The sequence below is a fragment of the Momordica charantia genome, assembly GCF_013281855.1.
Source record: "Momordica charantia cultivar OHB3-1 chromosome 2 unlocalized genomic scaffold, Mcharantia_2.0 BLBB01000002.1, whole genome shotgun sequence".
Taxonomy (NCBI): Eukaryota; Viridiplantae; Streptophyta; class Magnoliopsida; order Cucurbitales; family Cucurbitaceae; genus Momordica; species Momordica charantia.
The window spans coordinates 13,934,999-14,007,087 of record NW_028275160.1 but is presented as its reverse complement, the minus strand read 5'-3'; the positions used below and the strand labels follow the sequence as shown (position 1 = coordinate 14,007,087).

The window sequence follows — 72,089 nt, the reverse complement described above, 5'->3', positions numbered from 1 at the left end:
AACCCGGTGGATACTACATTTTCTATAGATATACTTGAGCATTACTTGTTCCAACGTTGTGTCCCAATTGGTTCCCTCCCCAACTAAAGTTAGGATGGTTTCTCCAATTTGGGTTATATGTGTTCCCATACACATTATTTCTATTCTGCTGTGGATTATAAAAATAGAACATTGATACGGGATTGCCTGGATAATTCTCAAATTGGTGTTCGCCTTCACAATATTGACAGAGAGCACTTTGCACAGCATTCACCGTGGCTTTTGAGGCTCCAGCCTCACTTTCAGTTGCACTTTTCATGACTATATCAGCCAACCATGAATTTGTTAATAAATCAACCCTATATTTCAACCATTGGTGCTTGTTACGTGAAATTCTCTCTAGGATGTCAAAAGCTTCCGCATAGGGTTTTGACAGTAGAGCCCCATTTTCCGAGGCATCTATCACCAGCTGAGTGACCTCATTCAGTCCATTACAATAATTTTCTATATGTATACAGCATGGTATCCGATGGTGAGGACACTTCTTAAGCAATTCCTTGAATCTTTCCCATGATTCGCTTAAAGATTCTCCGGGAAGCTATTAAAAATTGTTAATTTTGCTCCGAAGTTCTGCATTCTCAGAGGGTGGGAAATACTGTATCAAAAAATTTTCTGCTAAATCATTCCATGTGGTGATCGACTCAACTGGTAGGGAATACAACCGTGCTCCAGCAATATCCCTCAAAGAGTAAAGAAATAGCTTCAGGCGCATAGTCTCCTTACCGACTCCTTCTACTTTAAATGAATCTGCCACTTGCATGAAATATCGCAAATACCTATAAGTATCTTCTTATGCCAATACATGGAATGGTCCCACAGTCTAGAGCATTTGAAACATTGTCGGCTTGATCTCAAATCTATCAGCTTCATTTATTGGATCTGCTGTTACCAGATTGAAGTTATAGAAAGCTGGAGCCGCATAAGCTCTAACTTCTTGCTTTGTGCATATGCGAGCATAACAACATTCAAGGGGGGTACTGGTACAACAGCCCCAGCCCTAACCCCTTCTATCCTCTCCAATTCCCGTTCAGGCTAATGTGCGTCAGGATTCATTGCCACTCCCCTACACTGTATCCACTGTTCAACTCTTCTTTGTCTTAATGTACGCTCTAGTTATGGGTCAAATGCGAATTCAAATGTAGCGAAATCGTTAATTCACTACACAAATTACTTGAAACAAAAATTGAGGGACTCTTTAAGCACCGTACTTCAAAATTTAAAAAAAAAATCAAAATTTGAAATGTATTTCCATGGCAACGGCGTCAAAAACCTGTTCGGTTCCCTCACAACTAGGAAAAGATAGTGCAAGTATACACTAATTTACCCGTTGTAGTATAAAAACAATGTCGTCTCTTCAAAGAAATAGGTCATAAATTGATTTAATAATTTCGAAATACCAAAGATTAAAAATAAAAGATGTTTTGATTCGTTTTACTATATCTAAACGGCATAAAAGGAAACAAGACACAACAACTTGGAATACACAGTAGATGAATTTCTCTATCACACTCTGGAGCATCCACTCAGAAAACACATAAGTGATATGAAGCAGCGGTTTGGGGATAAATCAGGGAGGGAAAATTTCGCTTACTGCTTTTCTCTATGTTAGCTATATAAAATATGTTGCCTAGACATTCACAGCTCTCTCCCGAGATACCCAACACATGCCTTAACCGAACTCCTGTCGTGATTAAAGCAAGCAATTAAATCAGTCTATCGATGCAATAAGGTCAACCCCATCCCTAAGTATTCACCTTCCTCGCAATAGGGTCAACCCCATCCCTGATATTCACCTTCCTACTTCAACTAAAGGAAACTATAGCTAATAGAAGTAAACCCACTCGACAAGGACTCTTCTGAGCCTCAAGTGAGGAAACACACTAAACAAGATGGCCACACAAATTTAGTGAGATGAAAAATTTAATCACACTTCTATTAAATATGTTTTTAAAATTCTAACACATAGCAAACATGGAAATTTAGGGCACCATTTGGAAGCTGTACGGACAGGATAACAATTTAAGCCCATCGAGTTACTGCAATGTCATACGCCCTGGGGGCTCCGGGAGACTATAGGCTACAACAATCACGCCTCTTTCAACAACGCTCCAGCATAAACCCCACGACCTTGGCAGCACTCTTCTTGTCCTTAGCTAAATTCTACCATTCCTACGTAAACCATCAATAATTGAGCATAAATCATTATAATTAAGGAGTTTAAGAATTATAACAATTTGGGGTCCACCCAACGAATTCTCACATTTTCCTTGGTTTATTCATAAGGATCCTCACATTTTCACACATTTAATGACCCAAATAGCCCACAAAACACTCTCTTATGGAGAGTTATCGATCCCTTATGGCCTTTTGAAATTGTGGGTTTTGTGGATATTGCTTTGTTTTTTTCTATTTTGGCCGTAAATGGTATTTTTGTGAGGAAGGGTTGAATTTTGTTTTGAGAAGCTGTGTTGGTCTTTAGGGTTATTTTGAAATGAATTTAGAACCAAATGGTTAGAACTTAGATAATAAAAAAATGTTTTAACAGGTTCTAAAAACACTTATAAAGTATGAAGCATTTACTAGTTTTTCTTTCCAAAAGTATTTATAAGAAAAGGTATGTTTTTTTTTTAAAAAAAAGGCTATGATCCTTTAATAATTATCAAAAGGTCCCTAAAATTTTCCTTTGTCATCGGTCTAAAGTAAAACTCACTTTTTTAAAAAATAAGATTTCCTATTTTGCACAAGAAAACTTACAAGTAAGAAACGTACCACGCTTTAGTTAAAGTGATAAAACTTCTACTTGAAGAGAAACCAATTCCAGAGTAAGTTGATTTTTGAACTCAGTGCCATTAGTGTGCATTCCATGTTTGAACTCGGTCTCTAGCTTATACACTTGGAGAAATGCATACATTCTTCATATTTATAGCATTATCTTTGTATTTGTGTGACAAAGCTCTGCAGTAACTCTCATAATCAATGATAATAGTTAAGGTTTGTGCAGTCTAGTTTGAAAAGCGTCTTAAAACTGAAAATCAAGATGAGGAAAAGAACTAGGATGAAATCAAGATCGAGAATATAATTAGTCACAAATCATAAAACCACCATTATAAATCCTTTAAGTTAAACTTTCTTTATTAAAAATGAAATTGATCCTCTGTTGCTTAAGAGTACCATCTTTTCTAACAGGAGGATACTGGTACTTAGAATTAGAAAGTTGTCACTAATAAACGATATCAAAATAGTTCTCCTTTAGTTCAAAACCTAAATTGTTTTGCTCACTTTTTAAAGACTGCTATTGGGCATGCTATGCTCTTTACATTGTGAAGATTTGTGTGGTGCCTCAAACAGGGTATAGTTGTGATACCCTGATGCCACTGTTATTTGAAATTCGTTTCCCTACATTTGTTATTCCCTGATGATTGATTGATTGGTTTATTTCCTCGTTTCAGCGAGTCAACTACTACTAAAACACTTGTTGCCTGATTTTGTCCACTGCTACAAGTTCGGATGATTAGGATATTTTCATTTACAACATTCAATGTAAGGTATTTATATTTCGTGGTTGTTCTAGACTAGACATTTAATTGTTAGGTATTTATATTTCGTGGTTGTTCTAGACTAGACATTTAATTGTTGGTAGGCATCACAGAAACATAATGTTTATTTTGATTCTTATCATAACAATTTTGTGGTTTCTTCCTTTGAGTTATGGAACATGATAGTCTTTCTTAGGTTAATTATAATTGACATTCTTCTTAACTTGATCACGAACATGTGGTTTCTAAAGCAATTTGGGACATGTTTCCAAGTATGCTTCATGGCATTTCTGTTGAACATTTTCGTTTATGCTCTTCTCTATCATTTAGTTGAATTTGTTCCTTTAGTCTTCTTGTTCTGCTGAATATTTTTTAGAGGCTAAGTTCCTACTACTCTTGTTAATATGGTGATGTTATATCTTATGTTTGGTATTAATTTAACATACTTCTTTGTCAATCTACTTGATTTCTTTATTTGCATTCTAATCCACTTGTATTAAACTAGTTTATAAATCTCAAAGGTCTAGATCTCTAGTTTATGGGGAAGTTTGGAATGACTGATTTTATCACAATAGTTTGTCCAGACAAAAATTTGGTAATAGTGGTTAGCTAAAATTTTAAATTTTACTAGTGCTAATACCTTCTTTATAGGATTGCTTGTGTTATGTTTATATTTTGCTTTATGAAAAATGAACTCATGGATGAATTTCAGTTTGTTTTCTTTCTTTTTTCTTTTTTTTGAGGAAATTAGTGTAGCTTATTTCTCTAAAATATGTTTATATTATTTTCTATTAAGATTCATGTTGCTGGATTGCCATGCATGGTAAGATTGACTATGAAGCTGTTGTAAAGCTTGAAGGGTAACCCTATAGTTATTTTTTTTCTGTTTGATTTTTTTAGTAGCCTTGTTCATAATCTTTAGTGCTTGATTCTCTTCTTTGTCGAAGGATTTAATGTGACTGATTTGCAGAACGTCTGCATCGAAGCTAGCATGTCAGCTATACGTGCCAAACGTGACTATGTCATCCATGAAGATTTCATGAAGTAACTTTTTTTTTTTTTTACTCTTCGTAATCAATATCTTTGCATGCATGAATCTTCAGATATGTATGGCAAATTGTGCTCTTCCTAGTATCATTAGTTCTTACCTTAAAACTATAGGAACTTGATGTATTTGATCATAGATGGGAGATGATGAATATTCTTGAAAATATGACTATTCTTCTTTTCTTGTTTATTCCCCTTTCGTTGCCTTGTTTTCTTGCTAATGTACTCACATTGAAAAAGATATAAAGTTGAGATGTAATCTTATGATTTTCATTTACTTGTATTTGCTGTTTAGTTTACTAAATACACAATTCATTGCAACGTTTATGACACTGCTTTTATTTCCAATATCATTATACCTAATATACAATCTAAATTTAAAAATTTGATCCAATTTTCCTTTTGTGATTCTTAGCTAAGGCTACTCTTTCTTCGATGTATATTAGTTGTTGAGTTTGAATCTAACCATTCCCATCATCTTTTAAAACCAGTAGGCACTCAAAAGTACATATTCTGTTATCAGTTATGAAAAGTAGGATTTAGGAACTGGTACTTTCTATGGTGAAAACCTTAGATGTTACTTTTCTTTCGAAAACATACCCCTTTTAACAAGGTGATAGATTTAGAGCCATGGAAGTGATGGAAGCTTCATATCCCTAATTCAGTTCGTTGGTATTTTGTTCAAGTGACGTGTGCTTTCATTAACTATAAAGCATCTTGCTACATATATATATTACTACATTCTAGGTTTTTTTTTCTTTTTTTGTGCCTAAAGGTGTAATTTGCTCATATTCATTATTGAAAACTCTTTAATTATTAATTGTGTTCTTCTTCCATGTTTCTTTGGCAGGTATCTAATAATTATATAAAAATAAAATACTATTTTCATATTTATTTGTATATCGAGAAAGAGGATATTGTTGGTTTGCTAGCGTGTAATTAGCAATATTTTTTTTATTCAATTATTAACGAAACAATGACGAGAAATGTCTGTCATTAAAAGTACACATTTAATGACGCACATACGATGACACACATTTAATGACGCACATACAATGATGCACATATGATGGCGCACGTACGATGACAGGCAACAACCGTCATTAAAGGTCACCAATCGTTAAAATGACACAAATGACACTTCCAAAGCTGTCGGTCACTGCCCATTATGGTTACCCTTTCATGACGGGCATGCCCATATGAAAATGAACTTTTTCATGATGGATATTTTCGGTCATTAAAATCGTCAATCATTGAAAAATAAATAATGACACTCAAATAGATGACGGTCATTTGACCGTCATCATTTCCCTTTAATGACGGGCATTGCCTGTCATTAAAATTTAAATTTGTTGGAGTGCTTATTTGTTCACATTTTTATTCACTGTTTACCATATTTATTCTTCTGTTCACCGTATTCGTTCTCGTGTCTGTTCCTTTGTTCACCGTATTTGCTTCTCTGTTCATCGTATTTGTTATTTGTTCTTCTCTTCATCGTACTTGTTATTTATTCCTCTGCTCATCTTTTATCGTTTAATGAATATATTTTCTTTAGATTTGTTAGAATAATTCTCCTGAAATTTTGTTGATAAATTATTTAAATTAAAAAATATAGGTAAGATTCTAAAAATATTTTAATTTTCCTATAAAGGTAGTAGAGAAAAATATAAGTAGAATTCTCCTATAAAAAAACGGAAAATAATATATATTTTTTTAAATATTTGAATTGTCCTATAAAGGTGGTAGAGAAAAATATAAGTAGAATTCTCCTATAAAAAAAGGGAAAATAATATATATTTTTTTAAATATTTGAATTGTCCTATAAATGTGGTAGAGAAAAATATAGGTGGGCTTTTCCTATAAAAAAGAGAAAATAATATATTTCTTTTACAATAATTTTAGAGAGTGTAATTTTGTAACTAAAAAATTAATAGAGATTTTCCTATTTTTACATTGGTCATTATTAAAAATGAAAGTTGTTTCGCCATTTTTTGAACGTGCCTATTTTCAATGGCTATACCTCTTGTTACCCCATGAAAATTGTCATATCTCACTGGATTTCCACGACCCAATGGGGAAATAAAAAAAATAATAGGGAAATAAAAAAAAATCAAATTGATTATGAACAACTACATTAAACAATTTAATTATAAATTAAGTAACCAATATTATTTAATTGAATGAATCAAAACTTAGAGTACAAGTGGAAACAAATAGAAAATATGGAAAAATACACTTTTGGTATATGATGTTTGAAGTACGGTGTTAATTTAACCCCTAAAGTTTTAATCCTCCAGTCTTAAAGTATTAAGTTAGTTACTGAAGTTTTAAAATAGACATTTTTGTCCCTAAAATATGAAAATAAATATTCTAAATGGTCCCTGAACACCACTGGTCATTAGTTGACTTAATGGAAAAATGACGCAGCAAATTAATAGGTAACTGTATTATTCTAACTTATATTTTTAGATGAGGTGTTAATAAAAAGGGAAATTGTATTGGGTAGCTAAAGTTATATACATGTTTACAAAAATGTCAACCTCTTTTGTATTTTACAAAAATGACAAAATATTTGAATTTTGATTTTTGAAATTTTTATTATTCCAATTTTATCGTTATGACATTTGATATACATTTGATATACGCCCGATGGATGTATATCTGATATACGCACGATATATCTCTGATATACTTCTGATCTACATCTGATGTACATATGATGTAGCCTTGATCCTATACATCTGATGTACGTATTATACATCTAATATAAATTTGATGTACCTCTAATTTATGATATACTAAATATATTTGTAACTGATATACCTATGTATTTCTGATATACATCTGATGTATCTCTAACGTTACATCAGATGTATATCAGTGGTATACTAAATATATTTGTAACTGATATACTAAATATAAGGTATATAAAATATTTAATTTTTAGTAGTATATTAGTTGTTTAAATTGTACTTTATCAATACAATTTGTTAATTGATATAATAGTATTATTAATAATTTTGATTGTGATATCAACTATTGAATCTATATTAATATTAATTAGATACTAAATATAAGAGATATCTGTTGTTTAAGTTTATAAAGTATATCAAACTTTTAACTTGTTTTTTTGGACGTCCATGGTCCATATCAATATTTTATGCAATAATTTTACATTTTATTTTCTTTGTTTGAACTATTATTTTCATTTGAAAAAAAAAATAGTGGATATCTTAGATTTATATCAACACATAGATAGCACAGTTATATCAGTAGATATCAGGTTATATCAAAGGCATATTGATGGTAAATTAGAGACATATTAAGTATATATCACAGATGTAAAAATATAATATTAGTAGTAAATCATATAATCATACAAGAAGCTATATTAGTAGATATCATAATTATATCAGTGGTAATTTAGAGGCACATCAAGTATATATCACAGATATATAAGTCTTATATCAGTGTCGTATGCTAAAAAATATATATATTAGCATGGTAAATCAATGGTAAATTATATAATCATATAAGAACTTATATCAGTAAAAATCATAGTTATATCATATGTATATCAGTAGTAAACCAAATTAGAAGTTATATTAGTAGATATCATAGTTATATCAGAAGTAAATCAATTGTATATCAGTATTATATCAGTGGTATATCAAAGGCATATCAATTATATATCACATATATATCAATGGTAAATCAATAAATAGTATATAATATAATCATATAAGAAGTTATATTAGTGGATATTATAGTTATATTAATGATATATCAGTTATATATCAGTAGTAAATCAGAAGTATGTCAAGTATATATTAGAGAGAGAGACATATATATATACATACATGCATATAATGCTATATCAGTGGTATATCAATACTACGAGGGTGAATTTTGAATTTTATTATTGGACCTCCATTTTTTCAAAAAAATTTGCCATATTTGCAAAGCTTAAATGTAGATGCTAAATTTGTTATTTCTTTAAATTTTTTTGCCATATTTGTAACTGCCCCTAAAAAAATAATTTTTATATAATATATTATCCTAGGTGGCATTTTCTTTCTTCCTCCTCTTTTTTTCTCCCCTCTTTTTCCTTGTTCTCCTCACCTTCTTGCCACCGGCCACCAAACACTACCATCGTTTCTTGCCGAAAAAAGCTCATCATCGTCATCATGGAGGGGAGAGGAAGAGTTATCCCCCTATCTCTCTAGCTTTAGCAAGGAGTAGGAGTGTTAAAAAAACCCGAAAACCCGACGAACTCAAAGGTTGGATTGGGTTCAATAAATCCTCATTTCGGTTGGGTTGCAAAATTTCCAACCCAAGTGGGTTGGTCGGGTCTCAAGTTCGACTTTAAATAAATTGGTTCAACCCAGCCCATCACGAATTATAATTTTATATTGTTAAGTTCTATGTCATAAACTTGTGGCTTGTATTGTGAACAAATTATTTATTCAATAAAATAATAGTTATTTCATTTCCATGACTCAAAATCCAATTAAAAAACCTCCAAGGTTATTTGATGTAATTTGAATAGTATGTGGTCGACTTACGGGTGGATCATGTTATAGTAATAACTTATAAGGTCTAAAGTACGTATATAGATAAGGTTGGGTACCTTATCTTAGTGACACTATGGATACGATCCACATTGTTATAGTTACAAACGATTTGATCCAAATCGTTCATGTAGAGATATGTGAGTGGGGGTATCCTTGACTGAGGTTATGCTGAACGCACGCACTAAGCGTGGTAACAATTCTATAGATGCAAGCGCACACCTGTCAGGGTAATATAAAATGGATGGAGTATCCAAGTATCGATCCTCAAGGACTTCTAAATAATTTCCAAACTCTAAAGTTTTAATGGATAGTGAACGTTGAAATGAGTGATTCTTGTAAAATGGGAAGTGGTCACAAATAATGGTTTTGGATTTGGGATTTGGTCTTATAATGGTAAAACCTAGCCCGAACTACTTCAAGTTAGCCAACAAAGAATCAAGGATACGCTAAGGAAGATATGCATTTTACTTTAGGAACCAACGACTACGCTTTTCACTTGACTTATGTCTAAGCAAGTTCAAAGTCCCAAGACATTTCCTAATATGTCTATTATGAGAGATATCTTAGTTTAGGATGAAAATAGTCGCAACCTCGGGTTAAGGTCCTATGTCTAGGCTACTTAACCGGAACCCTTATGTCTAAGGCGCTCCTCTCCTCGGTTTAACCACTCAACAATGCAAATAAGCAACCTTTTCAGTATTGACTTGTTAAGACTTACAGTGGCCTTCTCTAAATCCTAACTTTTTGGGAAAACATGTTGAGCAATGAGTGGAAAGAAAAAACACTACTTCTTAGCAACCCTTCTTAGAAATAAAAGGCTAACTATCCATAACCGGGCTAGAGACAGTAATTTAGAAAGACATATTGAAGAAAATACAGCAAGTAAAATGGTTGAAATTGAAATGCATGTGTGAAAAAAAAAAGTTAACTAACGGGGAGTTTTGGTTGGGATTGAGAGCTTCGCCCTTCTCTTTCAAGCAAGGGGGAGTGTCACGTGCTCTTTCCTCCAAAAACACAATTCCCTTAACTAAAAATAAAGTAAAGGCAAAGTAAAGATAAGCAAAGTGCTGGATTTTTATAAATTTGAATAGGTAGAAAATAACTAAGTAACAACGGAAACAAAACAAAGCTCAATAAAGGAATGTAAAGTGCTCGGGATTTAAAAACTAAAAGAAACTAATGAAAGCAACTCAAAAGTACTTAGAAAGCAACAAAGAAACAGTAAGAATGATCAAGAGAAGGAAGCAAGGCTTGATGAATTTGGTGGAGAAGCTACTGGAATTTTTAGTTGTACAGAATTTGTTAGGTAGGTTATAAAACGCTGGTGGATCACCCATTTCCAACTCCTTTGACTGACTAAATCGTGCTCAAACTGATGGAACACTTATTCTACACGTATGCATCGGTTGGAACCACCAAAACGCACTGGAAGACGCGTTTCATTAAGGGCAAAGTTGGAAGAAAACCACGTTTTCTGCAGCAGCCTAGGCGCCTAGCGCCTCTTGAGGTATTTCTCCGTCTTTTTGCTTCTTTTGATTAATTTCCACTCCCAAATGGTCCTAAAATGTCATAAATACCATATAAGCCAACCACAAACCATCATATATTAATTTTGCATGAATTGGAACTCAAATGACCGAGAAAAGTCCGAAACAAAGCTAAAACATAGTAAAAACAGCATCTAAAACCTTCTTTTTACGCGTGTAAACAAGCGTAATCAATCCTATACACTGAGTTTGTATAAGACTGGATCGCGAAATAATTAATATCACTTTGTAACATCGTTGATTATCGAGATTAATATTTCATAGGGTGACCATATGTAACTCGATCTTAATATTGAGCGAAATGGACTCTTACCTATGAGGGATCGTTTTTTGATTTGTATGGGTGAGAGTAGCATGTGTTGCTGACTCAATAAACCTGCCTTTTTGGAGACGAGATCGAGTGGGGAGTTAGGAACATAGCTACGCAAGATAGAATTCACTCATTACCCTATTTAGGGTAAGTAGATGAGTTGTTCCCATAAGTAGTAACTCCAAGTCTTGACAATGGAGCCGCACCCTCTCACTGGGTGGAGAGGGAATTAGTTTATGGTTGGACCATAAACAGATTTTTCATTATAGGATCAGTGGTACTTGAGGAGTGAGAATTAATTACACGGCTAAAACAGTAATTGATCGAGCTGTAATTACGGACAACTCATGAAGGATTGACTTACTTGTAATGGTTGTATCCTTAGACGCAACTTGTTGTACAGTGCATAAGAGTGTATCTATGGGTTTTTAGTGGAGTGCTTTATGGTTAATGAATGTTGATTAATTTAATTAATGAGTTTAACTAATTAATCTTGGGTCATTATTGTAACCTCCCATTGCTCGAGATCCGATAGCATGAGATATCCTGAGTAGGTGCGGGCTCTTCCTTATTAACTTATTAATGAATCTGTAGGTCCATTATGTCCCCTTGCTAGCTCACAATGGGTAAAATGACAATCAAGATTTTTGAAATAATTTAAAGTTTCCAAGTTATATAAGGGAATGAATGTTAATTGTATCAGATACAATTAATACAATGTGTATATAGATACATTATAATCAGGGGCGGATGCACGTTGGTCCCAGCCCCCCTCAACTTTAGAATTTATTCTTTTAGTATATAAGTTTAATAAAATTTTTATGAAGTTGCCAACGGTTATCAGCGCCCAGGCCCCCCTCATGGCCACTATTTGAATCCTGCCATCCTCAAATTTTTATTCTTTTATTATTGTTATTATTATTTGTCTTTCATTTAAAACAGAGTCAACAGTGAAATTATAGAAAAAATAATAATGATAATATATGTTATAAACTTTTTAGTTTTTTTAAAAAAATTGATATTCTTTTAGTGTTAAATACAAATGGAAATGAATAAAAAATATTTTTTAATTTCACTAAATTATTTTTCAAATAATTTATTGGCTAAAAAATCTATAATTCTTATAAAAAGAGAAACTTTGATTTATTATTTCAACTTCATTATTTTTCTTCTATATTTACATATAAATTTTATCTATATGTCTTATTGCATAAAGTTAGTTTGATAAATAATAAGTTGTAGTAGTTCATAAATATTGACAGTTGTGTTTAATAGGTTCTTGATCTTTAAAAAATATCAAATGTGTCTCTTTCATTTTTGCATCTAATAGATCCTCTCAATTTTATGTTGAATAAACCCTTAACCTATTTGACTTTTTTTAAAGCTCAAGAATTTATTGGTTCAAACCACCTTTCTTAACCGATTGTATTATTGTGTCTTTTAGTTCAACAATCTATTAAGTTCATATTCTCCCTAAAAAAAAGAAAAAAATTATTGGTTCAGAAACCTAGTTATATATATATATGGACTTATTGGACGTGAAATTGTTTAATTTATTATAATTTTTTTAAAGTTCAACCTATTAAACGTAGTATTGAAGCTTGAAGGAAAAAATTTTAACTTAACAAATTTAGTATCAAAATATATAAACTAAAAACATATCGATGCATTCGAATTATTTTTATACAATCTCCCAATCATAATGTTATAGATCCACAATTTATAATTGTATTGTTAGAGACAAAGTTCGCTAAACATGTTTATTCAGTTTTGGATTAAGCCCCCCCCCCCCCCCCCGAACGAAAATTCTAGATCCGCCACTGATTATAATTTTGAATAAGGCTCGAAATTAAACTTTATAATATGAGAGATTTATTTGAATAAGATTCAAATAATAATTAATGTAAATTAGATTCATATTAAAACTATGTTCTAAAATTAATTTGAATGAAATTCCCATTAAAACTATAGGTTATGAAAGATATGCATTTGAATTTGATTTAAATATATGATATTTAATTCAAATTAATTAATTGTTATGTATTTAAATAATTAATTAATTATTATTTAATTTAATTTAATTAAACCACCCTTGCATTTGTGCCGAGGAGTTGCAAAAATGGTGAGGTAGGGGTTATCTTCCCCCATATATAAATGCATGAACTCTGCATTTGAAAATAACAAGGTGTCTCTCTCACTCTCTCAAATCTCTGCAATAAATTTTCCTTAGCTTTTAAGAGGTTCCACATAACCATCCTTGCCAGAGAATAGTAGAGAAGATTTTTTAAAGGTGTTGATTACTATATTTTTACAGAGGTTCTTCAATGGTAATTCTTTCACCTTTAGTGTTTATCTTTTTTTCTGTATTTTTTCACAAGAAAAAATCAAAGCACTGCGTTCACACGCTTCCATTATGGATTCGATCGCTTCATGTATGTCTTTTTCATTATAAATATATAATAATATTTTTATCTTCAATCTCAGCTGTCCATTTAGTTTTAATCCTAGTCATTCACTAATATCTAGGTCCGAGTTTTCTCATCTTTTTTCACCTTGAATCTCTCACTCTCACTCAAGTCTCTCTCTTCTCCATTTTCTTCTCTCACTACAGCCCCTCGTCGCCAGCCCATTGCAGGAGCTCTCTGTCATTGCCATTACAGCAACTCCCCGTCGTCGTTGCAGCAGCTCCCCGTTGTCGCCCGCTGTTGCAGCAGATCCCCATCGTCGACGGTGAAGTAGATTCATCCGTCACTGGTGAGTAAATTAGTAGCTATTACCCCTATTGTTATTACTTATTCAAACTTTGGCAAATTTTCACACACAATTTTAGACATATGCCTTTCAGACTCTTAGTCTATTATAGAAGAGGAAAAAAAACCTATGAGATTATTTTATAGAGGACAACATGACAACAAATAGGCTAAAAAATGATCCACAGTACTTTATATGTAAACAACCAACAAAAACTAAAAAACCATAACCATTATCATGTGAGTTTTTTAACTACTTTATTTTGATTTAGTTTGGAATTATATGTATTGAAAGCATATCCCACAACCACGTCACGGTCATGAAGTAGATATGTCCATCGCCCGTGAAAGAGGTCGTTGCGGTTGAGTGAATCAGTAACTATTACCCCCTACTGTTATTACTTGATTCTTTCAAACTGAATCAGTATGCAGTATGTATTTAGACTTATACGAAGTATGAATTAATGAATCTTAACTTAGTTTTTTATGTCTATAGATAGACTATAAAGTATGATAGATAGACTATGAAGTATGTTGAGTTGATTTTTTTTTTTGCATGATTCGTAACTATATATTGCGACTAACTATGAATTTGTGATTTAATGTAAAGTTGTATTTTTTAAATTGAGTTGACAATGAAACCCCTAACTACAATAAAATATGAGTAGTAAGTTTTATTTAATTACTTTTTGTAGATGGAAAGTAGTAATGCAAATTGAGGTAATAATGAAAGTTATTACCCTACTATTGATATTTTTTATGAAACTGGATCTAAACCAACATTGACTACAAAATCTACTAAGAAAAGACCATGTAAATCTTCGATGTGCGATCATTTCAAAAAGAAAAAAGGGATACAACATATAGATGGTAATACAGTATCTAGATGCAAGTGCAATTATTGTAATAATGATTATGCTTATGATACTATATATTATGGAAGTATCACTTTGTGGAAGCACTTAAAACAATAAGTGTAAAAAGTATCCATATAGGGAGGAAAAAGGGACAACCCATTTTAACTTTATAGCCTGCTAAAGATGGAAAGATTGGAAGCAATTTTGTCACTACATTGTTTAGCCAACAAACATCTAGAATGACATGTGCGAAGATGATAATTATAGATGAGTTACCATTTAGATTTGTAGATAATGACGGATTCATATGGTTTTGTAGTATTTCATGTCCTAAGTTTGACCCTCCATCGAGAATAATTGTTGCTAAAGATGTGTAACAACTCTATCTTGAATAGAAAAAACAGTTACAATCCCTTTTAGTTAAAAGTTCTCAAATGGTTTATCTTATCATTGACACTGTAAAATGTTAACTACACAGTACTTACGGCACATTTTATTGATTTGGAATGGAACTTGCGTAAAAGAATTTTGAACTTCTGTCAAATTGCTAACTGTAAGGGAGAGACTATTGACCAAGTTATTGAAGGTTGTTTATTGGAATGAGGGATATGATAAATTTTTCACCATCAAGGATGATAATGCAAGTTCTAAGGTTATTTCTTATATTAAGGAGAGACTCATAAGCTAGAAAACTCTTATCTTAGATGGAGAAGTATTACACATGAGGTGTTATGCTCACATCATAAATTTGATTGTAAATGATGGCTTGAAAAATATGCATTCCATTTGTAGTGTTTGTAGTGCAGTAAGGTATGTTAGATCATCTCCAAAGAGATTGTTAATATTTAAAGATTGCGTAGAAAAATAAAAACTCAGGTCTAAAGCTCTTGTTTGTTTAGATGTGGAAATCATAAGGAATTCTACTAATTTGATGCTTGAGCATGGTTTGAAATTTGATAAAGCTTTTCAAATATTAGAGGAAGAGGAGTTAGATTTTTTTAGATGAACATGGAATAAAAAAATTGGGGCCACCAAGTACTGATGATTTGAAAATTTTAAATGTGTTTTAAAGTTTTTGAAGGTGGTTTTATGATGTCACTACAAAGGTAAGTGACTTCTCTATACGTGACTTCTAATTCTTACTTCCACGAATTTCATGGTATTCAAGAGCTTTTATTGATTTGGAGCCTAAATGAAGGTTCTATTTTATGTACAATGGCTTTGAGTATGAAAAAAAAAGTTTGACAAGTACTGGGGTTCAATTGAAAAAATGAATAAGTTGATATTTATTGTTATGGTGCTTGATCCTCGTTACAAGGTTGATTATATAGGATTTTGCTTTTCAAATACCTATAAGGATGCTATAGCTAAAGAGATGTTTGATAGTATCAAGACATATTTGGTTCGTATGCATGATTTCTACAAATCACATGACAATGCTCTTAGTCTTGATACCAAAGGTGTTAGTACTGATTCTTCCCAATCAAGTGTTACCGTGGATATGAAAATTGGTGGAAAGGTTCATAGACTTGTAATATAAAGATACAATAAGATAAGAGATGAGGAGTTCTTTTGAATTGAAGAATGATGTGGATCGATATTTAAGTGATCTTAGTGAGGAACTTATTGATAGTTTTGATGTTTTTCCTTGGTGGAAGCTTCATGGTTATAAATATCAAGTTTTATCAAAAGTTGCCCAAGATGTTTTGGTAGTTGCAGTGTCTCTGGTGGCTTCTGAAACAGTGGAGGCCTTATATACACACAAAATTTGATTCATGACAAATTGATGTTATTAGATCTTCCTCCAGAACTCGAAGAATTAGAGACTTGTGATAAAATTCAGATATGTAACTTATTTATTATCTAATTATTCTTGATTATTTACTATATATTCTTATAACATTTTATACGTTATCTCATTTGATCTGTTTTTTGTCTAAGAGTTTGCACTATTCTACCAACATCGTGCTTAAATAAATCTCATTAGATATTGATGGTTTCGATGGTAAGTAAAATAATTAAATATTATTTTAATGATAAATGCTTTTTGCTATTCTTGATCTTTCCAAAACTAATTATTTTTTTATTGTATTTGAATTTTCAAGACTAACATATGGAGTGAAAGATCAAGATCTTTTAGCTTAGTGCTCGTGACGTCGATTGTTGTATTAGAGATATAAGAACTTAATTTTTTTGTTTGTTTGGATTACTAGTAATGTAAACTTTTAACATTTCTATTGACTTCCATGTTAGTTTGAATTAAGATTTGAAGGTATGCATAAATTAATATTTTAATTAAAATTTGAAGCTATGGATGAATTAAGATTTCAAATTTTCTGTAGACGTTTTCATTCCAGGTTAAACAAAAAATGCAACACGACAATCCAACCTGACCTAACCGAAAAAATTTGGGTTGTGTTGGGTTGGGTTTGCCATTGATTTTGGGCCCATCAGTTCCCATATATAGCCAACCCAAAAAATTCGATCGGGTCCCAAAAATGTCCCTAACTCAACCCAACCCAACCCGTGAACACCTCTAGTAAGGCCAGAGAGAGAAGGACAAAGCTCTCCCTCTCTCTCCCGTTCCAAATATGGAACGAAGGAGAGAATGATGAGCTTTCCCTCTCTCATTTGTTCCAGCTTTGGAATAGGGGAGAGAGGGAAAGCTCTCCCCCTCTCCCTCTTCCCTCTCTCCCTCCGACGATGACCACGGCGCCGTCTCCATCGTTGGAGGGAGAGGGGGAGAGCTCTCCAAGTTCTCCCTCTCTTCGACGAAGTTGATAGCAAGCGGTGGGGGCTGATGAGAACTTACTATCGCCTTTTTTTGGAGAGAGAGAAAAAGGGAGGAACTCTCTGATTGGCGATGACGGCTGCGGCAGCACCAACGCTGGTCGATGGCAAGAAGATGAAGAGAAGAAAGAAGAAAGGAGAAAGAAAGAAACTGCCGCATGGATAATGAAATTATACTAAAATTAACCTTTTTTTACATCTCATCTAAAAAATAGCAAGTTTAAAAAACAAAATCACCTATTAATTTGCCACAAACTTTTCTGTTAAGTCAACTGACAGTCAACGGTTATTGACCGACCATTTAGAATAATTTTTCAAACTGTATGGACCAAAAATAATTATTTTCAAACTTCAGGGACCTACTAGAAACCTACTTAAAATTTCAAGGACCAAAAGTGTTTATTTTCAAACTTCAGGGACCAAATTGACACCTACCTAGAGTTCGGAGGCCAAAAGTCTAATTGTTTGGACAATGAACAAATAAGAAAGAAAATTTTTTCTTTAGAATAATAGCATAAAGCCTAAGGCTTATGGCAAGAATGATAACAAATGCAATCAAAGGGAAAGATTATGAACAAGTATGGAAAAGCAAGAAAGTAAGAGAAATCAAAGTTTAATCCTTAAGACATTGTAGGTATGTCCACAACCTATGTGAATGCAAGTGCAAGTTTACACTTTTTCTTGTAGATTATAGTATAAACAAGGTCAAAATCCATAGAGACTTTGTATATTACTCTAAGTGTGTGATTTAGAATACCAAAAGTATAAATAAAAGATAATTAAATGTTGTATAGCTAAAACTAAGAAAAATAATATAATATCGCAAAGAGAAACCTCAAGGACTATAGTACTGTAAACTAAAGATGTTAAGGTAGAGAAATGCTTTAGCAAACTAATAGAAAGGGGAAACAAATAATGAGATGACAATGGGGGAGATTGTTATATGCCTCTACTCACTCAGCATGAAATTGCATGCTGATGCTAAAATTGACATGGTTCCCTTTTGAGATACCTATATTTGACTATCCAAAACTTCAGTTGCTAAATACTTAAGCATTAAAATAATTTATAAGTATGATTAGGTATACCTTATTCCCAAGCATTCACAAACCTACTAGAGAAAAGTAGGCTAACCACAAATTTAGTCAAACAAGTTATCTATACAGTCTTCCGAGTCATACAAGAGCTAAAAATCGATAATGGTGGCCAACAAAATCAATAAGATTGAAAATTTCAAGCAACTCTATTTATCAGTAGAAAAACAGGCTAGAAGGTGTCTATTCACAAATCACCACAACGGATCCCTCCTCCCCCCAAAAAATGGGGTTTAGCTTATGGGGAATAAAGAAAATACAATGGGTAAAAGAGAAAAGCAATCCATTTGGTGAAAAACTACTTAAAAATGTTGGGAAAGCTCAAGCTTAGTGAGGAAACCAGTAGCTCTAACTCCTTCCGTCAGCATTCTTTCGAAAACGGGGATAGCTTCCTATGTCTTTTCAGCACCTTAAAAAACAATTCCTTCCTTGGGATCTATTTTGTTGATTGTCTCAATAGAAGCTTTTATACTGGGCCTTAATTTTAAGGCAACACTCAAGCTTTCTACAGATGTAGTTAAAATTCGGGTGCATAAAAGTTACTACACTACCAATTAAGCTTTGCAGTTGCAAACAAATACTTTAGCACAATATGCTCTGTTATAGCAAGCCTTCAGCAATTCTCCTCTATCTCAGCTGCACTTTAGTAACATCTCCAGATTCTCCACAGTTACCGAAAATAAGGTAAATAAGCTAAACTTTGCATAAAGTTAGTGATATGAGGAGATATAGCATGAAAATCAGCTTTTTCACTTAATTCTTCACTTTGGTATGCTATTTGGACAAAGATCCTCACGTGAACGCAAAGATTACCAAAAATTATTAATAAACTAACTCTCTTTTGGAGAATTATCAGATATGCAAGTCCAACTTGTTTGATCATAGAACAAAAATTAACCAACAAACAAAAAGGTTTGGCAACTAAGGGGTGTAATCCGTCAACTATGAGTTATATAAGGGTTGATTGGGTTGAAACCTAAGGCAACTCAATGATACATGTGAAAGGATGTGAATCCTTAAGCGGAAGTAGTAGAACGCGTTCTAGAATTTCTTTTGAAAATTTAGAACAAAGAAAAATATAAAACAGGGAAAAATGTTGGGTGAGAGATTTTTTTAGCATCCCTTTAGGGTTCAACTTACTGTTATATTTATAGAGGAATAATCCTAGGACAAACATGATATCTTATCCTTTTGGATATTTGATATCTTCTTCTGAATCTAGAGGAAATACCAAGACCATTAGGATATCTTCTTCTTTTGAATTCTTAAAGGGAATTCAAAATATATGAAATAGGGATTTTCTCCATCCATTAGATTAGCCCCCACTCTCAAAATAAAAGGCAATAAGCACGAACAAAATGTTAGGACTTCTAAAATAGGGATTTTTCTCTCATAATACATAGTATTAATTTTGAATCTTTATCCAAAATTAACATATATTTATATAATATATCAATATACATTATATAAATTCCTTTGCCTAATTTGAACATTTCAAATTATTTCATAATTCTTGATCCTCATTTACCCCTTGTGAACTAGCAAGGGGACCTATGGACCTACAGATCCGAAGCTCTAACGATGCGAGATTAATCAGTCAAACTCATTAATCAAGTTAATCAGCATTCAGTAACTATCGGTCACTCCACTAAAGACCCGCAGCTGCAGTCTTCTCACTACATAATATTTTCGTGTCCACGGATGTACGACCATTAACGGGAAGTCAATCCTTCACGAGTGCTTGTAACTCTAGCTAGGTCAAATTATCGTTTTACCTCTAAGTTACATCTTACTCCTTAAATACCACTGCTCCTCTAATGAACAACCTGGTTATGGTCCGACCAATAACTGGAAGCCCCTCTCGGGCCAATAAGAGGGTGTGGCCCCTTGTTCAAGTCTCAGAGTCAGCATATAAAAGAACATTCATCTATTTCCCTAGATTCGAGAAGAAGTGATTCCATCTTGCGTAGTTACGTTACTAGCTCTCGACTTGGTCTCGTCCCCAAAATGGTAGGATTCTTGAGTTAGCAACTCGGGCCACTCTCGCCCATACAAATCAAAGGACGATCGCTTATAGACAGGAGTCCATAACTCGCTCAAGATTTAGATCGAGTTTCCTGGTCATCCTATGAGATAACAATCTATTTACTAACGATGCTAGAGCCAATGATTAATTATTTTGCGGTCCTATCTTATACAAACTTATTGTATAGGATACCTCCAATCGTATGTCTCTACATGAACGACCTTGATAAAGTCGTTTGTAACTATTACAAAGCCGGTAGTATCCATAATGTTACCAGGATGAGGTACCCATCTTTATCCATGTACTATAGACCATTTAGGTTATTACTGGAACATCATCCACTTGTATATCGAATATATACTGTATATATAATGTATATCAAATATATACACTGTATATCAAATGTATATACTGTTCCAGTTACATTAAACAACATTGGATATTAGTTTATTGGAATACGAGTAATGCAAAGAAATAATAAAATAACTTTTATTAATAATAAATAAAATGTTTACAAATTACAAACTCACGAGGTCAGGGCACTAAACACAACAATGTCGCACTTGTCCTAAAGTGAGAGTTCGATGTACCTAAGGATTACAATAAACTAGGGCATACAATATACCCAATGACATATCCCACTTGCCTTAGACTAAATGTTACATGTCTCGTACACTTAGATTCTCTAAGTTACCCTCGAACACTGTAACTGTGAGAGCTTCTGTAAACAGATCAGCAATATTGTGCTCCGAAGTAATCTTTGTAAACAGATCAGGTGATATTTCCTCTTTATGTGTTTACATCTTTTGTGACTTCGTGGTTCCTTTGAGTTGGCCACTTGTTAGGGTTGACTTTTTACTGCAGAAACATGTGTCAGTAGTCCTGTTTGACCATGTTTTTTACCCATTGCCCATCATTATTTGCAAAAAAGTATCACATATTCTTAAAGTAAAACATGCATAGAACATTTTTGTACAAAAGTCAAACTATGGTACTTTAAGAAATTATGAGAAAAATGTGGTCAAAGTTGGAAAAAAATAACAGTTTTCTGTTTTGTAGGAATTGCACCTGGCGCAATTTTGGAGGAAAATTTGGGCAAAACATGCGTTTTGATTAATGATGGGCAAGGAGGACATTTCTCATGTGTTTGAGTCAAAGTATAACCGTGAGTCTAAATCAAATTGAAGTTGTTAGGTGTATCTCAACTCATTTGCACCTAAAAAGGTGGGAAGTATAACAACTCCAAGGGCCTATATAAGAGAGTCATCCCTCCAACAGCAAATTATCCCTTCCAAGCTCGTTTTCAGTCCCATTTACTTTCTTCTTTATTGTAGAACTCGTCTTAGGCTTTAGATTCAAGCTTTAGTTGTTATTTCCTTGTGTTTTCATACTTTTCCTTCCCGAGTACTGCTTTTAATTCAAGTTCAATCTTTTGTTCTACATTTATTTTGTTCTTCTTACGTTCTTTAGCGATTTTGCACTCACCTCACACCCGAGAGAGAAGAGGGTCAAACTAGAACTCATTGTACGGCTCGTTTATTCATTTAAATTTAATGAAAAATACTTCCTTTATGTTTTTGTGCATCTTATTTCCTTTAAAAATGTTCTAAATTAGTTATCAACCTCTTTGTGGAATGTCTCAGTCAAAATGATTTGATTTTCAACACGCTCGGGATTTGTCCAAAATTACGCCTGACACTTTTTTGGGTTGGTTTCTAAAAACTTCTCTTTAGTCTTTTTTTCCATTTGACCGGTGGGAACTTGATTTATACACTAAAGCTCAACCCTGAGAATGGTGAGTTAGGTAAAATATTAGAAAACTAATATGGGATGTGACTTAGACATAAGCGCATAAGACATGGTCCTAGACATGAGTCCTATGACCCATAAAGCAAATGAGTTGATAATTATTCTCTTGGATTGTAATCACACATATGATTGTAGGTTACTCTAGCCTCTACAACAACCAAAAACGGTAGTGAAAGAGTAGAACTCAGTTTCACAAGAAAAGCCAGAATTGCCCCTAGTGCATTTTCCCAACAAAGTGTGTTTTCAATATTTTGTATCAAAACTAAAGTAGAAAACAAAGAGGTTGAGTTTTATTAAATTTCTTGATTGTTCAAACCCCAAACAACAACATTTCATCATTATTTTCTTCATAAACTGCAATTGCATATTTGAACCATTCACTTCTTACAAGCTGTTTTGAAAAGAAACAAGTCTATGAGAATTCGACCTTGGATTACTTCCGAGTATTACTTGTGACCGTGTTCGCTTGCACGAGCCTCTACTCTTTTTGAAGGTAGAGAAAGTCACAACACCACTGAACCATTATTATCGCAATATAGTGTAATGTGTAGGGACATGTTTGGAACGACTTCCAAGTCTTTCAGGAACTTCCGAAGCCAGACAACTTCTTTAGCAGCTTCGCAAGTAGGTACATACTCAACTTCCATAGTAGAGTCTGCAATACACCCTTGCTTAACACTCCGCCACAGTACAGCTATTCCATTAAGACTGAATAGTGATCCTTACGTGGATTTCCAATAATCCTTGTCAGTCTGAAAATCAGAGTTAGTGTACCCGGTGAGAATCAAATCCTTAGCGTCGTACACAAGCATGTAAGCCAATGTGCAGGTCCTAGATTGGACTGATATCAACAGGCAATCCCTACTACATAGCATATGTCAGGCCTAGTACACAACATTGCGTCAATAAGACTGCCCACAGCTAACGCATAGGGAATACGTCTCACATCCTCAACCTCTTGAGGTGTCTTAGGACACTGTTCCTTAGACAACATAATCTCATATCTGAAAGGCAATAGCCGTTTCTTGGAATTCTACATCGAATATTTGACTAGTATTTTGTCTATATACGATGCTTGAGACATAGTTAGCATTTTGTTCATGCGATTCCTAAAGATATGAATCCTAAGGATAAATTGTGCTTCTCCCGAATCTTTCATTTGCAATTGTGTTGACAGCCAGTTTTTAAAGTCGGTGAGAAAACCCACATCATTCACAATGAGTAGGGCGTCATCAACGTATAAAACTTGGAAAGCTACACTATTGTTGACGACCTTCTTGTAAACACAAGGTTCGTCAACGTCTTGGTCAAAGCCATAAGATTTGACCTTAGTGTCAAACCTTATGTTCCAGGATCTCGAAGCTTGTTTCAATCCATAAATGGATCTCTTAAGCTTGCAAACTTTTTGCTCTTGACCATGTTCTATGAATTCTTCTAGTTGAGCCATGTAAATGCTCTCATTAAGATAGTCATTTAAAAAAGTTGTCTTGGCATCCATTTGCCATATCTCATAGTCATAATATGTGGCAATGGCTAAGAGTATGCAAATAGACTTCAACATGGTAACATGGGAGAAAGTTTCTTCCTAATTAATTCCCTCATGCTGAGTATAATCCTTTGCCACGAGTCTAGCCTTAAAGATCTGAATCTTTCCATTGGCATCTCTCTTCTACTTGTAGATCCATTTGCAACCTACAGGTTTTACCTCATCAGGTTGGTCCACAAGCTCCCAGACGGAATTGGAGTACATAGACTTCATTTCCTGATATATAGCTTTGACCCATTCATCTTTGTCAACATCTTTCATTGCCTATTTATAAGACAACGGATCCTCAATGCCATCATCACGTATGATGACCAGGGATTTTGTTAATTCGACATCATGGTCAGGTTTAGTTAATTCCACATTGAGATGTATATGCTTAACTACCTCAAGAAATCATTTAAACTGCGACCCATCTTGGTTATTTTTCCGCAGCCTTTTCGGGTCTATAGGAACATATTCTGTTGTGGTTGGAGCCGTAAGCTGTTCCAAATGATGAGATCGAATCCCCAGTGGAAGCGGTTGATCGCTTGTGATTCAATTCAATTTAGAAATGAAACAACATCAGTTTTTAAAACATAACCATTTCTATTAAATTAGAGGTTAAGCCTCTTAAAAAGAAGGTTACTTACTTTTGTAGACCGTTGGCAAATCTTCTTCCTCGAACCCGGATTTGTTTTGACACGAACAAATGTTCCCGAAAGCACGAATGATAGAATACAACCACGAAGTAACCTTGCTATGTCTCAAGGATTAAGAACGGGATTGTGGGATCTTGAATCTTGAAGAAGGGAAAAACCGAGAATCGTCTAGCCTTGTTAAGGTAATGAGAGAGAGAGAACCTTTTTCTTTGTTTTCTGTACAACCCTTTGCCAGCAAAATCAAGCAACACCAATCACATAAAAAAATTATGTGATTTAATGATACGAGGGAAGAGAGCTTCCCACTCTCCACCTCACCATTTTCTAGCAAAAATACTCGGAAGTGGTGGGTTTGTTAATTATGGTAAAAACTATAATTAACAAAATACATATTTATTTAATTTAATAAATTAATTAATTAAATTAAAACTATTTTAATTTAATTAATAATTAATTAAAGTTTATTTAATTCATTAATTAAATAAAAATAATTTAATTGAATCACATTTAAATAAATCAATTAATATTTAAATCATATTCAAATATACATTTCCCTCCTAACCTATAGTATTTAATATGAATCTTGTTCCCATTAAATGTTTACTTATAGTTTTTTAATATGAATCCTATTCACATTATTCTCTCATAATATATAGTTTTATAATGCATCATCATACATTATATTAAATTGTGTCATCCACAATTAGCTCAAATTTTCTTTAATTAAATTTGAACAATTCAAATTCCTTCGAAGACTTAATGTTCTTAATTATCCCTTATGAGCTAACGAGGGAAACTAATGGATCTATAGATCAGAAACTCCAACGTTACGAGATTAATTGGTTAAACTCATTAACCACCTTAATCAAAACATACATTAACTACGCGGGGTTACTCGACTAAAAACTAGCAGCTGCACTCTTCTCACTGTGTCCACGGATATCGACCATGAACGGCAAGTCAGTCCTTCACGAATGTTCGTAACTTGAGCTGCGTCAAATTACTATTTTGCCCCTGAGTTACATCTTACTCCTTAAATACCACTGCTCCTCTAATGAACAACCCGATTATGGTCTGAACAATAAGCGAAAGTTCCTCTTGGGCCAGTGAGAGGGTGGAGAGGAGTGAAGTCCATCTCATGAAGTTATGTTTCCAGCTCCCCACTCGGTCTCCTCTCCAAAATGATAGGAATGTTGAGTCGGCAACTCGGGCTACTCTCACCCATACAGATCAAAGAACGAGCCCTCACGGGCAGGAATCCATAACTCACTCAGGATTGAGAATGAGTTGTCTGGTCATCCTATAAAATAGCAATCTGTTAATCAACGACGTTACATCTAAAGATTTGTTATTTCGCGGTCCGGTCTTATACAAACTCATTATATATGATACCTCCACTCGCATGTCTCCACATGAATGACCTAGATCGGGTCATCTGTAACATTTACAAAGCGGGTCGTATCCATAGTGTTGCTAGGATAAAGTACCGAGCCTTATCCATATACTATAGACCCTTTAGGTTATTCCTGGGACATTATCCACTTGTATATCGAGGATATATCAAATATAAACCTAGTATATATACTGTCCCGGTTACATAATAATAACCTTGGATGTTTAGTTTATTAGATTTGGACAATGCAATGCTATGAATCAAACAACAAATTGATTGAATATATATTTATTTATAAATTTGTTTTTACATAAATACAAACTACGAGTTTAGGGCAACACACCCAACACTAGCTACTTCAGCTTGTCAGCTGTTTTGGACGAGGATGCTTTAGCTTTGTCTATCTTAGGCGTCCCACCTTCTTTACTTATCTTTCCCAGACTCATGATCCTATGATTCTACAGTCTATGTTCCACTGTCCTTTTTATCTCCCAATTGCTTTGCATTCTCTCTCAAATCACCGCTTGCTGAATCAACGGACCGTGTGGCTTGCTCGCTTTCCTCGGAAATATGTGGTCTGGCTATCTCTCCTTCACTGTCTCCTTCTTGTTGATATGCTGGAGGTAAAGCTCGACCACTTCGTAGTGTTAAAGTCTTGAATTGCTCCTTGCCATCCCTTTTTGACCGCTCTGTATCGCTTGGAAGCACTCCCCTTGGCCTGTTTTTCAGTTCTATCGCCAACTGGCCAATCTGGACTTTCATATTTCGTAGGGATACTGCCTAACTCTTAAGCAACGCGGCCTGCCTCTGTACATTAGCATCATTCTTCGTCATGTAGGCCTTGAACATATCTTCCAAGCTCAACGTCTCTGGAGGCTTTTGAGTGGTTTGTTGATTCTGTCCTGAGAAACCCAGTGGATACTGCGTTTTCTGCAGATATACTTGAGCATTACTTGTTCCAACATTGCATCTCGCTTGGTTTCCGACCCAACTAAAGTTAGGATGGTTTCTCTAACTTGGGTTATATGTGTTCCCATATACGTTATTTCTATTCTTAACACGACCCATCCCAAAACACCTTCCGGTCCTAAAATGAGTCACGTTGACCACAAACCCCAGCTAGGAACGGAGTTTGTAGTCAAAATTCTTTCTAAATATGACCCAAACTTTGACTAACAAACTCTAAATGCACAACTAAGAAAAACTTAAACTTTTACAAACCAATTTTCTTTACAAATCAAACTAAATGCAGATTACATGATGATATGCAATTCTTGACTACTCGAAGTCGCAGAAGCTTGTCAATTATCTCTTTGGAACTCAGTGAGTGGTAAGTTAATACGAAAGTTCAGTGAGTGGTAAGTTAATACGAAAGCTCAGTGAGTGATAAGTTAATACGAAAATAATCTCATAAAATTTATTTCATAAATAACTGAAATTCAAGCTCTTAAAACAAACTTCATAAAACTAAAGTAACAAACTTTTTCATTTAAATTTCATAATACTTGAGCAACTAAAAACTCAGTAAACTTTTTCATGATAAACTTGTAACAACATGCACTTTTTAAATAAATTTGTAATTCATCATCTTGAAACATAATCAGAGCCAGGAAAACAATTTCTAAAATCACTTTCAAAAAACATATAAAATATTTTCTTTCAACCATAAAGCAAGTTAAGGAAACTCAACACCACATATATACTCATATTCTCTTCTTGTTCTGATCTACTAGCGCATAGTAATCAAATACACACAGTAGAATAATTCTGTCAACGCGCGAAGTAATATTGTCCCAAAGATCTTCTATTTCTAGGTATACTATAGAAACATGTTCACATAGCATACGGGTAATCACTTGGATACAATAACATGGTGGTTTGAAAACTTTTTTCTACCTAAAATTCTCAATCTCATAAACAGTTCTGAAATTCTTATTTTCTTTCTTCGAAAAATTTTTCTTTCTCAAACCACTTCTAAAATATTTCTTTCTAACTTTCTCAAATCTTTCTTTCTAAAACATTTCACAAAATTCTATTTTTTAAACTATTTCTGAAATCTTGATTTCAAAAAAATTTTAAAACAATTTCTGAAATCTCTCAGTCGTAATAACATTTCATAAAATTTTCTCAAAATCTTATGAAATCTTTCTTTCTAAAAACTTGATACAATTCTCTGAAAAAATAAAACATTTCTAATTCTTATTAAATAATTCTCAGAACATTTCTAACAAGATTCAATAACTTAAAACATTTCTCTCGAATCATAAAATATTTATAAATTCTCAATCCAATCCAGATTCTTTCATTCTAAATTAAACATTTTTTAAGCTTCAAATATTTTTCTAAAATACAAAACATTTCTCCAAATTTTAAAACGTATCTAAAATCTCAAACATATCTAAATACTAAACATACGTAATACATAATTTCTTGAAATTCTATAATAATGGATATCTAAAACAATTTGATATAACAACCACTCACAAATCCTTCAGTAATATCCAAAATTTTTAATAAAGTAACCACTCACAAATCCTTCAAATTGGGTCGTTCGCGGCTCCAATTTCCATCTTACCTAAAATATCAATTCAATCCAAATTAATTCATGCTTAATCCATTATAAACTCAACATACTCTTGTTTCTAATATAAATCACATTTTCTTCGAAATTAATCCACATATTTCAAATTCCATAACTTCATTCTCTCTCTTCATTAAAATCCCGCTACTCCTCTTTCTTACTACCTTACAAGTGGGACCTACACTTATTAAATAATTTCTTCTTTTTTTTTTCTTTTTCTTTCACCTTCCAACATGATTGCACCCTTTTCTTCAACCAATTTCTTTTTCTCTCTTCCCTTCAACGTGGTCATCATCTTCTTCTTCAACCCACGAAACCTTCTCCCTCTCTTCCTTTCTTATTCCATCCTCAATCAAAAGTCTTATTTCTCTTACTTATTTCTTTTTCTTTTTCTCAACCAAGGTTCTCCTTGATCAAGTTTCTATTTCACCTAAAATTTTATTCTCTTTCGTTACTCAACCTTACACATTTTACTTACCAAATATTTTTCTCTTTACAAAATCTCTATTGCAAAATCAGAAAGTATAAACTGAACCTCTTCTAGATAACTAATTAATTGAGACCAACTCTCGATCTCAGTCATGCACAAAGCGAATTTTTAGTTCTTGAAAACTCAGAAAAAAAAAAAACTCACCACAATGATCACATTTCCTAGTTTAAAAAACCCACAAAGTTTCACCTTAAAAAGCTTCCGTATTTTCATGGATTTCCTTACTTAATCTCTAGAAAACTTACCAAAGTTCCAATCTCGAATTTAAGCACTGATTAAAGCTTGAATTTTCTCCTTCAATGCCTTCCTATATTCCCTCTTTTCGTTTTCCCTCTTTCTTCCCTTAAGCCATCTTGACCACCATCACACGTGCCCCCTAAAACCCAAAACCAAATTCCTTTTGTTTTTATTTTGTTTTGAAGCTAAAAGACCATTATACCCTTTAAACTTTAACTTCAATAATTCCAAATTTCTCTTCCTTTTTTTTTAACAAAAAGACCATAAAGCCCTATAATTCTTCTACGGATTACCCAAGTAAAAGATTGAGGCAGGATTGCCTGGACAATTCTCAAACTGGTGTTCGCTTTCACAATATGGACAGAAACCACTCTGCATAGCATTTACCTTAGCTTTGGAGGCTCCAGCCTCACTTGCAATTGCATTTTTCATGACTATATCAGCCAACTATGAGATCTTCGAGTTTAGATCTGCTACTGCATTGTCTACCACCATACCCTTTAAATTCGTTGATGAAGCAGCCCTAGATTTCGACCATTGGTGCTTGTTACGTGAAATTCTCTCTAGGATATCAAAGGCTTCAGCATACAGTTTTGACAATAGAGCTCCATTTGTTGAGGCATATATCACTAGCTGTGTAGCCTTATTCAGTCCATTATAATAAGTTTCTATCTATATACAGCGCGGTATCCCATGGTAAGGACACTTCTCAAGCAGTCCCTTGATTCTTTCCCATGATTCAGTTAAGGATTCTCTAGGAAGCTGTTGAAAGTTGTTAATTTTACTCCGAAGTTCTGCATTCTTGGATGGTGGGAAATACTGCATCAAAAAATTTTCTGCTAAATCATTCCACGAGGTGATCGATTCAACAGGTAGGGAATCCAACCATGCTCCAACAGTATCCCTCAAAGAGTAAGGGAATAGCTTCAGGCGCATATCCTCCTTACTGAATATTTCTACTTTAAATGAATCAGCCACTTGCATGAAATATCACAAATGCCTATGAGGATCTTCTTATGCCAATCCACGAAATGGTCCCACAGTCTGGAGCATTTGAAACATGGTCAGCTTCAGCTCAAATCTATCAGCTTCAATTATTGGATCTGCTATTACAAGATTGAAGTCATAGAAAGCTAGAGCCAGATAAGCTCTAATTTCCTCTTCTGTGTCGTCTGCGAGAAGGACAACATTCAGGGGAGGTACTGACACGACAGCTCCAGCCTTAGCCCCTTTTATCCTCTCCAATTCGTATTCAGGCCGAATTGGTGCGATAGGATTTATTGCCACTCCTCTACACTGTATCCACTATGCAGTCCTTCTTCGTCTTAATGTGCGCTTTGGTTCTAGGTCAAATGCAAATTAAAATGTAGGAAAATCGTTGATTCACTGCACAAATTACCTGAAACAAAAATTGAGGGACTCTTTAAGCACCGTATTCCGAAATTTTCAAAAATCAAAATATGAAATCTAATTTCCCCGGCAACGATGCCAAAAACTTGTTCGATTTCCTCACAACTAGGAGAAATATAGTGCTAGTATACAATAAATAACCCGTTGTAGTATAAACAAGGTCGTCTCCTCAGGAAAATAGGCTATAGATTGATTTAACGATTTGGAACTACCTAAAATTAATAATAAAATATGCTTGATTCGCTTTGTTATACCTAAATGGCATAAAAGAAAACAAGAAACAACAACATGGAATACAACATATGATTTCCTTGTTCGCACTCTGGAGCATCCACTCAGAGAACACAGAAGTAATATGAGGCAACGCTCTAATTACCCAACTTCTGTCGTGATTAAAACAAACAAACAAATCAGTGTATAGGCGCAATAGGGTGAACCTCATCCCTGAGTATTCACCATCTTGCTTTAAGAAGAGAAAACTACAGCTAATAGAAGTAGACACACTCAACAAGAACTCTTCCGAGCCTCAAGTGAGCAAGCACACTAAACAAGTCAGCCACAGATGGCAGAGAATAAGAAGCTTCCTTAAGAGCATAGTGCGACCCACAAGCAAGCAACGATCTCTCCAGCTCCTTCTTCGATGAAAACACTAATGTCAACGGAGAATGTTCCCTAAAATTGATGCTTCCCCAAAAATGAATCAATCTTTTGTCCCCCTTTTGCTGCTAGGGCGTCTTTTCTTTATATACCGGGTTCTTAAAATTTAGGGCACCCTCTGGAAGTTGTATGGACGTGGTAACAAATTAAGTCCATCGAGTTACTGCACTGTTATACATGTTAGGGCATCCCCACGACTATAGGCCCCAACAATCACGCGTCTTCCAACAACGCTTCAGCATGAATCCCACGACTTTGGCAGCACTCCTCTCATCCTTAGCTTAATTCCACAATTCCTGCATAAACCATCACTAATTGAGCATAAAGCATTACAATTGAGGAATTTAAGAATTATAATGGCTTGGGAGCCCACTCAATGAATTCTCGTATTTTCCTTTGTTTATTGATAAGGATCCTCACATTTCCACAAATAGCCCTAAATAGCCCACAAAACACTCTCTTATGGAGAGTTATCAGCTGTAACATGGGTTTTTGCTTCCACATTAGTCTCATGATTTATTTTTATTGTATTAAGAGTTATTTATCTAATATTATGTTTTATATAAAACTTTCCATGGGATCCCAATAAAGCTTTTTTTAATTTTATTTTATAAAGTTATGTTATGAAATTGTATTTTGTTTGTTTTTTTTATTATTATTTCTTTTAAAGGTTTTTAAAATATTGAAAGCATGCATGTAGTAACGTCCCTAAGACGTTTAAGTCCCAAAAAGTCAGGTCGTTACACCCTATATAAGGAGAGCCTCCCTTAACAGTCCAAGGCATCCAATTCCTTTCAGTTTAAGTCCTAACTCAAGATTAAATTCATTTCCTTTGTCAATTTTAGTATTTTTGAACTTTAGCCGTTAAGCTCACCTTTATCATATTTCATTCTTGTTTTAATTAAAGTTCATTTCATTTTTTTCTTCATCTATTTTATTATTTAGCATTCTTTAGTGAGTGTTAAACTCCCTTCAAGCTCGAAATAGAAGAATGTTCAGCCAGAACTCGTTGAACCTTGTTATTCTTTAAATTCAAGCAATGAAAATCATTTTTCATATTTTGTTAAGTATTTTCTTCCTTTAATGTTGTACTAATTTATTTTTCAACCTCTCTAACGGTCGGAAAAACCCAGGTTGTGCCTGGCGCATTTCTAGTTAGTTTCTAAAAAATTTTCCTTAACTCATTTCTTAGGTCTACCACTGGGAAATTAATCTATACACTGAAGCCTAATACAGAGAAGGTTAGGTTGAGTAAAATATTAGGAAACTAATATGGGATGTGACTTAGACATAAGCGCATAAACCACGGTCATAGACATAGGCCATTTGACCCATAAAAGCAAATAATTTGATAATTATATTCTAGAATTATAACCACATGTAGACATATGATAGTAGGTTACCGTAGGCTCCGAAGCAACCAAAATTAGTTCGTGATAAGAGTAGAACTCAGATTTCCAGAAAAGTGTCAAGTACTGCCTAGCTCTTTCTTCATCAGTGTGTTTTTTTTTTTCTCAAAACTAAGGCAGGAAGCAGAGAGATTGGTTTTATAAAGAAGCTTATTAATTGTAACCAAATCACACTTTATCACCAATTTTTGCTCATAAAGGTCATAAAACCTGATTGCAGTTTGAAAATTTCATTTCAATTTATTTTGAAGCAAAAGCCCTTGAGGATTCGACCTTGGAATTACTTCCTTGTATTACTTGTGACCGTGTATGCATGCACGTGTCTCTTATCTTTCGAGGTAGAGAATATCCCAACTAGTACCAAGAGTATACAGAATCCTCACTATAATCTAGGTCAAAACACTACACAAGTTTGGTGATCAAGAAAGTTTGAATGCTTCTTAGCATGCAATCAATCGCACGAATTTCATAGGCGGTTCTAAGTAATGCTCTCTCAACAAAGGGGTGTCTAAAGATTAAAGTTCAATTAAAAAATAATCGATCAAAGGTTGTCTCAAAGGTACACGAGAAGGCCGATTTGTAAGCAATGCCAATCAACCAACAAAGGAAAAAATAAAAAGGGAAGCAATTCTAAAAGAAAAGGAAAATAAAATCATCCTAAAGAGCTAATTTTTCTAAAAAAAAAAATCTTCCCTAAACTATTTTAAACGAAAAATGGAAAACTACAATTCAAAATCTCTTAAAAACAATTAAGGTAATTCTTTCCTTTAAAATGAAGGGTAGCAAGCAAGAGGTGTGGGCTGTCAACTTGGCATGGGCAAGGGGTTGGCACGCGTTTGGGCGAGGTTGGCAGCAAAGAAGGCAACAACACTAAAGGTAGGCAGGATGGGCGTGGTGTGGATGTTGGGGTAAATGGCATGCGCGGATAGAGGGGCCAAGTGTGGGACATAGTGGGCGAGCATGAGTGATGGCGTGCATGTGGGGGCTAGTGTGTGTGCGCTAGGCGTGCACTGTTAAGGTTAGCGCATGGGTTGGGAAGCGTGTGCTAATGAGTGATGGGCGTGTTGGGCATTGCTTTGTGCGCTCTTAGGCTATCCTCATAGCGTTGGCACTTGTTAGGTCTTTCTTTGGCATCTAGCTTCCTCTTAGCAAGTTCGTCTTTACACTTGATAAATTTGTAAAATAAACTTGTGGGTCCAATTAATTGTCTTCTTTTTAAGGGTTTTCTAGTCTTTTGCTCGGAGCTTTTTGGATAAGATGGCTCATGATAACTCCATGAAAAAAAAAAGTAATTTTAATAAAGATTTGGGCTTAATTGAGCATAATTGTGAGTGTAGAGGGCATAATATCGTGCTAAGTTAGGAGTTGAACAAGAAATATGATTCTTGCTGTATGTTTAATGATGAACTTAAAAGATTGACTTAGTTTCAATTGTTTTTTTATCTTTCGTGTAGGTGTTGCCGGAGCATCAAGAGAATAGTAGCTGAGTTGGGTAGTTGTATTAGGACATGTGATGCTGAGGCATCGATTTCACAAAAACAGTAGCAATAACTCGTTTTACGGGGAATGTTTACTGCTATCCATACCTCATGTGTTTTATCTTTTTTGCTCGAATTTTTTGGGAAGCTGTAAAAGTGACAATATGAAGGAGCCCAACATCATCAATCCTCAAGAGGAATTGATCCCAATGGATAAAGAGACCCCAAAATAGACCAAAAGAGAGAAGAGTACCCAAATTTTTTTGAAAGTGATGCACGAAGACAGTGGGAGACCTATTGGTTTTTGGAAGAAAGTTGAAGGATATTTCAATGTGTTCTGAGCTAAACCCATTTTGGAGGAGGTTGTAATCTTTTTCTTTGAACGTTTGATGCTATAATCTTGACGTTCATGCTATCAAATAGAGTTATATTGTCTTCTTTATTTTTCTAAAATGTTGGTCATCATTCTTAAATTACTTACTCCTGTATGTTTGGAAGAATGTATGAGATGCGTATATTGAGCTCAATTTGATGTTAGATTAACATTTTTTAGTTAGAGTGTAACTGCTTAGGAATATGATTCAGCTAAGATTACTTAGAAATCATTCTTACTAAATTATTACGCAACGGAAGTTGTAGAAATCATAATCTGTGTGTTTTAGAAGGAAACCACGTCAGTTTGGGCTACAGTAGGATGTCGATGCTAGAGCATTGGGTGTTAACAAAGAGAAAAAGAACAACTAACCTTCTCTGTTCCCCTTTTATTACTACCTTCCCTTGTAACTGCATCGTTTGTCTTAGCATCGTTCGTTTTCAGCACTTTATTTCTAGTTATTTTTATTTGTAGCTTTTGTTAATCGTTTCTTTTAGTTAAAAATTATAAATATTGTCGTGGTTTGGTACTTTGGTATTCTTGAGTCTTATTTTGAAGTATTAATAACAGACTTTGTGGATATGACATTGTTTTCCTTTCTACAATCGATTTTAAGCATGCACTCACACTTTATTTTCACGAAGTGTGTGGAGATAACAACTCAAGAGACTTGTTGGTCATTATGATCATATCATAGTGTCTCAACACTACGAAATTTGTAGCATCAATATGGTGCTTACTCTGTCTCTCTTTTTTTTTTTTGGAAATTGCATTGGGTAGCAAAATTTTTGTACATATTTACAAAAATATCAACATCTTTTTATATTTTGCAAATATGGCAAAATATTTGAATTTTTATTTTCGTAATATTTTATTTCGATTTTACCCCTATGACATCTGATATACATCTGATATACATGTGATATACCTCTAATATACATGTGATGTACCTCCGATATATTTCTGATCTACCTCTAATGTACATCTTATATACTACTTATATACATCAGATATACGTATTATATATATAATATACATATGTTGTACCTCTAATTTATGATATACTAAATATATTTGTAACTGATATACTAAATATAAAGTATATCAAATGTTTAATTTTCAGTGCTATATCAGCTGTTTAAATTGTAATTTATCACTGCAATTTGTTTATTGATATACTAATATTATTAATAATTTTGATTATTATATCACTATTATTTACTCATATTAATTAGAAACGAAATATAAGAGATATCAACTGTTTAAATTTATTAAGTATATCATTTTTTAACCTTTTTTTTTTTACGTATGGTCCACATCAATATTTTAAGCAATAAACTTTAGATTTCATTTTATTTCTTTTCACCATTGTTTTCACCTCAAAAAAAAAATTAGTGGATATATTAGTAATATATCAACACATAGATACCATAGTTATATCAGTAAATATCATAGTTATATTAGCGGCATATCAGTGGTAAATTAGAGGCATATCAAGTATATATCATAGATATATCAATGTTATATTAGTGGTAAATCATATAATCAGATAAGAAATTATATTAGTAGATATCATAGTTATATAAGTGGTATATCATTTGTATATCAATGGTAAATTACAGACATACCAAGTATATATCACATATATGTAAGTGTTATATCAGCGTTGTAAATCAATGGTAAATCATATAATCATATCAGTGGTAAACCATATTAGAAGTTGTATTAATAGATATCATACTTATATGAGATGTAAATCAATTGTATATCAGTATTATATCAGTGGTATATAAGAGGCATATCAAGTATATATCACACATACATTAGTAATCATCTAATCATATATGAAGTTATATTAGTGTATATCGTAGCAATAGTAGAAATTCGGTTTATAGTGACGTTTTTTTAACGTCACAAAAATCTTTCATGACGTTTTTTACGCTGTCACGTATACGTCCATCATGAAAGGTATACGTGACATTTAAAAAACATCACAAAAATTAGCACACGTGACGGCTAAAAAGCGTCATGCCAAAATTAGCGAGGAAAGATCACGTGACATTGTTTCGTGACGTTTAAAAAACGTCACGAAAAAAAATTTCATGACGTTCAATAATCGTCTTAGAAACATTTTTGTGACGTTTTAAAAACGTCAAGAATGATTTTATTTTGTGACGATAAAAAAAAATCACATAAAATGTATTTGGTCTTGCTTGCAGATGTCACGTAATAGAAATATCATATAATGAAATTGTCGATCGAACATGCAAATATATTAATTTATATAACAAAGTTGAAATATATTAAACATGAACAAGGAATCTAATATATTAATTTCGAATATATTAGTATTCTCAAAGTATTCTAGGACTTTCTAGCACATTTTATTAAACATGTTCAAATTCCTACACACAAATTACAGAATTAAACAAGTCTCACACACCAACCCCAACAAGGAAGTTCATCCATCAATTAGTTGCATTCATAATTGTCGACTTCTTTGGGTTTGTGAAAGACCTAATGAAAAAAAACAATACACAAGTTAGATAAATGAATAACGAAAGATAGATAAGGGAAGAAAGTCACTTCTAAAAGAACGTGTCTAGCTATTAAAAATTACAAAGGATCATGATCTTTGCAAATAACATTCTTAAATAAACACATAGGAGCCTATCGCAATAGTAATCTTTGCAAATACAGATTCCAACATAACAAAATTAATTAAACAAAAACCAACTTACGTACGCTTCTTCTACATCATTTAGTAATATCGCATAATATTTAAAAATTTAAACAAGTATCACAATGAAAACGTACATTAATCTTCTATAAGACTAAAAATAATCAACATTCATAGTTTTCCTTATCAACTTACTCAATAATCTGATAAAACAACCAACATAACGACCAAACAAAGATCCCAACAGAAGAAGTGCGATTAAAATAAACGATATGCCTACACTTTTTCTACATCCTTAAATTACATAGAACAAAATATCAGTATAATCATAAGGTTTGTAAACGTACAATCATCCCGTAACGAAAGTATCAATAATAAGTATTTATAAAACTCTTGCACTTACACAATAATATGATACGATAACCAACAAAATGACCAAACAAAGTTCCAAATATAACAAAAGAGGTTACAATAACAAAAGAACCCAACGCTTCTTCTATATCCTTTAGCAGCACAACACAAAATATACTTAAACAATATAATACAAACTAGCAAGTATATCAAAAGGAATAACAATAAAGTGACAGAATCAACAAAAAACTTTACCCAATAAAATTGATTTATGAACAACACAGATGTTGAACAATAACAAGCAAAAACAATTTACTTATCCAAATCTTAATTGGCTACCTTTGCTGCAGGATAGCCACACAATTATCCAACTAGATTTTAAACTACATGACACAAATATAAATACTAAGTCTTTATTGGTTATCTTTGCTGCAGGATAGCCACACAATTATCCAACAAAACTTTAAACCACACAATTATCCAGCTAGACTTTATACTATATGTATAATATATATAAAAACTAAGTCTTAATTGACTATCTTTGTTGTAGGATAGCCACACATTTATCCAACTAAGCTTTAAACCACACAATTATCCAACTAGACTTCATACTATATGCCTGACACATATAAACACTAGATCTTAATTGACTATTTTGCTGCACGATTACCACACAATTATCTAACTAGACTTTAAACTATATGCATGACACAAATATAAACACTACATAAAACAGAACACAAATGAGTAAATGTTAGTGATGTATCGGCCCCCGGTCCCGATATTCACCCATTCACTTCAATAGAACAACTCTCACACACAAGTCCTGCAACATGCTTTCTATGTCATGTCCATGGATCAACCATCACACAATATTACATTATGCAATATACACAATACATACATAGCTCCTTGCAACTCATAATGATTCAGAAACACAACCATATTTGTTTCCCAACATTTATCATGTTTTAGACTCAAACAAAGAAAGCCAGCATCCATATTCCAAACAAGTTTTATTTCTAAACATCATGCTTTCAAGGGATCACTCCAAACATTAAACCATAACAACGCCAACATAATTCAAACAAGACAATCAAAGCATATCCAGCCAGAGTATGTTAACAATCTCATGATACCAAACAATACTATATACATCATATTCAACTACAATATATCCATCTTAGAAATCAATACATTAGCTATCTTTGGAAACACAAGCTCGCAAGCACACATAATCAAGTAACACACTTACTTGCACGACAAACATGAATTTCAAATAATTTATCATCCACTACCAATATTAATAGTAACAAGAATGTAAATCAACCAAAGCATAAAGGCAAAAAAGCAACAACACATTCATCATACAAAAAACATCCCTCCAAGTAAGAATTAATTACAACCAAGGTCCTAACGTGCTACTAAGCTCGCCAAAAGGTTTCTAATTCCAAAAAACAACCAAACTTCGGTTAGAATTCATTTTAATCAAACTGAAATTCAATTTAGGTGAGTTCAATAGCATTAAAGTACTAATTATCATGAAACCAACAAAACGATCTTATTTTACAGCATAAATAATAACTATTATATTAAACTATTACAGACATATTGAAAATAGCGAGATTAGAGTCATCTTGTCCAACAACACAAACCATTGTTCTCTCTTGCATTGCAACAAAAGAAGTTAAATACATTTCTTACATGAAAGAGATTGAGTATTTAGAAGTCATTCCCACCTCCCTCCCTCATACCACTAATACCCGCAAGAACAATAGATGATCAATACAAAATTAATATTATCATTCTATATATTCTCGCAGATGAACTAACTAGACAATTAACATATTATAAGCAGGAAGTCAAACTAAATTCTCTAAAATATAATTTTGTCCTACTTTTATATTAATAACCTATATGTTCAGCTCTAATCTACCTACTTAGTGATGATTTAATAACAAGAAAACATTATTCCAACTCACTACACCATGATGATTTAATAATTATTTTGTGAAGATATAGATGAAGATTTGTTAGCATCCTTGATAGATGAGTGCTACAACTATGTTGCCCATTGATGAAATAGTGATTATAATTCACTTATAATCTTGTTTTAAATTTCAGATCAAATTTCTAATTTAATGGAGTAATTTAACACCAACAAAGAACCAAACAATAGTACACTTGTGATACGGGAAGAACCAGCAGATATAGAAATAAAATGTTTCAAGCGACAAACACGACCCAATATCCTTTTCTTAGAAAAATATTGAACATAACAGGAGTACCAAAAAATTTAGTATTATTATCACTTATACTAAACCACATCATCAGTAATTAGAAATGGAAGTGGGAGTAGTAGTACTTTTATAGACCAATCTCCTCATTCTCCTCCCTTATCGGTTTGGGCATGAGACAAAAACCTGCAGTCATTATAATGCATTTGTAAATGTTCATCAAGGTAGACATTCAACAGCAATGGGAATCATAACAAGAAAAAAGTTGTTGAAATAACCGGCCGCTATGAGTATTTAAATTCAGAAGGAAAAAAGAAGATAAAATAACCTGTGGCGGCCGGCGGCGACAGCGTTCAGCAGTTGCGACAGTACCTCAACTAGCTTCGGGATACAACAGTCGCGGAGACGAAATCGTTTAGTGTCGCAGCCAACACCATTCAGCGGTGACGAGTTGAGTGGCTGTGACGGTACCTCAACGACGTTCCGGATATAGCAGCGGCATTCACGGTGGGGATCGTAGCGGTGTTCATGGTGGGGATCGATCGAGCAGAGTGGTTTTCACAAGGGAGGGAGGGGAGGCTGACACAATGGAGAAAGGGGAAAAGAAAATTAGGGCGAAGGAGAAAAGGGTAAAGGGGTTTATAGGGTAAAAAAATAATAAAAATGATGGAAATTGACCCAAATGTTTCTTTTTTTTTTCCAAAATAATATAAAATAAATTAAAAAATATTATTTATTTTTAATGGAGTGCACAATTTACTTACCGAAGAATACAGTATTCCGGAACATTTCGTCATTTCCCGCCAAAAACGCGTCTCTAAACGTCACGAAAAAGACTAGTTTGGCAAACTTTTCGTGACGTTTAAAAATCGTCATAGAAGATCAAAATTCCAGAAATCTCCGTTTTTCCCCTCCAAAAACGCGTTTCTTTCCTTTCGTGATGCTGTTTTTTTAATTTGAACAGTATTTTACTGTTCATGAGCGTCACGAAAACCTAAAATTCTAGTAGTGTAGTTATATCAGTTGTATATCAGAAGTATATCAAGTATCTAATATCACTACTATATCAGTACTACGTGGGTAAATTTGACTTTTTATTATTAGAGCTTGGTTTTTTTCAAAAATTTTTCTATATTTGCAAAACAAAAATGTTCGTGCTAAATTTATTATTTCCTTAAATTTTTTTTGGTATATTTTCAATTGCCCCCTTTTTTTTTTATAGACTTCAGCAACTCTACGATGCTATAAGTAGCATCGTGTTGCTACTCTCTCTCCAATGGCTACTGCACCCACAAAAGTTGTTTTTGCTCTATTTTTTAGAAAATCCCCCATTTGGAGAGAAAGCAAGTAGCATTTCTCCCATGAAATGATATCAACTTCTCTCTCCTCGTTGAGAAGTCCGAATTGAAGTTGTGCCAGCACTCCATCTTCTAATGCTTATCTTACCTCTGTTGTATGTGTTCTGTTCTTGAATGAAACATCAAATTCTTTGCTAATTAAATAGTGTTATACCTGAAAATGTAAAGTTCATTTTCCAAAATTCAAGTCAATTTCTTCTAAGAAATATTGAATTCATATCATTTCTTTGTTTGCCTCAGTAACTACAACATACTTAACTTCTAGAGGAAACTGTGTGCTACTATCTTCTATAGTCTGGAGATCCAAATAATTGTAGTATTATCAAAATCCAATACATACTAGATAGTACTCTTCCTGCCATCTGTATCAGTTGTGATGTTTTCATATAAAAAGTTGTATAGTTTAAAGTCTGGTCTTTTAAAATGCAGAGCACAAATAGTTGTCCCTCTCAAGTATTTGAAGATCCACTTCACAGACTCCAAGTGCTGACAACTCCCATTACATGTGCAATGTCTAGTCTTGTGCAAACTATAACATACATCAAGCTACTTATAGGTGAAGTATAGAAAATCCAAAATGACAAGCTAAAGGAATACTCAGAGGGTAGACATTTCCCAAGTTAAATATGTCTAACATTGAAGGGATCGAGTCCCGCAGCGGAAGAGCGTGAACGTGTGTGCTTCGATTTTGTTTTAGATAGACAGCAAATAAAAGACAAAAGCATTATAAAACGGAAGTAGTGAAACATACCTGTGAAGACACTTCTTCAATGTAGACACCAACGCCACCAAAAAGCCTCATTCGCTATCCTCTGGATGTTAAGAATTCAATTTGTGGGAACCGTCTTAAAATTGAGAGGGATATCGAGAGATTGAGAGTGAGGTTTCCCGTTAGAGTTTTTGGAAACTCATTCAACCAAACCCCAAGAAGAGGTGGAGAACCTCCCTTTTATAGCAAAGGAGGAGTGAGGGGAAAGTCACCACTTCTCCACCCATCACCTCCCCATGGTGGGGAGTGGGAGGTTTTCTCCATTTTTTCTTTTTTTCTTTTTATTTAATTAAAACTATTTTAATTAATAATTAATTAAATCAAACTTAATTAATTGCAAAAAAATTATTCATTAAATTAAATTAAATCTAATTTAATTTAACCAAATTAACATAATGTTAGGGTTGACTTTTTACTGCAGAAAAATATGTCGGTAACCCTGTTTGACCACGTTTTTTACCCATTTTCCATTATTATTTGCCAAAAAGGACCACATATTCTTTAAGTAGAACATGTATAGATTATTTTTGCATAAAAGTCAAACTATGGTACTTTAGGAAAAATATGAGATAAATGCAGTCAAAGTTGGAAGAAAATAACAGAATTCTGTTTTTGCAGAATTGCGCCCGGCGCATTTTTGGAGGCCAAATTGTCAAAACGCACGTTTTGATTAATGAAGGGAAAGGAAGACATTTCCCACATGTTCAAAACAGTGAGTCCAAGTCCAAGTGAGGTGGTTAGGTGAATCTCAACCCTTTTCCACCTAAAATGGAAGGGAGTTCCAACCAACCTGTGGTGCTATAAAAGGAAGTCATCCATCCCTCGGCAAATCATCCCTTCCAAGATTCATTTCATCTTCTTTTACATGCTCTCTAGTTGTAGAACACGTTTTTAGGGTTTATGTTCATGTTCTAGTTGTTCATTTCTTCGTTTTTCATGCTTTTACCTTTCGTATTGCTTTTAATTCGAGTTCTTACTTCCATTCTTTGTTCATTTTGTTATTTTAAAGTTCTTTAGCGAGTTTCAACTCCCCTCACACTCGAGAGAGAAGAAGGTCAAGCTAGAACTCCTTGCACGGCTTATTTATTCATTTAAATTCAATGAAAAATACTTTCTTTATATTTTCGTGCATTTACTTTCATTTAATTATGTTCTAAATTAGTTATCAACCTCCTTTTGGAATGCCTTAGTCAAATGATTTGATTTTCAACACGCTCAGGATTTTGGCGAGATTGTGCCTGGCACTTTTTTGGGTCGGTTTCTAAAAACTTCTCTTTACGTCTTTTTTCCATTTGGCCAGTGAGAACTTGATTTATACACCAAAGCCCAACATTGGGAAAGGTGAGTTAGGTAAAATAATAAGAAATCAATATGGGATGTGACTTAGGAATAAGCGCATAAAACATGGTCCTAGGCATAAGCCCTCTGACCCATAATGTAAATGAGTTGGTAGATATTCTCTAGGATTGTAATCACACATAGGAATATGATTGTAGGTTACCCTAGCCTCTGCAACAACCAAAAGCGGTAGTGAAAGAGTAGAACTCAAATCTCAAGAAAAGTTAGGAATTGCGCCTGGTGCATTTTCCCAACATAGTGTGTTTTCCATGTTTTGCATCAATACTAAGATAGGAGACAAGGAGGTTGAGTTTCATTAAATTGCTTGTTAGTTAAAACCCCGAACGACAACATTTCATCACATTTTTCTTCCTAATTCACAATTGCATATTTGAACCATTTCACTACATTACTTGATTTTGAAAAGCAACAAGTCCCTGAGGATTCGACCTTGGATTACTTCCGAGTATTACTTGTGACCGTGTGCGCTTGCACGAGTTTCTAATCTTTTTAAAGGTAGAGAAAGTCCCAACACATAACCCATTAATTTAATTAAATAATTAAATCATATTTAATTAAATTAAACATAAAAATCAACCATATTAGAATCATATTCAAATATCCATCTCTCTCATAATTTTGAATCTAATTCAAAATTAACTTTATATCATAATGTATCATACATTATATTAATTGCACCATACAATTAACTTTAATTCCCTTTAACAAATTTGAACAATTCAAATTCTTTTTAAGACTAAATATTCTTAAATATCCTTTATGAGCTAGCAAGGGGACCTAATGGACCTACAGATCAGAAGCTCCAACGATACGAGCTTAATTGATTAAATTCATTAACCATATTAATCAACATTCATTAACTATCGGTCACTCCACTAAAGACCCACAGTTGCACTCTTCTCACTGTAGAATTTTTGCATCCACAAATTTCGACCATTGTCAGTAAGTCAATCCTTCACGAGTGTTCGTAACCACAACTGGGTCAAATTACCGTTTTACCCATGTGTTACATCTTGGACCTTAAGTATCGTTGATCCTCTAAGGAACAACCCGATTATGGTCCGATCAATAACCGGAAGTCCCTTTCTAGCCAATGAGAGGGTGGGGCCCCTTGTTAAAGTCTTGGAGTTAGCAGTTAAGAGAACACTCATCTACTTACCCTAAAGTCGGGAACGAGTGAATCCATCTTGTGTAGTTATATTCCCCGCTCCCCATTTGGTCTCGTCCCCAAAATGGTAGGAATATTGAGTCGGCGACTCGAGCTACTCTCACTCATACAAATCAAAGGACGAGCCCTAACAGTCAATAGTCTATAACTCAATCAGGATTGAGATCGAGTTACATGGTCATCCTATTGAAATATTAATCTATTAGTTAATGGTGTTACAACTAAAGATTAATTATTTCACGGTCCGGTCTTATACAAACTCATTGTATAAGATATCCTCACTCGTATGTCTGCATAGAAACGACCTAGATCAAGTCATTTGTAACTATTACAAACTGGCTGTATCCGTAGTGTTACCAAGATAAGGTACCCAACCTTTTACGCATATACTATAGACCCATAAAGTTGTTACTAGAACATTATCCACCTATGTATTGAATATAAACTGTATATATGTACATTTTGTATCAAATATATACGCTGTATATTAAATATATACTGTATATCTGTTATACACTATTCAAGTTACATGACATTACCTTGGATGTTAGTTTACTGGATTTGGGTTAATGCAATTCTAAAAGAAACATCAATCACAACTTTATTAAATAAATATTTGTTTTATGTTTACAAACCTTCAGATTAGGGCATAAAACCCAACAAATACCTTCTTCACATACTCTTCCTATGACAATGCCAACATACCACCTTTCCTTTTGATCCTCATCTCTATGATTTTTTGGCAGCCGCCAAATCTTTCCTATCAAATTCTTCAGATAATTCAATATTTATCTTTAGATTTATCTTTTTGTTTGGCCCTGCTATTAACAAGTCATCAACATGTAACAATTAAATAATAGTAGAGAAAAAAAAGATCTCATTAAAGTCAATACCTACCTTGCACACATTTCTTTTTGTTTGGCCCTACTATCAATACCTTAAACATACTCTTCATGTTTTTTAAATCTTCTCAACATCTATGGTGGTTAGTTTAACCATAAGAGGAAAAAAAAATCTCATTAAAGTCAATATCTTCCTTTTATTGAAAGCTTTTGACTACAAGCTTTGCTTTGTAATTTTTACTACCATATTCAAGCTCACTCCAGTTTGATTTTTTACACTCATTTATTATGGAAAGCTTTCTTACCTCGTAGTAACTCAACAAGTTGCCATATCTTATTCATCATAATATAATCAATCTCGTCTTTCATGTCCAACTTTCAATTGACGGAATCTTCTAGTTCAACCACCTCTTCATAACATTTAGGTTCTCCTCTGTCAGTCGATAATGTATAATTCAAAGTAAGGAAATACTTATTTGGTGGTCTGGTAGTTCTATTAGATCTTCTAACTGTTTTAGGTTATGGTTTCTGAACTTCATCAAGTTGTACAACTTTTTCCTTATATTACACAATCGGTTCCTAGTAGTAGTTTTATTCTTATCTTGAATACACATTGTCTCATTCTCGACTTCAATATGACTTATATACCAAATTTTCTTTATTTGCTTCTATCTAACTCTAATTTTCCTAATTCAACATCTGCTCTATCCTTGTATTGAACTTCCTTACTAAATATCATATTCTTACTCCTGATTATTTTCTTGTTCTAGTCATCCCATAACCTGTAACCAATCTCAACTCTTTCATATCCAATAAAATAACACTTATTGGATTTCGCACTCATTTTTACTAATGTTGCAACATCAATGTAAGGTAAGATACATAGCAAAAAAACCTTTACATAGGAAAAAATTACCTGTTTACTGTTGCAGACTTCTTCAGGAACTTGAAGTCTAGTAATGTGGTCGGGATCGTATTAATCTAATAGGTCGCATAGTGCTGATTGCCTTTGCCATAACATCTTATACAATCCCACATGAAATCGTTCTCATACTTTTGGCCCGCTAGTTTCTTGTTCATTCTCTCGATCACACATTATTCTACTGGGCATCCCTAGAATAGTATTTATTCCATTGGGCCTTTGTTTCTGCATCATGATTCTATCTTAGCAAGCTCTTGGATTCACCAGTGTTTAGAAGGCAGTTTGTCCTCACTACAGCTGCTTGTGCATATGACATGACCAGTCAAACTAGTTGGCTTTATGTGGGGAAGACGAGGATTGGGAAACGACAGACTAAGTGGCATCTTCCATATCATGAAATCGTTCCTTATCCACCAGGGTACCAAATCCCATCATTTTCTATGTTTGATGGGAGACATTCAAAGCTTGAACTCAACTCGAGATAGTCATTGGAATCTCGGCTTAGAATGCCTATGTTCTATACTAAAATACATCTTTGGATGAATTGGGTCTTTGCTTTCCAAAAGAATGCCATTTTTAAACCCACGTCAATGATACCAACGATGTCCAATGGCTCTCCATTGACAAGATAGACCTTTCCATAATTTCATACAATATATTTTTTTAAGAATATCATGTTGCCTTATAGTATTAAAAGACGCACCTGAAGCTATCATTCATGCATGTGTCATGTGCGCTCTCAACTGCAAGAGCCAGAGTATCATGTATTTGCTTAACAACAACATATGCACCGACTTTATTCCTCTTTAGATTCCTTTAGGGCCTTGCGGTTACTCTTTAGGTGTCTAGTCTTACCACAATCCCAATACTCTAATATGCTGTTTTTGGATGTACTTTTGTTTGCTCTTTTTTTTTTTTTTTGGATTTGCCATGATTTTCACAACTTCTATTATTATTTATTCTCTTGTCCATATTCAATGGTGAACCAAAAGTAGAACCGATATCGAGGTCTTTTTTTTTTTTTTTGCAAATCTCTTTTGCAAGAGTTGCATCTCTAATGTCTTCAAATTTCAATTTCAATTTCTCTTTTCCACAAGAATTTGAAATAGAAACCTTCATTGGCTCACAACTATCAGGCAAAGTTCTTAACAACAAAATAGCATTAACTTCATCTCTGAATTCTAACTCATCCCCTGTAAGTTTGTTGCTCAACATTTCAAACTCATTTAAGTGGGTAGTAAATGATAACTTTCTAAAAGAGAGTTATTTTACTAAATAGTTGGGTTAATATGTGCTTTAGTGTGAGGATCTCTGTGTAAATAGCATGCCAAAGTGAGGAATTGAGTCAAAAAGTTAATTATCATGTTCTAAATCCTTGTGTTGATGAATTGATGCAAGCTCATGCTTATTTCCCCTGTTTTTAGTTTAATTGTGTTTAATCTTGAGAAGTTGCTTAAGTGCAGCTAAATTAGAGGCGAAGTTGCTAGAGCTTTGTTGTGCCAGAGTATGTCATGCTAGAGTGCTCTTATGCGACCGCAAGTTTATTGGGCAGTACAGTAACTTTCCTACACTTGAATTTTTACCACATCTATATAATAACTGTGCATTGCTCTAAATTTGAGGTCTGATATAAAAGCTTCACCTGCTCCAGTCGACAAGACAGATTTCAAGAGAGGAAATTGTTCCTAATCGGTGCTGAAGACAAGGAAAGTTGTCCCCATTTTCGAGAAGAAGCTGACGGAAGGAATCTGGAGCTGCTAGTTCTTCATTGAACTAAAGATTTCAGAATATTTTTCAACACTTTTTCACGAAATAGGTTGCTTCTCCTCTTTACCCATTGTATCTTCCCCATGCCCCATGAACTAACCCCATTTTCGGGGGGGGGGGGGGGGGGGGGGGGTTGTTCTCTTACTGTAACTCGTAAATAGAGGGCTTCTAGCTCGTTGTTACTGCTGTTAAATAGATTTGTCTGAATATTTTCATCTTAGTGATTTTGTTGGCCACCATTTTCAGTTTGCTTGCATCTTGTATGACTCAGAAGGGTATATAAGAAGCGTGTTTGGCTCTATTTGTGGTTAGATTACTTTTTTTTTAGTAGATTTGTCAATGCTTAATGATAAGGTATGCCTAACCATGTTTATAAATTGTTCTTTATGTTGAGTGTTTAGCAACATAAGTTGTAGATAATCATTTCTAGGAGTCTTGGAAGAGAACCAATTCGGTTTGAGCAGCAATTGTGTTTACATGCTAGAGCGTCCCCTGTGAGCGAGTGAAAGCATATAGTAATCGCCCTCATTTAGTCTCATTAATTATTTGTTTCCCCTTTTTGTTTGTTGTGCTAAAGCATTTTTTGCCCCAGCATTTATTATTGACAGTATTTTCTCCCTTCAAGTTTCTCTTTGTGTTTTTTTTTTTTTATGATTTCATTTAGTTTTAAATGTACAACCATCGATTATCTTTTATTTGTATTTTTGGTATCCTTAAGCACATTACTTAGAGTTTTATACACAATCCCTGTAGATTTTAACCTTGTTTATACTACAATTGGTGAGAATAGTGTACACTTACACTTGCATTCACATTGATTGTGGGAATCGCAAAAGTAACCTAGGTACATTGAATCATTTTCAAATTAAAGAATCTAGTTGCAAGGTGCAACTTATTATTTATCAAAAAAATTTCGTACATGTTGGCCACTCATTAACCCCATTGTAGTCGTCTCCTTCGCCACTCTACTTTGCACATTCTTTGTCAATATTATATGAATTGTACTCAATACTTTTCTGTCCAACTTCTTCCATTTTCTTTCAGCTTATATATGAGGTTTGTCCCTCTCTAAAATCAAATCCAAATCTTTGGACTATAGATAATCTTCTATAGTCCAAAGATTAAAAATGACCAATTTGTCCTCTCTTCGTCCTGTTCTTCAATTAAATGGCTCTAATACCACTTGTTGAGGAATTAAAAGTCATGTGTATATTATCTCAATCACATACGCAAACAATATATATTAACTAATCTCAAATCATAATCTTGTTCTAACATAGTGGATAAAATTAATTTGGAATTAAGCGATAAATCAACCTAAATCTTAAACAACCATAACGAGATGTAGAGATTAAGAAAAGAGAGAACACAAGATTTATGTTGTGTTACCTAATATGGACTACGTCCAATTCTATGATATCATTATGGTAGGTTTTACTAAAATGTTAGCTAGAATCTTCTAAGAGTTTACAACTGCTCTACAAGCTTACGTGAAACTCTTCAATGCGATTGGATAATGGTTCTCCTCCCTAACAAACTACTCTAAAAAAAAGGGAACCTTCTCTGTATAAAATGGGACGTGTCAGCCGAAACGAAAGAACTGTGTTTTTTTATAAAAATCTTATTATTGTTGCAAACTTTGTAATGTCAATGTGACGCGCTCTATCTTTTTTTCGTGGATTGCGATAGCCCCCACGACGCTACTCTCTCTACCCCATGGCCGACGCAGCCACAAAAGTTGTTTTAGCTTCATTTTTTTCAACACTTATCTCATATTCTCTGCTTTTTTTTTTTTTTTTTTGAAAGGTTCTCTCATATGCTCTTATTTATTGAAGTAATAATAAAATGAAGAACCAGTTGTAATATTTACTGTATATTGTTTTTTTAAAGTGAGAAATGATTTGTTCCTCTTGGAAGAATAAAAATTTTCTTTCTATGATCGTGACTCATTTCTCGACTTTCGTTGGAGTTTTTGCATCTAGTACGTCGTGAGTTTTGGGTGTTTGTGTTCAAAGGGTTCATATAGCCAAACGGTTTCGTAACCAGTTCACCAAAATTCTAACATCAATGGCGACAAGTCCGAAATGATAGAGAACGTAATTTTCATCTCAAAAGAGTGTAGGAGAAAGGTTGGTTTCCAAAGAGAAGGTGTTCTAAGAGAGTATGGAGTCTTGAAAGGAAAAACTATAGACTTTTTCATGTTCTAAGGAAGTACGGTGAGAGAGAGGGAGAGCATGATAGCAAGGAAGTGATGGAGATGTCCAAATATTTTTCGGTTTGGATTGGTTCAGTTTGGTTTGTCGGTTTACTCGGTTTTTTTCCCCTTATTTTATTGTGCTAAATTTGTTTAACCTAATATGCCTATTAGATAATATTGACTTGGCTATTTTAACATGACAAATATGTTGCATAGAGTATAATAGTTCTTTTAGTGTTAGTGACTTAGACTTCTGTGATAACAATTTCGGTTCTAATTTTATGTTTTTAAAAATTATACTTGCTTTAGTGTGTTTTTTTACATTTCTTGAAATACATTTGTGTTATTAACCAAATTTCAAAATATATATATATATATATATATATATATATATATATATATTTTTTTTTTTTTTAAAAGCTACTTTTTTAAGTTTGGCAAATTATGATTAGATTTGAAAATGTTCCTCAAAAGTAAATAGCCAAAAAAACAAACTCATGGGTGGAAGGGTAATTTCTAAAAACATAAAACTTAAAAACACATCTAAATTATTAACCAAATAAAAATATATATGTTTTTAAAAACTAATTTTTTTAAATTTTACAAATTTTTTTTTGCTTAGATTTGAAAATGATCTTCAAAAGGAAATAACAAAAAAAACAAAAACATGGGTAGAAATGGTGTGTGTTAACTTATTTTTTAGAAACAGAAAAGAACGAATAATATATTATCAAATGGAACCTTACAAATCAGACTAAATGAAAGTATAATCTAAAGTTTAAAATGTAACCGTATCTTAAAACTAAAGATTTGAATAGATATAATGGTCAAAGTATTTACATCTAAATTTATAATTTAACTTGCATCTAAAATCAAAATCATATTTAAATGTAATTTATTTTTTTGTTTGAATATTATTTTGTTTCATGTACTTTGACGATGTTTGTTTTGGTATTTGCACCTTTAATTTTTGTTTATTTTAGTCTCTATACTATGAAAATGTTTATTTTGGTATCCATACTTAAAAAACACGATCATTTTGATTCCTATTGGCATAATTTTAACATAAATTTAAATACACAATGAAAATTCTATACAAATTTATGGTTACATTTCAAGGAATTTAGTAAGTGAAACGTCATACTAAAATTTTCATCAAAATAAATTAGATAAAATAAAAAAAATGACCAAAATAATCATTTCAAAGGATTACATCGACCAAAACTAACAATCGAAAAGTATAAGGACTAAACTGAAAAAATGATGAAAGTACATCGACTAAGATATACATTGTGAAAGTCTACCAACTAAAATAAACCAAAATCGAAACTACTCGAATCAAAATAGTCTTTAAACTTTGATTTTTGTACCCTAACAAAATTAATATATGTTACCTTACTAGTTATGGTCAATTCGCCCACCGGTAATAATTGGGGACCTATTTTTTCTCTTGGAGTCGAAGTCTCAAACTCAACTATACCCATTTGTTCTACTAAAAAATAATTAAAAAAATTTATAGTCAATTCCAACTGTACACATAGTTTGACCCGTTCAGCTTTTCTTCCATCCATCTGTCTCTCTTGCCAATTGTCTTAACTGTGGGCCCACACTTAGGTTCGGATTAAAATCCACTTTCTAGTTTCCAATAAAACCCCCATTCACTTCCCCATCAGGATTTTTATTGGGAGGGTATAATTGGAAGGGTCTTAAATAAAACAACATAGTTAATTTAAAACATAAGGTGTTCACTTGGTCAAAAGACTCAAAACTATGTTTTTTTTTTAAGAAATGTTTTTGTTACGGTCAAATCAATAAATTGTTTCCTTTACTTCTAAAATTTTTGGACTCAGTTGATATAAGTGGGCCAAAACTAAACAATTTCAATTGTTCTTGTAAGTCCTTGCTATAATAGATATTTTGGACTCGTTTGGTAACGTTTCCATTTCTGGTTTCTTGTTTCTAATTTTCATCATAAATCTAAGTATTTTGCAACTAACTTTGTTTTTTATTTCTCCTTATTTGGGAACATTCTCACTATTGTATAAAAATTTTGGAAACAATCAAAACAAGTTTCTTATTTGTTATTTCGATTTCCACTTTGTGTCAAAACATAACAAAAAAGATTGCTTTATCATACTTGAATTCATGGATGTTGAAGCAATGCAATTCATTTTTCTTCATTAAAATTTAAGAAACGGAAACAAGAAAGAGGAGCGTTACCAAACGAGTCGTTTATAATTTTTAAATATGAAAATGAATTCTTGTTTTCAATTTAAATTGTCATACAAAATCAGTCGTAAAAAAACTATCAGAATTAAGATTTGAGCAAAAAGAGGAAAAAAGTGATGAATTTTTTGGTGGTAAAAAAATAGTTTAAAGATTTATGAGATAGACTAAATTATAAAAATTAAAGAATCAAAACAATCCTTGAGTCATAAAAATCTAAAAACTTTAAAAATCATATTAAAACTATGCCCACATCTTAAAATCAAATCACTAATTTAACGTTGGTCAATTCTAATTTCTCCAAACTTTTCTAAAGGTAATTTATTTTTAAAAAAACGAACAAAGCTATTGAACACGTAAAAACATGGAAATTTGATAAGATTTCATAGAGGAGGATGTTACGTGAGCATATTTATTTGGCTATATTTTGGAAATAAAAACGAATTAAATGATTATGATATGCTAATATATGTGGAAAAGTCAACAATTCTACACATAGAAAAGACCTTAGATTTTAGACCCAAAAAAACAAATACTAATTCGTATGGTTGCAATTACAACCGGTCAACCTTCGATCCCATCGCCTAATTAATTATATATTTTTTTTAGTACTAATTAATTAATTTCATCAAAAATACGAAAAAAATAAAATAAATTCAAATTCAAATAATTCTACCACAAAACAACAAGAAATTGACACAAAAGTTACAATCCCACCCACAATAACAACCCACAGAACTTATAAATTTTTAAGAACTTTATTACATCATACATTAGATATATGACAAGAAAACAATGACACATTTATAAATTTGTAATTCATGCGAAGGAAAATGGTTGAACACAAATCAATTAATTATTTTTTTAAAAAAATAAATTTAAGATTTCGTCGATATCCAAAAAAAATTTATAAAAAGAAAAATGGTATTTATTTATAGCATCAAGAAGAAAAAACTACATTTTTGTGGGTAATTAATGAATTGCTAAGAAGGAAATGTTCTACAAATTACCTACTTTACAAAAAGAAAAAAAAAAACCCAAATGTTCTCTCTTTGATTTTTATAGAGAGAGAAAGGAGAGAGAGAACTTAGCTGAGCAAGTCAAAGAGATTGTTGTAGAAATTTGGGGGAGAAATTGGGGAAACCAAAGGCGCTGAGAGGAGAGCCGAAGGGCTGGCCAAGAAACTGGAAGCCGGCCAATGCGGGCTCAGCTCAAACGCCGCCGGCGAGAAGAATCCCGACGGAATCGGCGCCAAACTCGCCGGCGCCGGAGATAGAATTCCTGGCACCTGCCCCAATTCCACCGAAACGTCCGCCATCTCCATCATCATATCGCTGACGTCGATTTCCCTTTCCCTTTCCCGCTCCGGCCGGGGGCTCGCCTTCTCGATTGTCGCCAGCCTGGCCGCCGGCGAGAGGTCCCCGGCGGCGGACGAGTCTGCGGCGGCCAACGACGAGGACAACCCCGTCAGGCGCTGTACCACCGACATGAAATTGTTCTCCGCCACGTGGATGACTTTGGGGGAGATGTCGTAGATGATCAACGGCTGGGGGTACTGGGCCGGCGCCGGCGGGGGCAGAGGGGGGCGGCCGGCCTGGGGGTGCGGCGGCGGCTTCTTGATTTTGCGGGATTCGTGGCTGACCCGGAGCTGCGGCGGCCGTGGACCCTGCAGCTGGATCTCCTTCTTCCGCGACGGATTGGCGCCGGGAAAGCCCGGGCCCAGCGGGTCCATGGTGGTGGGGGGAATCCGGCGGGCGGAGCAGCTCCGATTTGCGGCGGAGAGGGAGATCGGAATCGGGATCGGAATCGAGGGGAGAGGGAAAAAGGGTAAAGGGGGGAATCTCTCCTGAATTTAGGTTTCTAATAATTGGTGGAGAGTTGAGGAATATGGTTGGGGGAATTAAATAAATAACAATATTTATAATTTATAATTAAATTTTTTAATTATTATTTTTTTTTTTGGTGTCAGTTGGGTGACAAAAGTATTGTTTGTTTGACTTTGGATTTGTTGACTTCATAAATGAAACCCTCTCCTCACATGAATAAATTAAAATGTAAAACTATGTTTTCATTTTTAAATATAATCTCGATCCGCTAAGTTCAGTATTACCTTAGTGATAATTGACACGTATTTCTTCTTTTAAAATATAAAACTATGTTTTCATTTTTAAATATAATCTCGATCCGCTAAGTTTAGTATTAACTTAGTGATAATTGACACGTATTTCTTCTTTCGAACTTTTGAGGTTCAATTCCTTACCTTCCTAAATTGTTGGGCTTAAAAATATATATAGTCATCCCAATCATTTCTTTAGAATTTGTGGGTTTTTATTTTATTATCCTATTTTTTTTCTAATGTTAGGTTATGTTCTATAAATATTGTATAAGAATCATTTCCTTAAAACCAAAGTTTTTGTTGTTATTGTTCTTTTATATATTTAAATTGTCTGCCTACACATTTTTTGACCGAGTAATAAAGAATTAGTAACATTTTTTAGATTTATAAATTATTTTAGAGTGTAAAATAGACATTTTGAATAACTAGATTCAATTGAATTTTGGCACCATTTACTTATCAAGAATCATAATGGGTTGAATATTAGTAATTATCATAATTCAGCTATTGGTATATATCTCGAACTAGAAAATTGTGAGTTGGATCCCCACTTCTACATATTGTACTAAAAAAACGATATTATGTTCTCTTATGCTCTTATTTGTTTTTTTTATTTTTTATTTTAGAGTAAGAAATGATTTGTTCCTTTTGGAAGATTAAAAAAAATTCTTTCTCAATTCTCCCTATAATATATATTTCATTACTTAATAATTATTTTCCTTATTCTATTTGTTGGGTCCTACAAATCAAATTTGATTCTAATTCCAAGCTTTAGTGAATAAGATTGTTTCCCCTTTGGTTAAATTATGATTTATACTATATATGTATTTGTATATTATGATTATTTAGTTTTATAATTTTGAAAGTTTCAATTTTATATTTTATCAAAAATGATAATATGATATGCTCATTAATTTGTTTAATTGAAACTAACTCTTCAAGATTTATCTAAATAGCATATCACATTATCATTCCATTAATATTTTATTGTTTCTAATAACAGCGATAAATAGAAGTATAATAAAATTAATCTTTAGCGTACGAGGCTGCAAGTATAGATGAACTAAATTTATAATTTAATTTTGGTTAACTAGATTCGTGTTCTTTGTACTTTTAGTTTGTTTCATTTTAGTTTCTGACTTTCAGAATGTTCATTATGATCGGTTCATTTTAGTCCATGAATTTTCCAAAATGTTCGTTTTGGTCTCTATGCTTTTAGGAAGTGACTATTTTGATCCATATTTTAAAAATTTCAACACCTCTACACATAGCAGAAACTCTTTTATATAAAGTTATTGTTAAATTTCAAGAAATATATTGAGTGTAGCGTCATGTTGAAATTGTGATAGAAAAAATGAGATTAAAAATAAAATGAAAGAACCAAAATTGTTACTTTTTAAAAGTAGAAGGATTAAAACGAACAATTTTAAGATATAGGGACTAAAATGAACTAAAATTAGTAGAAGAACCAAAATCAATCAAAGCTAAAATTACATATTTTTTACCATTTTAATTCCAAGTTATAAACATAATTTTGTAGAAAATAAACCCTTTGAATTTTATTAGACGTATCTAAATAACTACGCTTTATTAAATATAGAAGAAAGTCTAAAATTTCAAAAAAAAAAAAAACAGAAAAAAATTGCAAATTCAAACTCTAATATAAAACACACTAAGAAAAGTCAAATCTATGTTATATTTCAAAATTAAAAGTTCTGACATTTTAAATTGTACATATTAAATTTTACGGTAGTTGCACGAATAACAATCTGACCTAAAATAATAGCACATTTTTAACTCAAGCTAAAAAAATTTGCAAACTGACACAATTCCCCTGTATGTCTATGATCCAAATTTATGGACCTCTCTATCGGAGAAATTAAAATAACTATACCGAACCATTTTATCTTACCATCTTAAAAATTTGATAAATATTGGTTGATCGCGTATATTTCATTAGAATTCTAAGATTTAGAGTATCATCCCCTTGAGTTCCATATTTGAAGTTGCCATTAGATCAAATAGAATCGTATGACATCTGTAAAATGGATGAATAAAATTGCTTACTAAAATTAAACATTTTTTTCACAACTTAATCAAAGATTAATTCAATTCAAGCCAACCGAATTAGCATCCTAAAGTCAACAAGAGACCCATGCTAGTTTTACCCAACTTAATTAAAGAACAAGTAATTTAACCAACAAAATTTAATTAAGCAGCTGTTCAACCATTCTTTTGCAAGTTCAAGAGTAAACCCCTTATCGATCATTTTACAGGTTTAGGATTCAACCTTTACTGACCTTTTTCACCTAATTCAAGATCAAACCACATTGTGACCGGTTAAGCATCAAACCAACGCAAATCTTTTTGTTTTTTCTAGTTCTAGATTAAACTAATCACCCAATCCTAGGGTGCACTGGACCTCAATACAAAATCTTAAATAAATTGATAAAATCAAGTTTAAAAATCAAGTTTAGCACAAGAAAATAATAAAATCTCTCAACTAATTTAAAAGAGAACTTTGTGCTTTGGAGAGAGACTTGCCAATGAAGATTTAAAGGTGTTTTAAGGTTAGCTCGTAGAGTACGCGACATTGGATTTAAGATATTTAATCCAATTGTGGATTTTAGAGTTCGTTTGGTAATATTCCTATTTCTTGTTTCTGTTTCTTTATTTTTAATAAAGAAAAATGTGTTACATGGTTTCAACCTCCAAGAATTCAAGTATGATAAAACAATATTTTTAATTGTGTTTTAAAATAAATTGGAAATGGGAACAAGAAAAGAGAAACTTGTTTTTATTGTTCCCAAAATTTCTATACAATTATAAAAATATTCCAAAAAATAGAAGAAACAAGAAACAAAGTTAATTGTAAAATACTTAGATTTTTTAAGAAAATTGGAAACGACAAAAAACGGGAACGTTACAAATGGACCCTTAAATGTGCTAAAATATAGGAGAAAGAAAGGTACCTTGAAAAGTTAGAAATTTGGGATTAGTACATAGATGGTCTATTTAGGAGACCTAATTACATAAAAGGATTGAAAGTACTAGAATTTACACTTTTGTCTAACATAATTCCCAAAATAGATGGTACCCATAATAGAAATTACTAATATATCCATCTCAATATTAAATCATTAATAAAATATGAAATTGGTAAATATTTATTAAGATATATGAAATCCCTAAAATCAAGCAAATTCAAAATTCAAAAATTGGGATTTTTAGAAACCCAAGATTTCGTAACCTCTTCATCTCCGTTGTTTTCTCCTTCTTCACCGCTGCGACAAAACCTTTTCTCCATCATCAAGCTTCCGGTCGCATTTCTGAAGAGATATCTCCGGCGGGTGCTTCTCCGTTCTCTGCAGAAAATATCTCTGACGGGCTCCGTCGCATTTCAGAGGGCAACATCGTCACGCTTCCTTCGTCTCTGGCGGCTACGTCGACCCATTACACTATAAGTTCTAATTTCATCTTCTTCCTCCGTCACATGATCAAATTAGGTTTCATTTTTTGACAAAATATGTTGCTCTCTGGCTTCTGGTATCTCAATGTATCTGCTATTATCGTTTATAACAGTGTATATTTGAGTTTATATAATATAGTGATACAGATTAGGATATATAATATATATCTACATAAAAGTATCTCCATATATACCTGTTTATGCAACGATATGCACAATAGTGTATTTCTGATTGTAGCTCGAACTCGGCCTCCGGACCGATCTGAATACTTGGGCGGACCTGCACAAAAAGGTGAGCACTTCGACGATCAAGTCAGTATAGGTCGGATTCCCAGTTTAGTTCGAGGTCAGAAATCATCGTACCTGATCGTGGAGTGAGGTCCTCTACTTATGGGTGGTAGTCCCGGTAATCTCGCGACGGTTACACCCAGTAATCTCGGGACCGACGGTTACACCCGATAATCATGCCGCTGAGAGATGCTCACATCGGCCCCCACCGAGCTTCCCGGTAGATCGGACCTCGGCCAGGTTCACCTCGACCCTCATACTTAGCATTTATCAACGCTAGTGTGGCAATCTCGGCGGTCCGAGCTGGGGCATGACTCATGGGTCACCTTGGAGCACCAATGGCTGTCCTCCACGTGTCCAGGGTATTCTTTCCCCCAAACATTGGCCCCCTCTCTGTCTAGTCCGATCTCGACCTGGCAGAGAAGTTCATTCGATTCGCTTCGGACACGTGGCGACTTCCCATTCGTGGGAAAACGTAACCGTTGCGGTGGATTTATCGTCGAAATATTCAAATATTCTGATGCTTCGGATCTTCGGGAGGATCCTAGCCGCTCGTTGATTACACATATACGGTGGGGAAATTTTTCCGACGAGCTATAAATACCCCCAATCCTTCAGGTCATACCTCACGTTTCCTAAATTCTTGGAGTTCGATCTAAAGGCAGCTCGAACCTTTGGTAGGTCGGTCTCTTCCCTCACTTTCTCTCTCGAACGTAGTTGCCATGTCGTCCTCTTTTAGCAGCGACTTAGGATCCGATGAGGATTTAGCTCGTAGGTTAGAGTCCGAGCTCGAGGAGACAGAAAACTTTAGGTTCTCCGATGACGGGGAGGATAGTGATGTCTCCACCTCGGGTCAGGGTTTGGAATACCCTTCTAGGATACCTGAGCACTACCTCGGATCCCTTCGTAGGGGGTTCGCTATCCCTGAGAACATCCTCCTTAGGATTCCGGAGGAGGGGGAGAGAGCTGACAATCCTCTAGAGGGATGGGTCAATCTCTACTTCAAAATGTTTGAGTACGGCCTCAGGCTTCCCCTTAACCCTTTTGTCCAAGAATTTCTTTTCTGAACTGGGTTGGCTCCGGCTCAAGTGGCCCCCAATGGGTGGGGTGTCATTTTCGCTTTGGTTATCCTTTTTTGGCTATGAGCTCGGGATAGTGAAGAGGCCGAGCTGTTGGATGTAGACCAGCTCCTCGCGTGCTTCGAAGCGAAAAGGATAGCTAAGAAGCCCGGTTGGTTCTATATGTGCGCAAGGAAAGGCGTAGGTGGTATAGTTAAGGGGCCGACCTCCATCAAAGGATGGGTGAGGAAGTGGTTCTACGCTTCTGGGGAATGGCTTGCAAAGGACGAGTTAGGTCGTTCCTTCTTTGACGTTCCCACTAGGTTTGGGAACCTAGGTACGGAGTAGTTCTTACTTTTTGTGATTTTCTTTCCTGTCATTCAGGTCTAACTCGGATTTTGTCTTCGTGCAGTTTCAATCCGACCAGTCCCCGAGCTTACGCAAGCCTCCTTCGACACGCTGAAATATTACAAGGAGCATTTTCCGAGGGGTAGGAAGGTTGGAACCTTGGTGACCGACAAGCTGCTGTTGAGTCCGGGCTGCTAAATTACAACCCTGCAGTTCATCCCATTGAATCCTCAAGGCCGAACTCCGAACTTGGTATGCCGAGCTTGCTCCCCCCCTTTTTCCTCTAACTTTGTGTTGACTCCTGTTTTTGTTTTGCAGCCATGGTTTGTGGATTTGCAAGCAACGTGAAACGCAAGTCCAAGGGTCGAGCCCATGCTCTTGAGGCCGTCCAGAGTTCGAAACCTGCCACTCCTGCTGTGGTAGGGCCAGCCTCGGAAGATCCAGCCCCAGTGATCGAGCTGGAGTCTTCTGGGGTCCTTCGAGGGAGAAGCGCCCTAGGGATCAGACCGAGGCGGTGGACGTCTCGCCCTTGGACGAGGAGGTGAGGGAGGAAGTCCCTCTGAAGCGAAGGAGGAAGAAGAAGAAGACCACCTCCCCCTTGGAGGTCGGAGCTCGTGGGGTCTTGCTTGCGAGCTTCGCAGATCGGGTGGACGATCCTGAGGCCAGGATGGGCGGGACGTCCGACGTGACAGCACGGTTCAGAGTTGAGCCGTCAAGTTCTGGGGTGAGGGACCAGGTGTCCCGCATCTCGGCTGCAAGTTTGGATCGCTGCCTAAGGAGGGCGTTCAAATTTGTAAGTGACCCAGGGTCCGTTCTGCAGAGGACCATTGACTACGCCGCTGAGGTAAGATTGGTGTCTCCATTTTTGCTCAATTTACCTAACAGGTAGCTCGGTCTAACTTTCTTCTTTGTACCTTTTCTCAGGCGTTTGTTGCTTCCATTCAATCGGCTCTGGCCGTGAAGGCCGAGCTGGATGAGAGGGAAGCTCTTGTAGCGAGGGAGAAAGAGGAGTTCTCTGCTGCCTTGGAGGCTGCTTCTTCCACCATGAAGGTTGAGCTGCTAAAAGCTCACTCTGAGGTGGAAATTTTGAAGGCTAAGGTGGAGGCCAAGGCCGAGCTGCTGAAGAAAGAAGAGGACAGACGCAAGGCCCAGCTCCGAGCTGCCCATGCTATCACCAAGGGCTTGGAGAAGGAGAAGTTCCAACTCCTCAAGGAGAAGGACGGCATGCTCCAGGCGCTTGAAGCGAAGGATGAGGAGCTGAAGCATGCGACTGCCGAGCTGGAGACGGCGAAGGAGCGTCTCAGCAATGGAGCCCTATTGGAGGAATCGTTCAGGCAACATCTTGACTTCGATGGATTTGCCAAAGACTTCTCTGACGCGGGCTTCAAGTTTCTCATGAAGGGCATTGCTTCCGACATGCCTGACATTCAGATCGATCTCGGTGGTCTGAAGAAGAGGTACGCCGAGCAGTGGGCGTCTGGGCCGAGCGGCACCCCTGGCCCCCAAGCGTTGGTGGATAAGTATGTCAGAGATCTGGACTCTGACTACTCCGATCTCGAAGAGGACCAGGTCGGCACCACTCAGGAGGGCGCTCCTCAAGCAGGCTCTTAGGCGACCACCCTTCAAGAGGCTTTTCGCTGTCTTTCTTCTGTTCTCTTTTTTTGTTTGTAAATGTCAGGGCAGAGCTACAAGGTCTATAAGCCTTGGCTCTGCTCTCCATTTAATGAAGAAGCTTTGTTCGTTTTTACTTTGGTGTTGGCAACATCTTTCCTTTCTTTGCTTTTTCTTTGAACTGTAGCCAATGTCACCTCGCACCTCTTACTTTTGAGGTCGCGTCTTCAATTAAAATAATTGAAAGTTTGAATTTGAATCTCTGTCTAGTGTTCAATGCATTGCACCAACTCTGGATTTTTTAACATCGCACCCTTAACTTAAAAACGTTAAAAAGGCTAAAATCCTAAGTCCGTAGCTGTTCTTCATATCGTACATCGTACCCTCAGGTTCAGAGGCTTGATCATTTTGAACTTTTCACATCGTCCCTTTACCTTGAAGGTTTGAATTTTAAGTTCATCAGTGGTTTTGGCATCGCACCTCGTACCCTTAGGTTTTGGAGGATTGAATTTTAACCGACTGCTGGAATGTGATCGTGTGGGAGTCCGTGGCCCCCATTTAATTTCTGGTCGAACTCGGAATCATGAAATTAAATCATCACATTTATTCCGATCACAATCCCATTGAAACAGTTTTTACAGATCCATTGAAAACCATTTTGGCATTTCAAGGATAATAACGCTTCAGGTGCTCCGCGTTCCATGGGTGCGCGAGGACATCTCCTTTCAGATCGGCCAATATGTACGTCCCAGGTCGGACTATTCCCTTGACCACAAACGGCCCCTCCCAGGCCGGGTCAAGGGCACCCACATGGGTTTGGACCTTCCTTAAGACCAGATGTCCGACTTGGAAGGTCCGAGGTCGAACGCGGGCATTGTAGTGTCTGGCCATTCTGCCCGGATATTCCGCCAGGCTTAGCTGGGCCATTGCTCTTCTTTCTTCCAACAAGTCGAGGTTGAGGAGCAGCTCTTCCTCATTTGCTGTAGGCTCGTAATGCTCTACTCTGTCAGATGGCATGCCGATCTCAACCGGGACTACAGCTTCGGAGCCGAAGGCCAGGGAGAACGGGGTCTCACCCGTCGATTATCTTTGGGTGGTCCGGTACGACCATAAAACCTCTGGTTGCTCCTCGGCCCACCTGCCTTTCTTGGAGTCCAGTCTAAGTTTGATGCCTCGCTTGATGATCTTGTTGACTGCCTCCACCTGCCCGTTTGCTTGCGGGTGTGTGGGGGACGAGCTAAGGTGACTTATGCCAAGCTTGCTGCAAAAGTCTTTGAACTTTGCGTTGTCAAACTGCTTCCCATTATCTGTCACAATGGCCTTCGGTATACCAAAGCGACATACGATATTTGTCCATACAAAGGACGTGACTCTGGATTCCGTTATGTGGGAGAGTGCCTCGGCCTCGACCCACTTTGTGAAGTAGTCCACAGCAACCACAACAAACTTGGTCTGGCCTTTGCCCAAAGGGAAAGGACCAATGATATCTACCCCCCACTGCGCGAATGGCCACGGGGCCGAGATGGGTGTGAGCAGCTCGGGAGGTTGGTGGATTATGTTTCCGTAGCGTTGGCAATTGTTGCAAGTTCTAACGAACTTTTTAGCGTCCTGGCTGAGGGTCGGCCAATAGTATCCTTGTCGGATCACTTTGGCTGACAGCGACCGGGCGCCTGAGTGATTGCCGCACACCCCTTCGTGGATTTCTCTGAGGACGTATAGGCCCTCTTCAGGGGTTAGGCATTTCAATAGAGGCAGGGAAAAGCCGCGTCGGTACAACGCTCCACCTCAGACCACGAACCGAGCTGCTTGCCCTGCCAACCTTCTCGCTCCTTGTGGTCTTGTGGTGAATTGCCCCTAATAAAGTCCACAATCGGGTCCATCCATGAGGACTCTGGAGCGTCGATCTCCATCAGATCTGGCTCTGAGATCGAGGGATTATTTAAGATCTCGACGGGGACCGACCTGGCCAGGTCGGTCTCGTACGCTGATGTTAACTTGGCCAAGGCGTCGGCATTAGAATTTTCTGCTCGGGGAACCCGGCTTACTTCGTAAGTTCGAAATTGGACGAGGTACGATCTGACCTTGCCTAAATACTTCTCCATTCGGGAGTCCCTGGCTTGGTACTCTTCCATGATCTGGCTTACAACTAGCTGAGAGTCGCTGAAAATTTTAACACAAGAGGCCCCCAATGCTCTGGCGATTCGTAGACCGGCAATAAATGCTTCATACTCAGCCTCGTTATTGGAAGTCCGGAAGCCGAACCTCAAGGCATACTCAAATCGCTCGCCTCCTGGTCCGAGCAAGAGGACCCCGGCCCCGCACCCCTTCTCATTGGAGGATCCGTCGACATAGATTGTCCATGGTAGGTTGGACTCGCCAGGCTCGGAAGGTGGTGTGAACTCGGCTATGAAGTCTGCCACTGCTTGCCCTTTCAACGCAGCTCTGGGTTCGAACTGGATGTCGTACTCACTTAGCTCCATTGCCCACTTCATCAGGTGTCCAGAAGCTTCTGGCTTATGGAAGATATTTTGAGACCACGCAAAGACGTCCGAGTTGGATCTGAGGAAGTGGATCAGCTCCTCTCTGTCGGTGGCCCCCAGCTTGGTTCCTATGCTTACTTGCTTCTCGGGACTAAGCAGAGGAACAAGCTCGAGCTCCTTAGTGGGTGCGGCAAACTCCCTCCTCGGCGGGTCGGCCTCGAACTCGAGCGTCCCATCCCCACTAGCGAGAGTTTCGATGGCGCAGACCGATGAGCCTTTGAGCGCGGAGGCATAGCACTCCCTCGAAGCGGTCTGTTCTCCTCGGACCGTGCCCACGCCATTGGGGGTGAAATACTTCAAAACTTGATGAAGTGTTGAGGGAGTGGCCCAAAATGAGTGGATGATGGGTCTCCCAAAGATGGCGTTATAGGCCAATCTACCGTCAATTACCACGAACTCGGCCATTTGGGTGACCTGAGTTTGGTCCTGTCCAAGTGTGACCGGCAAGTCGATGCAACCTTCTGGGTTGACCGATTCTCCAGAGAACCCAACCAGCGGTGTCGGGCTTTTCTTCAATTGCGACCTCGTCCATCCCAGGGCGAGGTAGGTCGGTAAGGACAGGATGTTAGCAGATGCGCCTCCGTCTACCAGCACCCTCCTGACCACCACATAATCAATCAAGGGAGCGATCACAAGTGCATCATTGTGGGGCAGGTGGACCTCCTCTAAGTCTGCACTGTCGAAGGTGATTGGGCAGGTCGACCTCTACTCCCTGATGATGCACACCTCGCGCCTGGCTGCACGAGCTAACTCCTTTCTTTTCTGTCTGGACTGACCCCCGCTTGGCCCTCCGAAAATGGTGTTGATGACCGCAGGTCGGTCAGTGCGCCGGGGCGGCGTCCTCGAATGCTTCCGCTCTTCCCTTTTCTTTGCCGAGCTGGTCCTGGGCTTTCCCACAAATTTCTTGAAGTAGCCATCTTGAATTAGATCCTCAATTTGGCGTTTCAACTCCCAGCAGTCCGACGTGTTATGGCCGTGCTCCCGATGGAAGCGGCAATACTTGTCCTTGCTGCGCCTCTCCGGGGCTCCCCGAAGCTTCTCAGGACGTTTGAGTAGTTTTTCCATTCCAGACTCCTCGATGTTCGTTAGGATCTCGAAAATTGGAATCGTGGTCGGGGTGAAGCGTTCGTAAGGTCGACTCCTGGTAGGTCCGTTCTCCGCCCTTCGATACTCAGCTCGGCCGCTGGAGAAGGATCCCTTGTCCTTGGACTTGGGATCTGCCTTTTCTATATCTTTTCCACTTCTGCCCCGGCCGATCTTTCGTTCAGGTCGGCCGGTTTTGGTTCGGAGGAGCTCCTGTCCATCGATGACTTTCTTTGCCTTCTGAAGCACCTCGACGAAGGTGGCCGGGGCCTCCTCTCCAAGCTTCACCGTGAGGGCTTCGTCGGCTAGACCGGTGAGAAAATAGCACATGGCCGAGTCATCGGAGCAGTGTGCGACCTTCAATTGCTCCTCCTGGAATCTGGTGACATATTCTCGCAGCGTCTCACCCTCCTTCTGTCTGATGGTGGCGAGATGGGTCGCTGTCTTTTTGTCACAATGCCGAGAAGAGAACTGGGCGAGGAACTCCCTTCTCAGCTGAGAGTAGGTCGAGATCGACCTGGCTGGCAGTCTCCGATACCACAATTGCGCGCTGCCAGTAAGCGCGATCTGAAAGGCACGACATTTGATTGCGTCTGATGCCGCTTGGAAATCCATGAGGCCTTCAAAGACCTCAACATAATCCTTGGGGTCCTTTGACCCATCATAAGGTTTCACGGTAGGAGCTTTGAACTTCGGAGGGATCGGTGCTTCCAAAACGTCCGAGGTGAAGGGCGACTCTCCCAAGTCGCCATCGTTCAGTGAACCTTCTTTCTGCTCACATTTGGCCTTTAAGGCCTCCACCTGAGCGTCGAGCTGGCCCCTCAGCTGGTCGAACTTCTCCCTTGTAATCACTCCTGCAGGAGTTGCTGGGTTGCGAGAGGATTCAGCCTGCTGGTTGGAGCTCCTGTGTGAACGGGATGGTGACTGTCCTTTTTGGAGAGATGAGCCTCTCTTTCTGTTGAGGTGTTCACGGAGGTCTCCTCTCTGGCGAGTGTGTCCCTCGCTCTCGTTGTCCTCGGGATGTTCCTCCTCGACTGGGCCGAGGTGGGAACCCCTTTGCTCGTGTATGCCAACGCGCGTCACTCGGTTCTCAGATCGGGACCCTGCGACTGCAGCTAATATCATTTCGTTATACATTTCCTCCATGGACCGCATTTGCGTCCGCATTGCCTCCATTTCTCTCTGGAGTGCGTCCAAGTTCTCACTTGTCGGGGCTGGGGCTGGACCCCGGGCGCCCTTCTTAGAGGTTCCACCTCGGCCACGGGTGGCTTTCGATGTCCTTGGGGGGTGCGCAGGTGGTAGAACAGGCGCGGTGATTCGTGCCGACCTGTGGAGGGGTTCTGTTGCTAGGCCGTCGTGACCTTGCCCCTTTACCACTGCTGCTCCGACCTCCCTCTGGTGGGCATCGCTGGCAGCTAGGGTCCTTCGATCTGCCGTATTGATCGAGTTTGCGGGTTGAACCATTTTCGCTTGCGTGTTGGTTTAAAAGAATTGGGATGACTTAGATTGTCGTATTCTCACAGACGACGCCAAATGTTTATGCAAGGATATGCACAACAGTGTATTTCTGATTGTAGCTCGAACTCGGCCTCCGGACCGATCTGAATACTTGGGCGGACGTGCACAAAAAGGTGAGCACTCCGACGATCAAGTCAGTATAGGTCGGATTCCCAGTTTAGTTCGAGGTCAGAAATCATCGTACCTGATCGTGGAGTGAGGTCCTCTACTTATGGGTGGTAGTCCCGCTAATCTCGCGACGGTTACACCCGGTAATCTCGGGACCGACGGTTACACCCGATAATCATGCCGCTGACAGATGCTCACATCGGCCCCCACCGAGCTTCCCGGTAGATCAGACCTCGGCCAGGTTCACCTCGGCCCTCATATTTAGCATCTGTCAACGCTAGTGTGGCGATCTCGGCGGTCCGAGCTGGGGCATGACTCATGGGTCACCTTGGAGCACCAATGGCCGTCCTCCACGTGTCCAGGGTATTCTTTCCCCCAAACAATACCGGTGAAACAATTTCCATGGAAAATATAATAGGATATATAATATATCTCTAGTTTACAGAGGACTTATCGGTATTAAATTGGTATATACGAGTATATTTTTCTTTACTCGTTTGTTCTGAGTAACGTATGTATGGTGATATATAGTGTTTAGATAAGGATATATATTATATCTCAAGATTTATGTATCTCGATATATACGGATGGTGATTTAAAGTTAAAAAATATATTGGATATATACCGTTAATGATTTACATCAATACATATGGATAAATTTTATATCGCATAAGGTTTAGTCTATGTTATATCAGATATATTATATACTAAATATGTTATACTTTATACCATGTCTTTTAGAACTTCATATTGACTTTCAGCGTGGATTATTTGCCCTGTAATGAGCATTTACTATTTTACATGTTTTAGGTGGATAGATTAGTTGAATTACATTAACATGGTCAAGTGCAAAGGGCTACCAAAACAAAAGGAAAGAAGAAGAAGTAAGAAGTGCTACCTACATGACATTTGTAAAAGTACATTACATGGGTATAAATTATATACTACTTAATAGACGTTTATACGTAATTGATAGTATATTTCAATAGTACAAGTATATTATATACCCATGTATGTACTAATCTCTATCTTATAATAACAAAACAACATGAACATAATTTATACCCATAAATATGAATAGCTAAAATGTAATTTAAAACAAGATAGTAATAGGAAGTGCAAAAATAATGTGACAGTGGAAAAAAACTGTGATATTAACCTGTAATCATAAGAAATAATAAAAACATGTAATTGCTGGAGGCGTGAATCACAGTGGAAAAACCAGAATTCATGTTTTGAATGATGAGTGACATGTAGCATACTGTGTTTTTTTTTTTTTTGAACAAGTGCGAATGTGAGAGGAGTGCAGAAAATTTAGATTACCATTTTGAAACATTGTAGTACCGTGCAACATATCAGAAATCGAAGGGAAAGTGTTCGTAGCACCGTAGCAGATGACAAAGATGTTTTGTTGGGTAGTGAACGAAGAAGAAAACGGAAACAATGGAGGAGAGATGAAAAACGGAAGAAAAAACTGAAGATAAAATGGAAGAAAAAAACGAAGAAGAAGAAAATCGAGGGATTTGGAGAAGAGAACGGAAACAATGGAGGAGAGATGAAAAAAATCATTTTTGAGGGATTTGGGTGAGAGAATTAAGGAATTTGAATTGAGATAATATCTATGAGCCCACATTTATTAAATGATTGTGATATTAATTTATGGAAATAACAATTTTATATTTCAAAAAATCCAAATCCATTAATAAATGAAAATGCAATCAACTGGGGTAAATTCGGAATTAAATGAAAATCCTACCTGCAGAAATCTAAAAGTGTAAATTTATAGAAATTTAGACATTTATGTAAATAAGTTTCTAAAACAGCCCTCCGAAGATATTATCTCTAGAAATTTTGAAACACAAAGGCCCACGTCACTTAAAAGAGTGTCTACCCCATAATCTGATCATTGGGTGCCACGTCATTGTTACATCGTCAAAGCATGACTATTGAGATGCTACGTTAGATGCCACCTTATTAAATATTTGACCATTAAATGTGCCACTTCATCAGCCTCGTCACCATAACTACCTCTGTTGTTCTTAGAGCGGTTGATTGTTCTATGTCAGTGCTAAATTCATTCGTCATGTAAGATTTTACTTTTAAATCTTCTTTTGGCAATATATACCTTTTACATTTGACGTCCGATTTAAGTGATTCAAAATGTGTTGAAATCGTTTTTTTCGAGCTCTACATTATGAATACTTTAAAAGACTAAAATCATCAGAAAATAAAGTTTGTAATCATCAAAACATATGGTGTGATTGAAGCTCGTAAAGATAACATTATTCATTAAAAAGAATTGACTCAATAAATCTCTTATATACCCACAAGTGTTACATTGGATTTGAATCAAATTTCAGATCAATCTATATTGATTTATTGCCTCCATTATGTTGTTGCTAGCAAATACGTACAACAATTTTGTTTTTTGGATCTTCCAAAACATTTTCGAAGAGGTCTACACCATGTCGATAGATAGACTAGAGTGATAGATTGATAGACATTTGTTAGTATATACAGCTATCAATCTAGCTTTTAACAGATATCTTATTTGTGTCCACTACTAGAAAACCCCATGAACAGTAAAATACTGTTCAAAATTAAAATATGCGTCACGAAAGGCAAAAAATGCATTTTTGGAGGGAAAGAACGAAGATTTCTGGATATTTGATCTTTCGTGACGTTTTTTAACCGTCACAAAATGGTGGTAAAAAAGTTGGTTTTTCGTGACGTTTTTGAGGCGCGTTTTTGGAGGGAAATGACGGAGTGTTCTGAATTTTTGACTTTTTGTGACGTTTTTCTAACCGTCTGAAATGGTCGTCAAAAAGTTGTTTTTTTGTGACGTTTAAAAAATGTCAGGAAAGGTTGAGACGCGTTTTTGGCGGAAAATGACGAAGTGTTCCGAATTTTTTACTTTTTGTGACATTTTTCTAACTGTCACGAAATGGTCCTCAAAAAGTTGTTTTTCGTGAGGTTTAAAAAACATAGAGAAAAAATAGATAAAAAAAAGTAATTAATTAACTTAAAGATCTTTGAGCCTAATTTGATGGAATATACTATTTTTTTTAGGGATTGTTAGAATTTAAGTTAACAAAACCTAAAATATAGGTGGTAGAAACTCCCACTAACTAAATTTTTAATCCCATTGAAAATAAATATTATTTTTGTATTTCTATTTCATTTTAAAAGAAAAAATATTTAGGAATTGGTCAATTTCCATTATTTTATATTAGTTTTTCACCCTAAATGTAACACACTGCCTTCTCGGTTAGTTTGCTTTTAAGATTTAATTTGTGCTTTTGGATTTTCCCCTAAACTGATAATTTAAATCCTTCGATTTTCTAAATTCAGGGATAAATTTAGTTAGCTAATTTTACAAAGAGAATTTTAATCAAATCTTAATTCAAAGTTTTGGAAATTTAATTTTTCCTTTTAGATTTTATTCTTCTGTTTTTTAAATTAAGTTATTTTGTTAAATCCTTTCCCAAACACTTTTTATTTTAATTGGATTTTTAATTTTAGGAAGAGATTAGGAAAGGTATATTCTTCTTAATTTTTTAGAAAATTAGTCTATTGGTTTATCATGGATACTCTTTTGTTAAATAAAAGAAAAGAAAAACAAAAAAAAAGGAAAACAAAATTAAATTGAAAACCTAAAATCTATTTCTTCTCCCCAGCCGCCTACCCTTCCCCTCTCTCTAATTGAAAACCTAAAACCTATTTCTTCTCCCCCAGCCGCCTACCCTTCCCCCCTCTCTTCTTCTTCCTCTCCAATAGCCCTCGCCGGCGACACCAGCGGCGACCCAATCCAGCAGCGACGAAAACCCCTAAAACCTCTTTTTTCTTCTTCCTCCCTTCTCCTTTTACTTCAGCCGCCCATCCCATTTTTTCGTGTTTTCCGGCGATCAACGATCTCCCGCCCTTCGCGGCGTCCAGTGGCAATATCTCGACAGCAGAAATCGACAGCCACGAACAACCCGAGTAGCGGTGACTTCCTGCAGCGACGTGGCGTGTTTCCCCGATGGCCTTCTTTTCCCCGACGCGAGCGAACACACGAATGACGCCCATGTTGCAGCGTAGCCTCCGACCTGCAACGACGCTCAATGAACGAAGCATACCTACGACTAGCGCGATTCCGACAGCGCCGAACGTACCAAATCCACAACGTTGTCTTCCTCGGGGCATCTGCGAGCAGGTCCGGCTAGATCCCAGTGGCACTGGCGTTGTAAAGTGGTTGTGCGTGACCCTCGTTGCAGCGGTGACGCTCGTAGGTTAGGTGTTGCTGTCAATTTCATCAAGTTTTATGGTTGCGGTAAATTTATGAATGACATTGTAAATGCTAGTGATTTTCTTCTTCTAGTTTCCTCTTATGAATAGTTTGTCTTTGACCACTTGGTGTAGCATTGATTGAAATTTCAACTAGTGGTGTAAGATTGCAAGTTTTTACTTGCCAAATTTAAACACCATAGTAACCAAACCATGATGAAAGTTCAGAGGTATTTTTTGTGATTTAGCCTATTTTTCATTTACCATATTTGTCATTTTATTGGTATGTTCTTAATTTGCTATTCTGTTGCAAACATATGGGTTGGTTGATTTTGAAACGAGCATGAATCCTTGTTATATATTTCCTTTGGTTTTTAATTGTACATTAGCTAAGTTTTAGAGTGAATTTGTTGACCATGTTCACTCATTTGAAAATACTTTATTATTTGAATGGTAGATAATTGATGTAAATTTTGTTAAGTGCATGAATCACACCATTAATTATTTGAATGGTAGATAATTGATGTAAAGTTTGATAAGCTTCTCCAACAACCCAATATGCTCCAACATTAATCAATTATCATTGAAACTAATTTGATGTTAAACAATTTAACTCAAAGCTTTAAAGTAGTTGTCTATATGTTTGTGATTTTTTGCTGTTGCATTCTTCCGACTATTCTGTTAAGCTTGCTAATTGTTGGAACTATTTCCTTGTTTATGATTGTGATATTTGATGATTTGATCTCCAAATAGCTAATGATTTCAACTATTTTTCTTGTGTATAAGTGTAAAATGTTGGGCTTTAGCTAGATTTTTCTCGAGACCTTGTTTGTTAAAAATCTGGAATCAAAACTTATATTTATGTGTAATATTTTTCATTAAACTTAATTATAATTGAGTTTTTGTAGTTGTGGAGTATGCATTATATTGAGTTCCAGTTCTTCAATCTTTGAGTCTTTTCCTTTGACCTTGGTTCTTCGTATTTGGTATAATGCTCAGCTATTAGCTCTTTTCCTTTGAGTCTTTTTTAGATCTAGATCCTTTGCTTTTTAAGTTGTGTTTCTTAGTTTCTATCATTTAGTTAGTAATATGCAAATGCCAGAATAATGTTGTTTCAATATCTTAAAGCATGTGACTATTGATTCAAAATTCCATAATAATATTGCCTTTTGTTGGTAGTTTTTCTTCTTAATGTTCATTCTTCTCCAATCTGACTG

At 35.6% G+C, this 72,089-nt stretch overlaps 1 protein-coding gene and 1 non-coding gene across 2 annotated transcripts; one reads left to right on the top strand and one right to left on the bottom strand.

The window, feature by feature from the left end:
* The first annotated feature begins 503 nt into the window (after positions 1-503).
* Positions 504-610, top strand: LOC148212867 (small nucleolar RNA R71). The gene has a single exon (XR_015789518.1). It is a non-coding gene; the product is annotated as a small nucleolar RNA R71 (small nucleolar RNA).
* Positions 611-51,705: 51,095 nt separating this feature from the next.
* LOC111013457 (protein MKS1-like) lies at positions 51,706-54,366 on the bottom strand. The gene has a single exon (XM_022287908.2). It carries the CDS (start codon positions 54,197-54,199, stop codon positions 53,555-53,557), a length of 645 nt encoding a protein of 214 aa, XP_022143600.1. The 5' UTR covers positions 54,200-54,366; the 3' UTR covers positions 51,706-53,554.
* Positions 54,367-72,089: the final 17,723 nt, after the last annotated feature.

Bases quoted from the DNA above. Each gene is read 5' to 3' on its own strand.
- LOC111013457 (XM_022287908.2), bottom strand. From the start codon at position 54,199: ATGGACCCGCTGGGCCCGGGCTTTCCCGGCGCCAATCCGTCGCGGAAG.